At 41.2% G+C, this 72,089-nt stretch overlaps 3 long non-coding RNA genes across 3 annotated transcripts; 2 read left to right on the forward strand and 1 right to left on the reverse strand.

The window, feature by feature from the left end:
* Positions 1-17,169: 17,169 nt before the first annotated feature.
* Positions 17,170-52,052, reverse strand: LOC121672879. The gene is made up of 3 exons (XR_006019070.1): positions 51,906-52,052; positions 49,146-49,243; positions 17,170-17,309 (listed from the first exon to the last, which is right to left on the reverse strand). It is a non-coding gene; the product is annotated as an uncharacterized LOC121672879 (long non-coding RNA).
* Positions 19,606-23,039, forward strand: LOC121672881. Its single transcript, XR_006019071.1, has 2 exons — positions 19,606-19,697; positions 19,826-23,039. It is a non-coding gene; the product is annotated as an uncharacterized LOC121672881 (long non-coding RNA).
* On the forward strand, positions 31,104-38,887 carry LOC121672878. Its single transcript, XR_006019069.1, has 4 exons — positions 31,104-31,555; positions 35,974-36,081; positions 36,530-36,654; positions 38,613-38,887. It is a non-coding gene; the product is annotated as an uncharacterized LOC121672878 (long non-coding RNA).
* Positions 52,053-72,089: the final 20,037 nt, after the last annotated feature.

Here is a 72,089-nt window from a genome sequence, read left to right on the forward strand (position 1 = left end):
TATACTTTCAGAGCTCTCCTCAAAATACTTTTTTTGTATTCATGATCTGACATCTGGCAACAGCTTCCAACTAAGCTATGCCATAAACTTACTAGATGAGTGTTTGAAAAGCCCTTGGTTTCATGTAGTGCCTTCAGAGTCTTCAAAGCCAGGTAATTTTTGTCTGCTTGGGAACTGAATGGGCATTTTTTCCTAGGAGCAGCTCCTCTCTCTCTCCACCTTAGCAGTCAGAACAGTGTTTCTAATAATTTTAAACTTGGAAGTGTTGCATTTAAATACCATTGCTTGCTATTGTGATCTAATGTTGCTTTGGAGAACCTTCTTTTAAATGGAAGTCCTGGAGTCTCAAGTCTTCACCCTTCAAGGGGAGTTTGGAAAACATCTGAGTGCACCTCTCCACTCTCCCATGTCCTGAATGTCTCTGGGTTGAGTGCACTGCAGGCTGCCACAGAATGCAGGATTCTTCTGTACTTTTTGGTCAGTTCTTGTTTACTACATCATTTTGCAACATTTTGAAGTTATGAATAGAGGCTTTCATGCACTGAGGTTCATCTCGTGGCCATTAAAGTTAAGAGGCAGGACAGTGTGCCAAACCCACCACAGGCTGCATGTCTCAATCCATTTATCAAAGTTAGAATTCATTAAAGGAAAATTTATTTCAGTTGTCTCAAGCTGAGCATAAATTTGAAGGGTCCAAAACTTAGTCTCAAAAATATTTTCTTGGCCAATGAGTGCAATTTTGGTGCATATATTAAATAATTTACCTCTGAAACATCTCTTTCTGTGTGTTTCTTACTATTTTTCCTCTAAATCAAAGTAATTCCTCATTACATTTGGAAGAACATTCAGTTTGTTCAACTAAAACTTTTGTCTCGAAATGAGATCTAGTTTGGATCAATGGCTTTAACTATTCTGTCTGAAAAGTATTTGGAGGTGGGAAGTCTTGAAAAGTATGTAACTCTTCATGGAAGTGAATTTATGCTTCCTTTTTACTTTTGAAATACACTTTTAATTAAGATTTGTAGCCTTTTATGTAAGAGTGGCAGCATCTTGTGACAAGGTCCAGCCACCTTTTTTTTTTTTCTTTTATTATTCATTCCAGTGGAAAACCAATAGATCTGTTTGATTGACATGAAATAGCTTGTTCGTTGGTTGGTTATTGATACTGAGTATCTCATATTTCTCTGATGTTGTCAAGTTCTCAGTTCAGCTGCCAAAACAGATCTGTGGCAAATAAATTCTGATGTTAAGCTCCAGAAGTCTTTCCCAAAGTTTATGCTTCTTATTTGTGTATATATTGGTGGGCTTTGTCTTGCATGAGCTTTAGGAAGCTTCCTAAAGCAACATTACTTTTGAAGGCTTTTTTTTTCATTGTTCTTTCGCATAAAGCATTCATCTTACCTTTTACAACAGAAATTTATCTTTTACATTATTTTGACCAAAAAAAAATTCAGCCTGTATTTGTGTGTATCTGTTGTTTAAGAACAGTTGTGCTGAAGGACACCTCGCACTGTCACTTCTGACAAATCGCTGTGAAAAGCTAGTGCTGCACCTCATACCCACATCTACATCTAGATAAATCTGGAACAGTTTTTGAGATACTGGTGAGATGCCACTAGAACTGGGATCAATACAACAGCAGTAAATTTGCTTTGTGACTATGCAGAAACTTCTCTGTACTTCACTTATCAACAGGAAAACTCCTTTTCCTTCTCTTTTGTGTACTTGGGCTGTAAGCTGCTGGAAGGATGATCTCTGAGGTCTTGATACACCTTAAAGTTTCTTAGTGCAATTTTGCAGTCAATATCAGTAATGTTCTCAGAAGCACAGAAAAACTTGTTTAGAGAGAGATGACACAGAGCAAGCACATGCCAATTTCTAGTGTCAGAGGCTTCAAACATAAGAACAAGACCTAAAATTACAAATTATTGAAATTGCTGAGGGTAGCTATACATTTAAATATTTACAAAGCCACATTAAACAGTAACTTGAAAGAAAATAGACTCAACCTTCAACAATGAGGCTGCATAACCTGTACACTTAATAAGGAGGTGTGTTGTCACTATAAAAAGCTGAATATTTATTGGCCATTCTTTCTTTAAGCTTTAAAAAAAAAAAGTAACTGCCAGTTACGTAACAGATAGTTGTTTTGGGGAAAAAAGAATTCCCTTATTTCAAATTTACAAAGCTCAGAGGTTGAGATTGAATTTTTTTTTACTGGTAGAGGTGAGGTTTAGAGAGATGTACAGAGAGTGAAATGTGCTATAAATTACCACCCAAACCTCCCTGAGTGGTTTCGAAAGATCACATTCTGTCAAAAGCATTTGTTCTCAGTGTGCCAGAGCTGGCCTGTGACACCTGTTCCCATTCTCTCATCCTTACCTACCCCTCCTGAATGCACAGCTGCCAAAAGCTGTGCTTTACCCCCCCCACCACAGTTTTCCCTTTTTAATGGGTGCCTTTAAAGTAGGCAGAGAACTTTTAGTAGATGTTACTAGAAAAAACTCCATCTAAGGCTATCTGTCATCTATAACAGGAAGAATTAAAACCACTGGAGGAAGGACTGAGGAGAAATTAAGTAAATGAGAGGTTTTTTCCCATCATATCTCCTTTCTACTACAGGCATATTCTTCACTTTAAACATGATAGTAGTTTGTACCTTTTTTATAAAGAGCTCAGATGCTTTATCTCCTTACTGCTTTTCTTCACATCAGGGGTACTCAGAGTGGTTGCAGGTTCGGAACACCACGATTTACTTTCTCCTTGTTTGTTTGGTGGTGGGGCAAGGGGGGGTGGTTTTGTTTTGGTTTTTTTTTCCAAAGCTCCTGGGAGATAAAGTGTTTGCAAAATACAGTAATGTCAGTGGTGCCACAGAGATCCTTGGTGCTACCCTGAAGCAATGTGGATGTGACAGAAGAGGTTTAACTTGCCTGTTGTTCGGGTTCTTGAGGCCCTTTTGACTGCCTCTCTCCTAATTTCTAGTGCAAGGTGTCCCTGCCCATGGCAGGTAGTTGGGATCAGAAGATCTTTAAGGTCCCTTCCAACCCAAGCAGTTCTGTGGTAATGCTGCAGGTTGGTAGGAGTGATGCAAATGACTGTATTTTGTTTCAACCTTTGCAGGAAGATAGTTTTCTGAAACCTGCAAGGTACTGAATTTATCTTACTGAACTGTTGGTGGTTAATACATCATACTGCTGGCAGAAATAGGAGATGTTACTATTACAGTATATGTAACTATATATATATATTTGATATCTATATATATAGATGTTACTATTATAGATGTTACTATACATGTTACTATCCTCCAGCTCTTTATGTTGTAGTTGGCCTTGTGATTCCTAATGTTTGTGTTAGTTGTATAATTCAGAATATACCTGGTCAAGTGCAGCCCTCAAAGATTGGATATTTTTGAAAGAAGGATGACTCAGAAACAGACATTTTTGATTAAAGATCAGGATTTGACAGACCAGCTGCAAGGTAGAAGGGTAAAAAGACAAACATAGGAGCCCAAGAGGAGCTGGAGTTGGGCTTTGCAGGATTTTAAAATACTGCACCAATGAACAAGGCGGACAAGTGAAGGATAGAAAGTAAAATCCCATAGCGACTGAGTAGTTTTTCATAGATCAGTTTCTATTTCAGGCTGATTTCTTCACAGTTTCTATTGCAGACAAAACACTTTTCAATAACAATTATAAGCCAAGTTCATAAACATCTGAGCTTCAGGCTGGGGGGTTGGAGGGCAGTACTCGTTAAGGCAAAGAAAGGTGTATTGCATTCAGGTTCTGTGTTCAACACATCAGCCTGTTTCCCTGAGCACTTGGTAATTTAATGGATAAGATTTTTGTGTGCATATATGTGAGATATAATCTAATTAAAAATTGTTGTGTTTTGTTATAAATATTTTGAGTTAAAATGTTTGGTAATACTTGTGTGTGTTCATGCGGAACGTGTTTTTATTGCCTTCCTGCTCCAAGATGATAGATGAAACGTGTTCTCTGTGAATTGGGTGTTATTACTACTTTTTTTTTTTTTTTTTTTTTTCAGAAGATCTTAGGTGTCCCTTGCTCCTCAGCTGTTTGGAGTGGAAAATGCTGGTTTATTGCACTGGAGCTGTGCTGTGAAGCAGAGGCACGTGTCAGTGCAGAGCTGCCTGCTGCACGCACAAGCCTTTTCACTCCGGAGAGCAGCTGTGACACGTTGTGGACCTCCAAATGCACTGGTGACTGGGAAAACCCATCAATAATTTCATGGCCATCTGAGCAGAAAGCTGTCACCTTTTAAAAAAGGTTTCAACCAGATTGTTGTTCTTTTTGTAGTGACAACATACCAAAGTGAGGAAATGCTGATTTGAAAGAGCTTATGTGTCTGGTGAAAACTTCCTGTGGATAAAAAAGCCTATCCTACTGGATCCTCTCCCAAGGAAGTGTTCAAACCACTGCCAGGTTGTAGGTACATGTGCTAGGAAGCACCTATGGCTGGGTCACGTCTCAGTCCTCTTCTGAGGATTTGGAATGTTTGTTCAAATGTTCTGTGTCCCACTGTTCAAAAGCCCGTGGCCAAAACCCCCAGTGTAAAGCTGCCTTAGTCACTCTTGCCAGCAATCCCATTAGGAAATCACTGTGGATGCACACTGAGAGGGTAGCAAGTTTCTTTTTAAGTTTTATTTAGTGTAAGTGCAGCAGTGCTAAAGGCTAATATCTAGTAAGGGATTAAGCTTTGTAAAGTATCTGACTAAGAGGAAATATAAAGCTTGTCTTGCAGAGGCTTTGAAATTATACTATATCTATTTTTTGACAGCTTAGTAGTAAGAAATGTCACTTTTTCATATGTTATCAGCAGTTGGGATTATTTTTCAGGGTTTCTTTTGCCATAATGAGGAATTCAGTCAGCTTTTCCCCTTGTGTTCACAAATTCATCTACCTATAATGGTAGATGAATTCATTATTCTGTGTCTGTTCTCTGTTTTAAAGCTGGGAGTTGTGTTGTGCATGTTCTTTGATTAAAATAGAATAATCCCTTGTTGCCTGGGGGGAAATTCTGTATATCTAAACAGGCAGAGTAACATCTAGCACAGAAGTAGATTTTTTTTTCCCTTTAATTACTGTTCTTTCATTTTAGGAAGAAAGAGGGTAATTTATCTTACTCATGGACTATTGATCACCAGGTAATAAGAGGTAGGACTTGCCCTGATTCCTGGACTTTGATAAAAATTTGTGCTTAAAAATTGTTACATTAGATCTTTGGCAGAGCTAGTATAAGAATATGAACTGATGAAACTTCTCTAACAGCTGGATGCTACATAAATGGATCACATCAGACATCATTGTTATCACAATTGGTACCTAACATATAAGAATTTCCCCTTGAGAATTGAAGAATTTAGGGCTATTTAATCCAAACACTTTCTTTGTAATGAGGACTCAAATGATTGTACTTGGGTTTCAGAGGCAGCTGGTAAGAAATATGAAAAGCTGGTATGAAAATAACCTTGGTATTCTGCCACTTCCTTTCCAAATGCAAAACAAACAAACAACCTCCTACCCTTCCCTCTCAAAAAAATCCAACATAGTAAAAAAAAAAAAAAAAAGAAAAAAAGAAAAAATAACCCCCAACCAACCAACAAACAAAACAACAGAAAAAATGACTCTGTGTTCCTGCCTGAGATAACTGGGAGACCAGTGTCATGTCCACCAAACTGAAAATTGCCACTTATTGAAGTTCTTATTGGTGTTTAGATATCTATGCCAGTACTGGTAGCATCTTATAACAGGTTTCCCCAAGGTTATGTGACAACATCAGAGAAATATGAGATACTCAGCCTCGAAGGTTTGTGTTTTGGCAATCTGCTCTGTTTTCCACCATGTCAGGAGGCAAATGTTTCTGTGTGGCCTTGTTTTAATTGATATCCAGGCCAAGTGTTTACAGGAGGCCAGCCCTTCTCAAAAACTTCGATCTTTTCTGCTGCTGGGAGATGTGGTGTCTCCCTTACTTGAGAAATATCAGGGGAAGATATTAGGGAGGATGTTAAATAGTTTCAGTGTTTTAATGTGTGGCCTTTAGCTCTTGCAAAGATAAAGTTGAACTTTGAGTGTTATTCCTGCAACAAGTTATTTTTGCAGCAAAGGAATTCAGACTCATACAAGAAGTATGTAGAGAGGGGAAAAAAGAGAATTTTGTTGATTTCTGGTTCTCCAACATATAAATAAACTAACGCCCCAGAAAATCTGTGCCTCTCTCAGTTTCATGGTTATTTAGCAAGTCCCTCCTTGGTAAGATTTAGTTTGACCTTGCCAGTTATGATTTCTCTGTGGAAAGATATGATCAAAAGGAGGAAATACTCCTGAGTTTAAGCACAGTTAACCTGTGGAGTGCAGCTTCCAGGGTATTGCTGCCAAGTTGAACTCTGAGTTTGTCCTGCTTGCATGTCAAGAAATGATACTTGGCTGGAAAATAAATGTGGTTAAACTGGAGCCAGTAGTGGGGAGGACTTTTCAATAAACACAAAACAGGTAGCTGAAGTGTGCAGGGTCCCATGCAATTCATGTGGCTGTGCTGTCAAAGCAGCTGGGTCCAAACCACTGCTTTCTTTTTGGTTATGAATTGATGAGTTTTGGAGGAAATCACGTTGCAAGGTGATGCTGCAGAAAACATCCCTAGAAGTAATACATAAGAGGGGCAAAGCAGGATGATTTTAGTGTTACTGGGGAAACCAGGAAATTAACAGGTAACATAATAAAGAAGAAAATAATCCAAAGTGTGCATTGCAAAAACTTGGTAAAAAAGCACAAGCAGCAAAGTATGGTCAGCACTCATCCCCATGATTCTTGCAGCAAAGTTGTCCTTTGTGGCCAGGGCAAGAGAAAGAGTTTTAAGTCTACAGGAAAGGAAAGCAATGAGTGTCTGTTGCAATGCATTCACCAACAAACTCAGGTTTACACAGTCCAGTAGTTTCTGCTGCAGAGGGCTTTGACTCAGTATAGTAAGACAAAAGTTGATAAATTTTAGGGGATTTTTTGTGCTGTAGTTTTGGAGAGAGCAAAAGAATTAAGTCCAAACTTGAGATATTAATTATAATCTTTTCAAATGAATTAATTGTGCTTTTTCATTTACCCTTTTTTCTTTTATTGTAGTTGCAATTTTAAATACATGGAAGCTGAATAAGTGAATGTTGCAGCTTTGAAGTTCTTTGGCTCAGTATTTGCTTTCTAAATGGTGCTATTAATTAATCTTGAACTGTAAAACCACTATATTCTGCTGAGTTGAAAGGGCATTGTGAAATATATAGTGTTGCAAAATGCACAGGAAAGCAGTTGTAATGTTTCTTCCTGAAACAGGCAAGCACAGCAGCCCTTCTAAAATACAAAAGCTATTTAAAATTGGCAGTACATAAGCGAACAATAATTACCAAGAGCTACTTTCCACAGGTTTTCTACACTTTCAGACTCTGTCTTCTCTTTGGGAATGACCACGTTCTATTTTTTTATATACAGCTGGCTTGAACTTGTGAAACTTTCTTCTGGTTTGATTATACAGAAAAGTTTGAGAGCCACTCACCCAAGCCAGTAATCCTTAATACACAAATAACAAAGATAAATGTGTATTTCAACGAAATAAACAAGCACTAAACTCTTTCCACTCTGTAGTAAGCAATCCCAGTGGAGGTTGGGAAGTACAGACCTGTTCAGCTGAAGGTGAGCTAATCCACTGTGACAAAGCTGCACAAGCTCCTGCCACTGTCCTGTCCTTGAGGCAGCTCCCTGTCTCCCACCTCGCAGTGACAGAACTGCCTGTCTAGGGTGGCTGCAAATGACTGCATTTTTCACAGCTGTCACCTCTAGGATTGCTTTGAGCTCTGCTAAGCACCTTCTTAGTCTATGGTCTTGCAGGCCTTGGTTGATGAGCTTCCACGAGCCACAGCAGAGGGTGAGGAAAATCTATTTAAAGGGTAACATGTTGGGGTCTGATGTAAAGGATCCTTACGCAACTGCTGTGAGGTACAGTGACGTGAGGTGTCCTGGCTTCTACAAATGGTTGCTGTCGCTGCAGCAGAGGTGGGAGAGTAACAGATACCCACAGAAAGACACAGTGCACAGAAAGACACAGGGGGCAGCCAGTAGAATATTGCTGTTCAGTGCTTTCCCCTGCTGAGAAGAATGATGTTCCAAATGATTAAGTGGCTGCCTCTAGATTCAGGAGAGCTGAGTTTTTTGTTATTTTGTTTGGTCTTCAGACAAATCATTTGTGCTGCAGTTTGGTGAAATAGTTAAAATAACAAATGCTGCTGAAAAAGCAGATTTCCCCCTGCTCCTCATCGTGGGTTGAGCCCCAACCTCTTTTCCTGCGTTAGCACTACTTCTCACCTGGTCCTAAAGGGAGCTGAAACAGCAGAAAATGCAGCCTAACAGCAATGACAAAACTATGATAACCCTGGGACAATATTTTAACTGCTGTTAGGGGGAAGAAGTAAATTTTTCTTTCTTAATTTACAGTACTGACAAAAATTGTACGTAGTTATCACATGCTTAATCAGGAGGTGGATTCATCACATCTGGCACTTTCCCCAGGTCTTTGCTAGGTCTTTCCAAAGTTTCTTGTAATCCTTAGTGACCACAAGAATCTAGAATAATCAAGGGGACATAGTCACCTTGCTGTTCACCTTCGCTTGCAATTCATTAATTCATGGATTGAATGTCCTCAGTCCAGTCCTGAGGCTTGTCCCTAGGACACTCCAGTATTAACCTCTGTCAGCAGTGAGAAATGGCTACTGATGTCCAATTCTCTCTGTCTCCAGTTTTAAACTGTGCCATGACTTTAGCCATGCTGACTGCCATGTTTCTTCAACAGCTTCTTGTGAAGGGAGATTGGTTTGTAAAAAGTCTTTGGAAAACTTAAACATTTTCTATCTAGAAGTTTCTCTATTTAAAATCAATTGGCTACCAGGGGTGAGGGGCAATAGAGAAGAAATGATGTGGACAAGTATTTTACAAAGCATAGTTCCTTACCAATCAGTCAATCTCCTGTGACTTTACAGTCCTTGGGGGCTCTGGACCCTGTCTTCAAAGGAAGCAAGAGAATGTGAGCATCCCAAACATGTAAATGGTCAGGCAATTAAAAGTTCTCGTTTTCCCCAAAGTCCTTGTGAAGCATCCTGCCCTATAAACTGCTCTTTACAAGGGTAAACATATGCCTAGGGGAGCAATCGATTTCTTTCCTGAATGAATGAATTGATTCCCTGCCCCTGCCTCTTGTAGCAAACAACAAATTACCAGTGGCTGTTAAGGCAACTTCAATGCACGACTTCATCTCCATCTAAACTAAGTTTGGACAGATCATTAATTTTGCAGGCTCTGGAATGGAGTGAACTTGTATCTCTGCAATATGTTCCAGAATTGCATTGCAACTGAAAATCCCAGGTTTCCAGCAGGCTGACACTTCAAACAGCCTGTGACAAGCCATCAGACTGCCTTGTGTTTCAATTACTTATCATCAGTCTGTGAATACAGTATACAGTCCTTTAGAATTTGAAGAAACACTTGGAATGTAAATGTATAAACTTTGCTAGAGTTCCCCACTACAATGACAGCATGGGCAAGCAGCTGAAAAATAAAATTAGTAATGCCTGGTTCTTATGCACCATTTGCATGTGGGAGTTTTGACAGAGGAAGCAGATACTTTGAGTTAAAAACACCGTGGTCAAGGACAGAAATAGAAGGAAAATTCACAGTCTCCAAATCCTTACTCAAGTTCCTCTGGGGCTTGCAGCTACCAAATGTATTTAGGGCCCTTTAATGGTGCCCAGAAGTCCTGGCCAAATACTGGTGTCTCTGTTCTATGATACAATGCAAACAGCTAAACAGCTTATAGCAAGCTAATGTTTGACATCAGCTGCCACTTCAAACAGTTCTGAGAGATCAGAAGTCCTCACTTTCAGTAGGATAAACTCTGAATGCTCTTCACGCAGAGGAAAGCAGCAAGAATGATCAAAGGTCCTGAAAACATGCAATAGCAGACCTTCTGATATGTAAAACGCTCTTGCAAATAGGAAGGGAAGCTATCTTTCTCCATGACTGTGGCAGATGAGAAAAAAACAGGTATAAACTGTAGTGAGAAATCTGGTATTGAGAAATAGTGAGTTTCTGAAACTGATTTCTGAAAAAGTCTATGGAGTCTCCATCACTAAATGCTTTTAAAAACAGAGATGAGGGATTTTTGAGGGGTTGTTTGTTTGTTTGTTTGTTTGTCTTTAAGGGGTTACTCATGTAAACCTTTGCAACAACATGCTTTTTCCAAACTCCTAGGCTTGCAATTTTGTGAAGTTTCATCTTCTTGAGGGGTGTATATATATTTAATGCAGCCAAATATACTTTCTAAAAAAGCATTAAAATACACGCCTGACAAAAAATGCTTATAAGGGATACGTATTTATGCAGTTTGTATTGATTGTCACATTTCCAATTCATATTGAGAATGATTAGTTCAGTGTCTTTCTGGGCATTCTAAAGGTCGACTTTGGATTTGGTATCCTCTGAAACTGAGTGATTCAGTGTACTTTATAGATGTCTTCAGATGTTTTCAGATATTGTGCTTGTTGAAGGCAACCTCTCTGTAGACCTTATGGAAAAAGAAAAGTGATAAAGGCTTGGAATTTTAAAAAGAAAATTATAAATCTTGAAGGTGGGGTTGTGTTTTTTCTTCTTTCTTCCAAGGATACATCACCTGCAGCTGTTTGTATTGATTCTAACACTGACTACTCTGCAGAATCCTACTGAGTCCTACTGTGACAGCTCAGTCTATGAAAAACAGATTGCAAACCACCTGAAAAATATTTCAAAAATGTCTCTGAGAGCCATGTTGGATGTTGAACAGTGTTAAAAACACAAAGCTGTTCAACTGATCACAGTTCAGTTCTGATGCCTTACATAGGCACAGGCTACGTGCTGGTGTAATTCATTAATTTTGCTGTGTAATACTTTATTTTGTGTATGTGTGTGTGTTCACACTGGCTGTATTAGTACTCTGGTGTGAAAACAGCTTCTAAAATTAAATTTTATTTCCATTCCCACTCAGATATGATGTCTGGTATCACTAGCCCCTCTTCACTACTGTCATACTTAGCTGTATCCACAGTGCTAGGTTGTGTTTCTCTAGTGGTACAGGTCTAGACAGGATTTTATTTTTTTTTAATAGGTTTTAGTTTCCTTCATGATGTAGCACTGCTGATTAATGGATCCTTATTCCCAGGAAAATGGGATTTATAAAAAACAAACCATTTGCCAATGTGCTTTGGAGATTTCCCCCATTCATTTTAGTTAATTAAAATATGAAAATTCTGCAGCTTCTTCAGCAGAGATTTCTCTGCAGAGTACCACTTCTGGCCACAGCTTTATATTACTTCAGCAGATACAAATAAGATATATCAAGAAATGTGTGTTTACAGGCCCCATTAATTTGAAGTAACATGGCCTGGGGTATTGTTTTACCCCTTAATAAACACAGTTGGCATTGTAAAAGACTTTTTCTTTTCTGCTATGAGGCTACTATTCCCTGACTTTCTAAAAATATTTCAGGATAATTTATCTTCTATTATTCATTTGTTCTTAAGGTACAAATCCAGTGTTGTTATTGTCTTTTTATTAGTAGCAAATGATGTGCAAATGAAAGGAAAGCACCATGGTCTGCATGCAAACTTTGAACTTTTTAAATGTGAAACCAGATGGTAATTTTAGCTGCAGGCCATGTCTACATTATCAGGACCACTAGTGTGCTATGCTAGAAAAATGCTGCAGGAGTGAACACAGCTACAGTAGGAAAACCATGCTTTCCATCAGTCCAGCCATCACCCTGAGGAAAAAAAAAAGCCCACACAAAACCAGCAAAAGGTCTGGTATGGCAAGGTCTGCTTCATCAGCTTCAGTGGCCAAATATGTCCACAGACATCACATCCTCCTGGTTGCAAAGCTGCATCCACATGGGTTGTGGTTTAAAGTTTCTCAGGGAGGTTGGACTAGATCTCCTGAGGTTCCTTAGGACCATGCAATAATTCAGATTTTATGTTGCATTTTGCACGAGTGTTAATATTTCATTCAGTTATAGTTTGAATTCATGCACAAGGAGAAGAAATACTTCTTAAGATTCTTCCTCATTTTCCTTGTTTTTCTTCTGAAGTTGTAGGATGATGTACTTTTAGGTTTTCAAGTCAAATGCAGGCTAAAATCAGATATTTAGAGAACAATCTTGCTAGAGCTGACAAGCAATCCTTTGTAAATGGGCTGGCATGTTGCAAGTCTCAGTGAGTCAGTCAAACATACGCTTCCAGTTTTAACCTAGGTTGTCCATTTTACAGGTGAAACAACCCTAACAATGACTTTAAATAGCACTTTGCAACTGCAAGTGGCCAGGGCCCCTCCTGCAGCCTGTTTTTGTAGCTCAGCCATTGAACAGGGCTTTGGCAAACCACAGGGGCCTGACTGGCAGCAGCCACCTGCCTCATCCTGCAGTCACCGGAGATTGGTCTGAGGGGTTGTACAATTGCTTCCCAAAGGTCTTGTCCCAGGTCAGCACTGGGGGTCAACATGGGCACTGTTGTGGTGGGGATCTGTGCAGCCTGTCTGACCAGGCAGAAGTGGGTGCAGCCTTCTTCAGGCAACTGGCAGAAGCCTCATGATGGAGACCCTGGTCCTCACAGCAGACTGCCAACAATCCCAGGGTCTGCAGAAAACACAACACTGTGAGGTACAAGCATTACAGGAGGTTTGAGGCAATATAAAAACCTGAAAAGCAACCCTGCTTACAAATAAATATCATGACCTCCAAGGACTCCAAGACACATAAGCATATCAACCATAAAAGTGACTTCCTTGAGCTATTCCTACATTATTAGGGAGAAAACGATGAGCTGTAAGTAATCAGAAAGGTGATCTCAACAGTACTTCCAAAAATAATCAGTTAATTCTAAACTTTATTGTTCTGCAAAAAAATCCACACTTTTTCTTCTCTATGTACTAGGTTTTTATTAAGTTACATGGGAGAAATACAAATAATTACAGCTCTAAGAATATCTGGAAGTGGGATAAAGCTTTGGCTCTGCAGGGCTTTTAACTGTACCTAATTTTAAGGATCTTCTCACCTTGCTTGTCAGCTGATAACGCATAAAACACTTGTTTCAACACCTAACAGAATCACTGCTATAACATATTCCTTCCTAGAAAAATGATCTGCTGTGCTGTACTTACCTGTGACAACTGTAATCTCTTGATGGGATAAAATGCAGGTTTTTAGTGTACACGTTCCATGCCACACATGCTTTGATCTGAATCATCAGTGAACAATCTCAATCATCTAGCTCTCAGTGTCATTTTTAGTACAGATTCTTTTCATTCTGAGGCTGACAAGGGAGATGAGGATCAATCATCAGAGACAAGGCCAAAAAAAGGAACTAAAAAGAGAAAAAATGGGAGACCTGTTTCCCATAACCTGGGGAAAATGGTTGTGAGACCCTAGATATACACATACAGCCTTCAGTGAGCTAAGAGCATTTTGGTCTTCAACAGAAAATGTGTAAGTCTGTGGCTGATCTGGGTAAGAGAATGTTTCTTTCCAGTATTCTTGGTTTGGCTTCTCGAGAACTTATTTCATCATTTATTGAACTGATCCATATATCCTCATAATGAATAGTGAATGCTGAGATATTGAATGTCTTAAGGCTCTGAAGCTCTGTTTCAGCTATTATGAGATTTGCCCTTTTCATGTTTAGAGAGCTCTCTTGAAAACACACAGAGAAAAGTTCAAAGGTACTGCAGGCACCTTTTTTATCCCAGGTTTTTTGCTTCCTGTTGACTTGGACACATTTAGTTTGCCTTTGCAGAAGGCCTCTGTGGGGGCACTAGAAGACATCAGATAATATTGAAACTGAAGAAGGGACCTCCTACACCTCAAGGATGAAAGGCTCACTTGGTTAATAGGCTTTATGGAAAGGTAAACTTTCCTGCCTACTGAAATAGATATTTTTGATATAACTAAGATAAAAGAAACAAGTGGGGAGGAGGGGAAGACTAGAGGAAACCTTAGAAAACCTCACAGCTTTAGGATTTCTTTCTTTTAGAAAGGTGCAATATTGAAAAGAATGTTGGTATTGTTATTTATTTATTTATTTCCCTAACTATCAGGGAATTCATTATTAATTTTTGGTTTTTATTTTCTGTAGACAAAAGAAGTCTTGGATACTTCCCAAAAGGTCTGGGTGTTCTCACACCCAATATTAGCAAAATAAGGAAAACAAAAGCTGGCTTCAAGATTTTACTTTATTTCTACAAGTCTGTTATATAAGTGAAAAAAATCTAGGCTCTGTTAATAACTTTCAGAATTACAGAATCACAGAATATTCTGAGTTGGAAGGGACACACAAGGATCATCAAAGCCCAACTCTGGCCCTGCATGAGACAGCCCCAAGAGCCACACCATGTGATGTCACATTTAAACCAACTCATGTTTTGATCTGGAGAGGAATTTGTATTATTTGCAGTGCCAGGTATTCTACACAGGGTGAATCCTGGGTTACCTTTTCATGAAGTTTCACCACTGCCATGGTTTGAGTAGAATACCTGAAAATGAGCAAACCTTATTAAGTTTAGAAATTTCATTTGGGAACCAGTAAGAGTTCCCAAAAGCTGAATCTGATTTTAATCTTCATCTGAATTTAGTGAGAACAGAGTTGCATTCTAAGCTTTGGTTTCCAAGTATTTTTGGTGTGGCTAGAAATAGTGCAGCTTATTTTGTATGTATTTCAGCACTACTTATTTCAGCCAATTCTAGCAATAAGCAGCAGTGGAGCAAACAGCTATGGCAAGAAAAAATTTAAAAGTAACCAGTTTCATTTTGCTGTCTCCTTGCTTTGCATTTTGGATTAGTGGATCAAGGTCCCTTGGAGGGTAGCCATTGTCATCAGTTGCAATACTAAATAATTGAGAATGACTTAAAAGCCAGTTTCAAACCATTCTGGATAACCTTATCTGTGTCCTTGACCTTATTCTGGTCCTTATCTGTGAGTCACACCTAGGATCTTTGGGATACATCGTGAAAGACTGAAATGGAAAGAGACAGAGATTTTGATGATGAAAACAGTCTTCTTTAGGGCTCCAATAATTCTTCTTCTTCTCCTGCCCCACGTTGTATGGTCCTACTCCCTTTTTTGGAGCTTGTATGGCAAATTGAGAAGAAGACTGTAAAGCTGCTGAGCATCTGAGCCCGTGAACACGTCGGACTTTCTGAGGATGATGCCAAGCAACACTGCTGGCTCCTGATGGCCAGCACCAGGGTTGTTGCAAAGGAGTGGGTTGGACCATGTGACTCTGGGTGACACCTGCAAAGCACATCCTGTGAAACCTCTGTGCAGGTGCACAATGAATTATTCACATGCTGTTATCAAAGTGGTGGCAGGCTAAGTATGGGTTAGAAACAGTACTTGGATTCATCAAACGGGCATCACATTTGGATACTCAATCAGAGGCCCTAAACACAGCGTTAAGGAACATTGTAAACTCATTCAAAAATTAGGAAAGAGAAGGTGCAACTTGGATTAAGCTTCCTATTGCATTAATATGAAGTGTTACTTAAAATTCTGCATCTGGAGCACTGGAAAAAATAACAGTTCTCTAACACGGAGTTCTATACTAGGTCATACAACCACAGACACATGATCTAGTTCAGGGTTGGGGTTTTTTGCCCCCTTTTTTTTTTTTTTACTCATTTTATTTTGCAACAAACTCTTATTTGCAAAGAAGAAAGGCCTTGTCTTAGGAAAGGCCTTCCCTTGGGCAGTATTTTGAGTAGCACCATTTATTTCTCTTTTAGGGGAAGTTTCAGGTGAATGAAGCACTTTTCAAAGATGGACCCTCAGGCAGCAGCTCCTTATGGTCAGGCACCAGTGTCACACTTTCCTTGGCTCTGTGGCTGACAGGAGGTGGGATGTCTCGGGGGAATATGTGATGATAAGGGACAGCAAGAGGGTGCTTTGCCGTGCACTTTGTGTTTGATGTTTGGAAGGTCCATGGCCAGGGCTATTACACTGCCTGCTGGAGAGCTCAAGTCACTTCATCGTGACTCAGAGGCCAGGGAAGTGAATCTCATTATAGACCTAACCTGCAGATGAATACAAATCTTATCTTTCATTATAAATGACATCCATGAAATGCAGCTTGGCTTCCTAAGAGAAGGAACACTCCAGCTCAATACTAATACAGCAGCTTCATCCTGTCCTGTGACACAGTGATCAATTGCTTGTTCTTCTTCTGCTGTGGATGTAACACATCTTCCTTGAGCAGGGAAGCACTTTAGTCTAATGTGTGGATTTAATTTTCCCATCATTCTTCCTGCTCGGTAGAATATGTGTCTGAGCTATGGGAAAGAAATGTAAATTTTTCCAGGAGGCTGTGGCTGGGAGGAGTGATTGAGAAGCAGAGAGCTGTGAAGAGCTCGTAGCAGTAATTGCTTTGTGTCCTGTTCAAGCTATTCTTTATGATCTTCCGTGACACGTAGGAATTACTTCCATGCTATGAAGTCAGGGGCTGGGTACAACATGTAAACCCCTCTTTCTCCTGATTCAGAATCTACCTCTGGTGGTGCTGGAAGATTTTATGCACTGTCTGGCATTAGTGGGGATTAGATCCACCTGTGACTGCCCCTTTTCCTGCAGAATAGGTGTTTTCTCCCTAACATAGGTTTGGAAGATTATGAGTCACATTCGCTTGTTCCTTTTTCTGCAGAAAATTTTGATTTTTTTTTTTTTTTTTTAAGAGAATGTCAGGCAACAATTTCTTTTCCATGTAAATAAAAAACTGTGATCTTGCTAGATATGACTATTTAAAGGAAAGAGGAAAAATGTAGGTCAGTTAAAAAGCATAGAAAAGCACAGTTCTACAGGTTCTTTTATAAAGACCAGGGAGAGCTGCCTCTAAACTTGTTTCAGTATTACTCACAAGAGTTTGCACAGGCTTGCAGAGGGCAGCTTGACTTTCTGAAAGCCTGTCAAAATTGCCTTACATAGGGTGGTGGTGCCCTTTAAGAGGAAAAAAAGTGTCCTCAGACTTAGCCTCGAAGCGTGCAGGTGGGGTTTCCTTTGTGGCCACATATCTCGTTTTCTTGCTCTAAAAATAACAAGTGACAGCGGATATTTTGTTGTAGTTGCCAGTTTATTCTCGAGTCCAGGTAATTTGCTTCTGCTTCAGAAGTGATGGGACACCTTGAACTGGATCACCTGGCAGCTGTCTTGCAAACACATTCTCCCTCAGGGCTGCAAAGCTAGGCAGAAACTGAAAACAAGGGTTAATTAGGAAAGAAAGGATAATTATCTGGTTTTCCTTTTTTTTTTTCTTATTTTATGCTGCAACCTTCACTGACCTATAGCTGCTGTTAGTTCATTTCCCATTCCGTACTGGTACCTCTGTGCATTTCAAATGGCTTTGCCCACTGCTTCTCAGCTTAAATAAAACCCTGGGGATTCTTCCACCTTTAATGAAAATTACACAAGCCTTTGCATATTGTGCAATTACCTCTCCCTTTGTTTTCCTACAAAATGGATTCAGCAGCTACCGGTGGGACACCAGAATGAGCATGTCAATATCACAACACCTCTCTGCGGAGTCATGTTGGGTTTGTAGCATTCTGATTCAAGGTTATATGTTTTTAGGTGCAAACCACTTTGAAATGAGCTGTTTGCACCGGCACCTTCAGGGGATGTGGAACAATGAGTAGGTTGTTCATTCCTGTCCTGGTTGCAGGGTCTGTCACAGGCATTAACACAATTGCAGTTTAGGATAAGAGTTTTTAGAAGAGTTTGCCTCTCCAACACCCTGCCCACTGCTGCTGCTTCCCAGAGTCCTTTCACATAAGACTCCCTCTACTGTGCCAGTAGCTTTACATGGAAACAAATTTTATTTCTCTTCCAGCTTGGCTTTAAGCAGTGGAGCCCTAGCAGTGACATTCTTATTTTCAACTAATTTTCAGCATATGTATCTTCACTATGCTTTTCCTGACATATATACGGTGTGTAGATAGTGAACATCTTCTAAGAAAAGAAAAAGTACACATATACAGATATGTATGTATGTGTATATATATATAGCTTCAAAAACACAAGCCATTCTGAAAAATTTCCTAGGGCTATGATATGACACTGATATAATGGTGTTTTGAAGGTTAAATGTTCTAATTAAAGTCTGTCTCCGATTCTGAATCATCTGACTTGCACAAGAAGTCAGATATGTGTATTTTTCAGCTTGCATACAAGAAAAAAAAAATCAAAAATACTATTTTTGAAAGCTCTGATCCTGTTTATGCAATCTGCCAAAGTAGATTGTGGTCTTCTGATGAGAGGCAGGTGAAACCAAACAACCCAGAGAACAGCAACACCCAGAATCTGGTGAAAACACAGTTTGCACAAAGCAGTGCTTCATCTCTCAAATCCCCATTGCCAAGCCACAGCTCAGCAGGGAGATCAGGACAAGTTTGGGAATTGCCACGTCCATAGCATTGCTGCAGAATAAAACCACAGACTAAGTGAAAACACCTTACCTCCCATTTCTCCTTGAAATTGTTAGACTAAATATCATAACAAGACTTTCTGTTAGCAGGGTTGTACTCCACCCTGTTCTTAGCAGGTTGTGCTCCACCCCTTTCTCAGCTCATAGAGAAACATTAGCTCTGTGTCTGACCTGACATTTGTATGTAGCAGATCTTATATTTTTTTTTCCTTTCTTAGTGCACTCTGTTGGTTTTGGAAAGCATTTTACCCGTCCCTTCAAACCATAACTTTCAGAAAAGATTAGCAGTATCTGATGACATTGCAGAGTTCGTTGCTGATGAGCCAAGTAAATGAAGTTTGGGTGGTGTGTACTCCTGGACAGCATGAAGCTCTCTTTTTCTGCATGAGAGAATAAAAGCAGCTTGAAAGTGCTTGTAGCTGAATCAGGCTGCATATTTGGCTCGTTCACCTCTCCTCCTTCTGCCTCAGTTTCCTCACTGTAGACTGGGAGTTATGATGCTGACCTCCTCATTACAGTGCCTTAAAGAAAAGAATTCCAGAGAGCTGCTGAGCTCACCAAGGCCTGTCCAAGAAGTGTGGGCACCTACTTCAGAAGTCTGATATGGGAGCAGCAAAAAGTTGACTTTTTGTACTCCAGTTTTCTGGGCCTAGATCTGCATGTCCTCAGAAGATCATTGTACCTTGTTCACTTCAGTTGCTGTTGATCTGCTTGTCTGTTCTTACTCCCTTCCCTGCTAAGAACTTGTGAAGATGAAAGTTCACTTATTCCTAAACATGTTTTCTCTTCTGCTTTGATATTAACAGCTTCAGAGGATCCTCAGCCTCAGCAACCTCCCACTGGATGCTGCTGGACTTGCTGCAGCTAAAGTGCACCAGAACATTCAATGCAACACGTGCACTGACGTGTTACAGCAGCTCCTGGGGGTCACCTGGAGGCAGAGGGATCACAACTTTTGCCAGAAATGGTGCATGAGCAAAATGACAGCCTGGGTGTCCCTGCACCTCAAAGTGTACAGAAAATCAGGCAAACAAAGGCCCATGATAAAAGAACAGCCAGCAGACATCTCCAGCTAGCAGACAATACACAGCAAAATAAAGCGATTTGCCAAGGACGGGGCTGGGCCTTATCTTGCTGTACCTCTTGGGTGAGAGCTGGGTATGTACAGACAGAGGGCGATGTTCTGGATGAACAGACACTTTGGATTTTAAAGTGGTTTTATTCCTTCCCCACCCCTCCCTTTTGGTGTTTTTGCCTCCTTCATTTTTTCTCTTTATTTTTTTCAGGCCTGCTCCACACCATCCCTGGCGTGGGTCTCCATCTCTGTCCATTTCTCCAGCCAGGTGGCCAGGTGAAGTCTGTCATCAGCCAGTTCCCTCATAGAAGTGCTTGCAGGCAGCTGGTGCCAATTCCTCTTTTCTCCAGTAATAATGGATTCCCTGGAACACACTCTGCCTTAGATTATCTTTGGTCTTGAACAGAATAACTTGACCATGCTAGGAGCTGGAAACAACAGATACTTGCTCAGGTCTTTCTGCCTTCTCCCTGTGCCTGTTTACAATTCCACCTGCTCTCCCTGGCCTCCCAGTAATCTGATTGTTCCCTCAGCTTCCTGCCCTGTGTCCCAGGGGCTGCACAATTATGGAGAGCCGTAGACTGGGGAGATAGAGTGTAGGGGTTTGGACAGTGGTATTGAGTAATTCATCAACAGCAGCATCTCTGTGGAAAACAAGTTATCAGCAATATGAAAGGTGTGTAACCTTCCCCTCTGAACACCAGAGCAGCAGTAGGGCCCAGCTTGGAATGCTAATGGCTTCATGTAGGGCTCCTTGTCCTCCATTTGTGCTCTGAAGTACAAAAAGAAATCTGCTTCGATGGGAAAACACTTCCAGCAAGGTCCATGGGGGTATTTGTGCAGCCCCACAAAGTGTCTGTAACTCGTTCAGCAGTTTAGAGCTCCTGAAGGTTTCCACCAGAAGGACTCCTTTTGTGTGCACAGGGCAGCAGTCTCGTGTGCAGTGTGCAGCACTGGGGCAGTCTCGTGGTGCTGTGCAGTGTTATTGCCTGCTCTTGCTGTGGCCAGATGCTCTGTGCTGCTGCAGCACTGGGGACCACAACACTCATGGTTGTGAACCACATGTCCGAGCCAGCATCTGAATCACAGCTGTCCAGGTTTCCATTTTAGTCACAAGAGAAAAAAGAATTTTGTCAAAACTTTGCTCCTGCAAAGGGTGTGGGGGGAAGAGCTTGGTCCTGTGCTTTTTCTAGAAGTGCATTTCTGCAGGATATTGCTGCTGATAAAGTCCCACAACTGTTCTCTTACCCCATGCTCTCCTCTCCCGTAAATCCCATACTTTTGTGTCAGTCCCCCAGTCCAATGAAGCACAGGGTATGTGTGGCACAGATGTCCAGTGACCTTTCCTGTAACATCTGAGTCCTGTGCTTTAAAGGATACATTGGCTTTCCATTCCATGCCACTTGATATTAAAAGTATCTCAATTGATTAAGTCAACTTAACTAGATTTGTGCTGTCTCATAGATTTGCACAGCTTCAATGACCCAAAACAGCCTTGTTAACTAGAAGAAAGGACTTTTTTTTTTTTTTGTCCTTCAAAGAGAGAGTTGTCTGGGCTAGAAAGTCTTCAAAGCCTATGGTCTGTGGTCCAAGAGCTAAAAACAGTCACAAACTTCACCACCAGATGGATGAAAACTTAAGGCTCATCTTGCTCTTCTTTCTCCCTCAGCAGTAAAAAAAAAGTCACTTTTAAAAGGGTTTATTGGTTGGAATTTTTCTCTGCCTGTAACTGGGAAGAAGCTAAGAAACCATGGCAAGATCACAGATTTAGACAAGCTATAGGGTTTACAGTCCTGAGAAATGTTCGCAAAACCGAGTGATGTCTCACTCAAATATGTAAATAAGTTTCCCATGGGGAGCTCTCAGACTCTGCCTCAGAGGAAGTGTTTTGCTTAAATAAGCACAGAACAGCTTTGTTGTTGCAACTTTGTGCAGCCAGTCCCTTCAGGCTGCTAGTCCCAAAAGCTGTGCAAGTCCTGGCCAGGCTCACTGAAGAGCAAGCAAATGTGTTCTGCTACTGGCACTGCCTCTCCAGTCCTGCCAGTGCTCCTCTCCCAGCTCTGGTGCAGGCTGCTGCTGCTGCCCTTTACTAATAATAGACCTTTTGTGTTTTTTTCAGGGAAGGAACATAGTACATGTGGGCTGTGCACAGTGAGGGTGATTCTGAAGTGCATTTTTTGTGGGACTAAATTAAAATGATTCAGGTTTTGGCTTGCTTTGCAATTAGTGCAGTAGTGCTATGACAGTTGTGGATCCTTTTCTTACCAAAAATACAGTGCGAGTTGTCCCTTAAAAGGATGGCAATTCCTGCTTATCTGCAGCAGCCTCCTTCCTGACACAGAACACTAGAACTGTTTTGCCATTATTTTTGACAACTCTTCCACACCTATCTCCATGTCTTTAAACCAGGGATTTGGAGATCTTCTGTGCCACCATGAAGAACTAATTTAAAGCATAGAACATAAAGTTTTAGATAAATTATTCTCAGAATAAATTATTTTCAGAATATTTTAGAAGAAGACATAGTTCAAGAGATCCAGAGAAAATAGTCACGAAATGGAATGAAAAGGAGGAGGAGGTGTAGGCATAAGAACAGCAGAAAAGACAGAACCAGGAGAGAGGGAACAGAAACTGGATGAAATCAGGATATAAAAACTTATAAATCTCTTTATTTTAAGGTACAAAAAATACCAAGTCCTAAAATATGATCTTTTCCTGGCAATGACCACACTGTTAAGAAGTTTGCCTTTTGGAATAAAAAGGGTGGGTGTGCTCAGGGGCATCATTCCAGCCTTGTGCTTGAGGCCTCTTTTCTTCTGTGCCCGTTTCAAGCAAATGCTATTACAAGCCCCACATGGGCACACACACAAAAAAACACTTAAGAAAATAGAAGTAGGCTTTATTTGAGACAACAAAAACAGAGCAAGTTTTGTATGCAGATGGCCTTCTCTGGAATCTGACTAGCTTTCAACACGTCAGTGTGGTTGTGTATCTCTCTGAGTTACTGTGACAAGAGCTGAGAATGGATGGCTGGCTGTTTTACTGCAGGTTTTGAAAGCAGTTTTCAGAGATTAGGACTATTTTGGAAAGCCAGGTTTTAGAGTCTGCTTTCAGAAGGTGCTTGAGATTAGCAAGGGACTTCCGCTACTCCGATGTCTTCTTCAAAGATGACAAAGGTTAAAGGAAAATCAGTCATAAAGGAGAACTGAATTTGATTTCTTGTCACACTGTGCTTGTCTAGGGAAGTGTTTTTCAGAGGTTTGTCAGACCCAGCTTCATAGCATGCATTCCAACAGTGAGAAAGGGCTGTGATCAAGGGAATAAACATACTCCGGGGTACAATACATCTACACTGGTTTGGCATGTGGCCTCTTGCATTGGTTGGAAAGAAGTGGGATCAGCAGGCAATAAAACAGGCAAATTGATTTTGCTTGTGTTTTTACTAATTATTTACTTTTTCACTTTTTATTTTCCCTCAAATTTTTTGTCCCCCTTGTTGGCTTTCTAGTGTCCCAGGTTTACTTCCTAGTCTCAGACATTAGACATTTCCCCAGTGGGAAATCATTCAGTCAGCATGGTAAATGTTGTGTGGCTGCTTTCAGAGAAGAATTAAAATGACTGCTGCTAGTATTAATCAGTATTCCTGAATCAGTTTTATAAGGTAATGTTGGGAGAAATGAGATTCAGAATCCTATTTGCGTGACAAACTGCCATAACTCCACTGACACCCAAAAAGAGAAGTTACTTTGCTTAGCACTGACTAGGGTCTCTCCTTTCATTTAAGAGTGCCTTTCCTTCTGACATTTGTGTCTGCTTTCTACTAAGCAAAACTATTCTCTCTGTCTAACATGGGTCACGTCCACTGAATCCAGCGATAGATGAGGGACGAAAACTCTAAAAGATGTGTCCCTTAAACACTGCTAAGAAGCAAAAAGTTAATGTGTTCATCAGCAGTTATTCTCTTTCCCTTGTTCTATTCAGTAGTGGTACAGGAACTTTCCCAGACTTCACTTTTTGTACAATTTAATTGTGTTGTAACTTGTTATAGTAGAAAACTATAGAACAGTATTTCCAGAAATGCAAGATCAGTAGGGAGAGACAACATCTTTTACTAGCCTTGCTGATATATTTGGAAAAATCAGATATTTTGTCAGGTTCTGAGACTCTGCAGGTGACTCTGTGCTTTGAAAATGTTTTATATCTGCTCTGATGAACGAAATGTTTTATATCTGCTCCAAGCTTCACTTTCTGTGGCCACCAAAGCTACAGCAATGCTGCTATCAAAAACCACATGGAGGACCATTCTTTCACCCCAGTCTTCCATAGGCCATTAAAAAATGTTATTATTGTATGTCCCTTAAGATGCTGGGAATGAAGAAGAAATGTTTTTTATATCAATGGGCAACAATTTCTCTCCAGCTCTTGTCTGGTGTTGGCCTTTGATCACTCCTGCTTCACATCAGTTTTGATTATCTCAGTGCTGAAGCCAGGCTGAATCCTCCTACTCACTTCTGGATATTCCCCCTGCTCCCCACTCAACCTGCCATCAAGCCAACAGCTTGTACTCTGTTTAGAAACATATTTCATAACTGTCAGCTTCTGGTATCAGCTTTTAGAGACATGCAAAATAGCTTTCCTTCCCCCCGCATCCATATGCTGAACTACCAGTTTACAAAGATGCCCTTTTTTAAAGTTCTAATTTGTGAAGTCTCATTAAATTGGGAATTAACTGCAAAGTGATATGTAAAAGAGTTGCCTCTCTTAAGTAGTGCTACACGGCTATGAAAACTGTTTTCTTTGACTACCCTAGGTAGTGCCTGGTTGTGAATCTTAGACCTAAAATTTACTTTTTAGTTGCATTTAGTTAAATTCCTAAATGGACTTCCAGGGAAATCTTTCAGCCTAACTTCTGCACCTTGGATCATATGCCTGACATCCTGAAGGGAAACAGAAATGAGGAGAGGAAACAGACGCTGGAGAAAGGCAGCATTTTGGCCAATGTCAAAGGGAAGGTGGAAGCCAAGGCTGAGCTGCACCATGTCATCTCCAGGATGTGCACCAGGTGCTGTTCCTGAGCTCCCTCCCTCACTCATATTTTCTAGCAGCAATTTGTCATGGCTTCACAAGCAGGCTTCCTGGGCTCCTGCAGGCTGATATTTGAACAGCAGAATACAAGATCATGTGTTTTTCTCACTATAAACTGGATGAATAAAATTTGTGCTTGGGTTTGTATTTATGCATGGTCATTTTTCCAGGATGATGTAATATATTAAATGCAAATGTTTACATTAATGCACCTCCATAGTTCCACTTAGGCCAGGAAGGTGAAGCATGTTTAATCAATCTGTTAGCTGCCTATGGCTATTTTCTTGAGGGTTACCACAGTGGACTGTAATGCCCATGTAAATTCCAGCATCTTTCCATCTGAGACAGGCTGGCATTCCAGCTTCACTGGTCTCCTGTTCACACAAAAATCAAGCAGTAGATATAGGCCTGGCTATATTTGCACTTAACCTGGATACAGACCTGCTGCTGGAAGAGAGGTGTGGCACAATTTAGGATGCTTTGGGCCAGTTCTATGCCAGGCTATACCAGCAAGAATACACATAAAGCTTCTAGGTGTTTTGATCAGTATGGTTATAGTGATTGCAGAGCAAAAAAAAAGAGGTACCAAAAAAATCCCATACAAGCACAAAGTTACCAAAGCCAATATCTGTATTGTGGGCCAAACTTGATTGTCTTTCAAATGTGTTGATTAGGAACTGATGAGCTAACACATCTGCTAAATGTTTCGTTTTTATTTAGAGAGCAAGCTCTCAAAAGTCTCCGTGTTGGATATGGTCACATTTCTTGTGCTTCATTAGCCTCATGCATGGACCCCCTGAGATTTACTGTCTGTCACAGTAACAGTAGTGCAAGATGTCTTATTCTTAGAAAAATGAACAGACACTCTTTATTTCTTGGGCTTTCTTCAGTTTAAACATTTAAGTTTGTGCAGGTTTTTGCTGCATTCGTATGTTCTGAAGAAAGAGCAGGTAACATCTGTTAATGACATATTCTTTTGCTGACCTTGTCTTCGTCCCAAGCTGTGGATCCTTTTGACCAATTGACCCCCATACTGTCACATTTGGATTTGGTACATCAGCTTAGGGCAGAGACATGGCCCACATGAAGGCTGTCTCCAGGTAGAGTCATTTGTTTTCAGGCTCTAAGATTTCAAAACTTAAAATGGTTTTATCCTGGAGTGCTCCTTGGATGCCATTTTGTAGTAGCCTTACAAAAGTGTGACTCAGAGCCTGTAATTAATCCCTAAAGCATTACATTCTTTGACAAGTTTTGCAACACATGGGACTTCACAATAATGGTGAAATCATTTCCAAAATGCCTGTATGAGTTCAGCTATAACATTTCTGCAGGGAATATAGCAACGTGTTTATTTCTGTGCTCAGAAGAAGAAAAATCCAATAAAGATGGATGTATTCCCCCTTAAAGCATGGAAAAAGATTTTGAGATTCAAAAACACCTGTGCATATATATAAACTTTATAACAGACTTCTGTAGTTAAATTTCCTCATGATTTGTTAAACAGGGAGAAGAGCTGGGAGAACTAAATGATGACTTAATGGGATAAGGCTATCAAATTTTTGGGACATTGTTCACAGAATTATCTATGCTGTTTGAAGGTAACTATCCATATTGCTTTCCAAGACTGATTCATTGAGTGTAATTATTTTGGTGTAGGATTAGAATAAAGATTCATTTAGGTAATTTGCTGTCCAGGGCCAGTAGCATATGCTAAGAAGTGAGCACCAACTTATGATTTCATAATACAGCTTAAGCCAAGATAAAATCTTGCTGCTGCCAAGAGGGAAAGGTCCTGCCCTTCTTTTCAGCTTCTGCAGCCCCAGCTCCTGGCTTCATAAACCCCAGATTGCCTGTGCATTGCTGGTGCTCCTCCAGACACACAGTAAGCCAATTTACTGCAATGGCAGAAAGGTCACTTAAATAATAACAAAAAGAAGTGCTTTTGTCTTTGGTGAGTTGAGCTGGCTTGCCTCATGATCCGTCAGGTCGCAGTGCCAGACGGAGGGGTCACGCACTTGGGATCAGTGGATGTGGGAGGAAAGAGCAGGGAAGGCTGGATAGGAATGAAGGAAAGAACTAAGAAGGGGGGAGTAAGGGGGAATAAGGCTTCCAAGCTGTGTCAGCAACGAGACATTTATTTGGCTAAACCATCTATTTTTGCCTGTTTGACACCTACTGGAAAATCCAGCTGGTCTTCCCAGAGCAGCACATACAGTGGGTGGAAGAGCTCTGTCCTGAATGGAAATATCTCATTTACAATTTATGGAAAAGTCTGTATGGGGGCTCTGGGGGGTGGTTTTAGTCTTTTGCACATGTGCATTACTTTACAGTCATTGTTGTTGAGTTTTATTGTCCATTTTATTGCTTGGTCAGTCAACATCATGCAATCCTTCTGCAGATGTTCACAGTAGCTAGAGCTGAAGGCCACACATGATCCCAGTATCCAGAAATCAATGCATCACCTGAAGACTCCACTATGTCACTTTTAACCTTTTTCATGTCATTTATTGGTATGCTAAAGAATAAAGATCCCAACACTGAACCTGAGAGGATGGTGATAACTGCCACTGGGAAAACTGTGTTTAGTTCAGTGTTCTCTTTCCTGCTTCTTAAACCATCATCAGTCCTTGAGGGAATCTTTCCTTCCAATCTGAGAGGGCTGAAGATCTTTCAGTAAGGAGCGCTGTTGCCACCATTTTTGGAAGATGGCAAACTTATCACTTGAGCATTGATTGTGTCCATGTGATGGATGACATGGACGTCTTCCCTGGACAAAATGAATGGGGATACATAGATCAAACAGATCATATTTACTATTTGCTCTCTTCTTCGGTGGGGAATTTCTTCTGTGATTTCCACCAGTGGCAGGGAGGTCTTGTTTAAGGTTGGTGCCACACTATCACCTTTCATTCCTCTAGAATTTTGTCGGTGCTAAACTATAGATCACAAGTCATGGCAGCTCCACAGCTGAAGTGCTTTAAGCTCTTGAATAAATATCATCTGATCTGGGTAGTTTTTCACTAGTGCAGTTTCTCAAGTTGCTCCAAGTCATCCACTATTGATTTATTAGGCTGAGGCAGATCTTCCTGGTGAAGAATGCCCCCATTGTAGGAAATTCATGGACACTTCTAGCGCCATTAGATGCTTCTGAAAATCTCTGAGGTTCTTTTGTAGCTTAGCAATATGTCCAATCACAAATATTAAATACATAGTCATTGTCGTAAGCAAAAATAAAAAAAGTCCCTGTGAATTTTTTTTGTGTGTGTGTGTGTGTGTGTGAAGTAAGAACTTGGAAATAGTGGAGATCAACAGGGGCATGTGCTAGGCATGCCCAGAAACCTGGGCTGGTTACACTGCAGCCTGACATCTGCAAGCAGCTGAGCAGCAGGAAGCAGCCTGACTTGCAGCCTGACCTTCCCAAGCCAGGGGGGATCTCCCATCTGGGGAGGGAAGTCAAGAAGACAGTACAAGGAGGGACAGTGGTGGGACAGCACAAGGGCATGAAATAATAAGTTGGTTCTTCAATAGAAGCCACTCTGCAGACCCACTCTGGGGTGTTGTTTGCTCTGTCCCACCCCTGACACTTGACTCAGGTCACTGTGTCTTTTTTCTTTTTTATCATGCATTCTAGAACAAGAAGTTGAGGCTTCATTTTGTCCTCTAATGTGGGGATCTGTTAATCCACTGCTTTTCCTATTTCACATGTTCTCCCTGTTGGGTGCCCTAGCCTTGGCCACTCCCTCGGTTTCTCTCTATTTGTTCTGTACCCCAACCCCACCCAGGGACCGCCCCTGGGCCCCTGACAAAACCACCCCGCACCCAGATGACTCTGTCTCTCTACTTCTGAACATCGCAGGGACAAGATGTGATTAAAGCCATCTCACACCCTCATGAGAGACCCTTCTCTGCCTCCTTTACCACCACTGCACTGTAACGCTGCTGGCTGCCGGAGCCAGATCGCGGGGCTGTCCCAAATGGGCTCCGGGATGCGCCTGGTTGCACGGCCCTAGGAAACCCTCACTGAGCTCTCAGGGAGCTGCGGCCTGCTAGGCAGAGTCCAGCAGTTACAACACTCTAATGTTCTGAGTCTTGATATACACTTTGATCGTGTTTTCAACTGGTGTTTTTCATGGAACCATCATAGAATCACAGAATGGTGTAGGTTGGAAGGCATCTTCAAGATCATCTGGTTCCAACCTCTCACGTTTTTTTTTTTTTTCCTGAACTGCAATATAGACACAATATAGACAGAAGTTTGATATAATGGCCTGGTTTTTTTATTAAAATTTCCCTTTATGGAATGGTTATGAGACAGTTCACAATACGACCATTAGATTACCTACCTAGTAATTTATTTTTTTAAACTAATCTGAAATTTGGACCCTAAATGCCTATTTGGATTTACAGCAAGTCTACATGACATGAAAAGTGATGCACATATACCAGCTTCTGTTGCCTTTCAGCCTTTTTACTGTTACTCAAAGCCCTTTTCTTGTACTCTAACAGACAGATGCTCTTTTGTTTTACCTGTTTCTGAAAGAAGAACAGGAACTATTTCATTACTCCCCCTAGCCTAGGTCAGGTGCTGTGAGTGGTCAGCTATCCAGACATTCAGCATGCCAAGGAAGGTAGGACACATTCCCCAGACAGATAATTTCAGGGCCAGGAGACTTGTACCCCTTGGCTTTGAGCTGCTGTTCCTGAGGCTGGCAGGAACCTTTCTTCTTAGATTGATGGTGGGTACCCAGAATCACAGGCAGCCTCTCAGCATCAGTTATTTTGTTCTGATAAAGCTAAACAGGAATGTCACTTTGATTTGTTAGTTAATCGTCAGCATTTCACTTTTTTTCCTTGGAACTTTTTTGAGCCTTGGCTCCTACTGACTTACAGAAACTGCTTACTCACTCGTTTCTCTCCTAGATGTCTTCCAATCAGGAACATAATGAATATCAGCCAACGTCATTGTGACAGTATTGCAGATAGCTCCAAATATTGCCAAACTGCCACACCATATATTAAGGTTTCATTGTGGAAAGCAGAATTTGATGAGAATAGCACTTTAACAGTGGGAATGATTTATCTGTTGATTTGAGTGGATACCCTGTAAACCAGAAATATTAAAATCAAGGGCACAGAGATTTTTGTAAGGATGTACATGCTTCAGCCTCAACAAAAACTGTTACAGAAGAGAGTGATGGTAGGAATCCGATGATATTATGACATTTTTCTCTTTTTTTTCCTCTTAAAACTATATAAATTCTGTCTCTTGGACTAGAAATCTTCTCTTTCTGAATTATTTACCAGTTTATATTTTTATCATCTTTCTTCACCTCTTCACTACAATAGTAATAGAATAAGTAAACAAAAGTTTTGGGCTTCTATTGCTGGAGGGAGGAAAAAACCCCAGACTTCAAGTCACAGTCAGCATCTCCTCTTTTTTCACCTCCTTGTGGTCACCACTGAGAGCAGATATATTCCTCTGCCTCTTCCTAGGTATGTGCTGAGCTCAGAAATTCCACATCTCATTGCTGTCTCTCGAGAGAATTGTCATATGCCAAAGTCCACAGTGGAAAGGACTGGATTTTCACTGTGTTGGGTATTTTTAGTGTCTGGCAGGATTGGTAGAAAGGGTAGCAAAGTAAACAAAATTAGTATGAACCTCAAGGTGGAAATAGCTCATCCAGCAGACTGAACACCTTTGCTATTAGGGTTTTCTTCCTCTTCAAGTCTGTTTCAGTTGTAGCCAAAGATGCTCAAATTCAAATGCTCAGACAATTTTACAAATTAATCTGTGGCCCGTTCTGTGATGCACTGAAGGAAATGCTAGTTCCAGTTCAATTCCTAGGAAAAAGTACACACTGCCTCACACTGCCTGCTCTCACAGCTGGTTGTCACCCTTATCTCTGATTCCTTCCAACCCACTCAACTCCTGCTGTTCCATGGAAAGCTTTGCTTTCATACTTTGCTTTCATTTCGTGAAGATGATCTTTATAAGTGTTTACTTAAATGAACAAGATACTGCTTTTTCACTTGTTCTGTGTTTCTCATACCGTTAAATAAGTCCTTTTCCGTTAATTCTGTGATTCCAGTGATCAGCTCTTTGCCTCCCAGAGTAACACAGCTCCTGGAAGGCTGCACACAGCATGGCAAATACCAGCTTCATGTATTAGCTTGATCCTAGCTCAAGCAAAGTTCTTACCAGGCTTTTGTACAGAATTGTGGTTTTCACCGTTTGCCATCACTTGATTGCTCTAATTGAGATTATATCCCTAAAACTTTACTGTTTCCACCCAGTTTTCCTGCTCAGAATGCAAGATTTAATCACCATGTTCAGTGTTAAAGAACATGTTGACTCCCTTACCCTTTTAGTCCAGGAAACTAATCATAGGATGCATCAGCCTAAAGTTCCAGCGGCAATGAATGTTTTCTCACATGAATAAAAAATGAGGAAGTGTGTGCTTGCACGTTTTCAACAGCACATTTTCAGGTGGTTTCCAACAGCCTCTGTCTCTAACCAGCTGTTTTCTCTGTTCCCTTCTCATGGCTTCTGCAGCAAACATGTTATTCAGAAGATTAACATTTTGATGAGGGAAAATGGAAAGTCCCCAAACCACTTTTTTCCTGCAGCCTGCATGACTGGCTGGGGAACATAAGATGTGCCTACTCGACAGCTTAGTGGAAAGGGGTAGAGCCAGCCAATTTATTTTCCTCTGACAGCTGAAAACCTCTAGTTTCTCTCCTTTTCCTGCCTTCCTTTCCTCTACTTCTGATTGCAGTGGTCACTGCAGACTAGTTCCACCTGGTTGCAAGCAGCTGTGCTGTTAATTACTTTATTGGCCATCGAAGACCCCAGCAGGTAATATTTTTGCTTGATTTCCCATCTCTTCTTTATGTTCCTCCTTATCTCTGCAGTGGGAACAACTTTCCCAATGCAAGAGGTGGATGCTTAAAATAATAATGTATTTAATTGCAAAGGAATGTTTGAAGGGAAACAAAGTGCACTGTTCTCAGACATGCTTTGGTACTTCCATTTAATTACAGCCTGCAGGAAGGCATTGCTTCATCTACTGCCACTACAAAGCACCATAGTCACTGGATGGGATCACTCTGTCCCCTGGAAATGTCTGTTTTGTGTTGTCTTCCATCTCCTTTTATAGAGCCACATTTTATAGGGTTATACTGTTATAAAGTCAAATATTATAGGCTTGTTATAGGGAGAGGTTCATGAATTATAGAAGATGTATGATATAAAAGCAGATATAAACGAAGATTATTACTTTGAGGCATTCATTCATTTGAATGGTTCTCATAAAGCACGGTAATGTCAGAGATTGCAGTAAACGCACCTTCATTGTGTGGGTAATCCAAGCACCACCTTAATTTTCTCCCCAGTTCTACTATTTAGGTAGAAAAATCTTGTACCAATGAACAAATACATCCTCTCCAGTAAAGCAGGGGGTGGCTACCCTTGGCCTCCTGGTGGAAGATAACCAGAAACCAGTTAGGAGGCAATAAGGACTTAATTCTCCAGTATTGTTCCTGTGGATCCCCTGCATTTATCAGTAAGTAACTGAGACTATTAACTGAGAGTGGCAGCCTACTTCTTCTGGTACTTTTTAAGGCAAATATCTTTTCAAACAAGAAACAAAAGGACCACTGAGGAACCTATTAGAACCTCCTGGTATCCCCATGCCCTGCTGAAATAGAGTTAACATTTTCCAGAAGTGATAAAAGGGAAATGAAATTATGTTTGCTGACAATGAATTGGATTTCTTAACAAGACTGTTTAAATGTAACTTTGATTGCACTGAGAAAGATGGTGATAAAGCTTCTTGCAAAATGCATTGGTAATAAATGTTGCTAAAAGTACAGCAAAACATAGAAATAAATTGTCTGGTTGGTGTGGTGTGCCTGTTACCAATAGCTTTTAATAAGATATTAGAGCTAGATAAACATCTGTCATTTTTGGGGCAGGCCAGTAGATCTTGCCTTGGGGCAGATGAATAAACTGGTTATTAGACTGAGGTCCCTCACAGCCCCAATTTTCTGTAATTGCTCACCATCCCAAGGAAAAGGCTTCTGCTCTTGTCACCCAGGTTATGAATGATCAGGGTACTTGGTGCTGTCTTAGATGCCTGGAGCCTTGTTATGTGCCCACATAATGAGTGAAGCAGTGGGGAGGTGAATGTTCTTTCTGCCTTGCTGGTTATTCTGGCTGACACTATTTTACCCTGACAAAACCATTGCAATCCTGCCCACAGCAGTGGTCTGAGCCTGGCCTGTGGTGTGGAGTGTTTTCAACGAGCAAGGGAGCTGGGAAGGCAGGAATTCTGTGGGACACCTGTAGAAGCAATTTCACAGTGTTTGTTCTGTGGAAGAAAGCCACAAACTCGGGAGAATACATCTGCAGGTGTTGCATCCTGCTGCAATGCTTATTTATCTGGCTGGCAACACAGAAGTGTTCAGAGATTTAAGTTGTGTTTTGAATTCACTTTGAGGGAGATGCCAGAAAGTCAAAGAAAATCTGTTCCTTTCCTGTTTAAAAAAATTCCATAGTCTGTGGAATGTAAAACCACTGGAAATGAAAAAAAAAAAATCTTTTAAACAGTTAAAATGTTAAGCAAGTTACATTTTCATAGGATGTTATTTTTTCTTCTATTCTAAAATTACTGATTTTTTTTTTTTATTCCCTATACATGCTTGACAGGCCTACTATAAGCTTCTTAAACACATGAAATGTTTTACCTACATATTTCCTGAGGTGAAAAATGGATAGATGCTGTTAGCGGCTGATAAAGAACATCTCACTTAAGGTTCATTTCTATTGTTTGTGTCATCCCAATAAATTGCTTGGCACTTGCTTTAAAGCTTGTACTGGAAGTCAAACTAAGTATAAGTGCAGCAGTAATGGGAAATTATGTTTACTGTTACCTAAAACTTTGCATGACAAGGAATCTACAGCTGGATGGGCTCAAACTAGAAACTTCTTCATTAGATTCTTTTAAATGGAACTTATTTGTGCAAGAAGTGGAATCAAACGAAAATTAATCTTTAAAGTGGTGGGTTTCTTTAGTCTTTAAAATAAAATTGTAGGGTCCAGGATGATTTACCACATAAATAAACTGGATTAGAAAGTATTTTATATTAATTTCTTACATTTACATAGGGCTATTCATCTGGGAAAACAGCATCCTGTGTTGATTTACATCCTACTCTTTTTGCATATGTACCAAACTCCTAAAATAAGTAGCAGACCAAATGCTTTTTACCACTACAGAAAAGGATTAGAAAGGCAAAGAACTGCCAGGAAAAAATTCCTAGTTACATGGAATTATCAATGGAAATGTTTTCTTAGGACTAACTGAGACCAGTAGGTTTTGGAGAGCTGAAAGTTATTTAAAATGACCTCTATCCTGACCGGCTCGCAGGTAAATAAGATTTGTCTATTTCTATACTTTTATTCACAGCTGAGCAGGCTTTGTCATAGTGGGGTAAATCATGAGTGTGAAGAGTTTGTGGAAGTATCTCCTAGGAGCAAATTCCAGGAGAGAACACCTAAGGGTTACTAAAACCGCAGGTACAGCTTCCAGTCCCAGTGGGCCTATTTTTGAGAACAGGAAGACTTTAGAGACAAAACATTCCTCAGCATTGGTTTTGGGTTTACAGTAGAGGAATGTTATCAGACTGTCAGAGAGAGGAGAGTAAGGTATGTTGGCTGATGTGTATTTCCTGCTGCTGTGGGTGAACCAAGTACAACCACAACCTTCTACGCCAGCTTCTTTTCTGCCTTACAGAAACTGCCTCCGAAACCAGCCATTTCTAGACTAGAAAAACAAGGAAATAGTTGAGGTCTGAAGTTTCTCTGTGCTCTGCTTCCCTTTCACTTTGCCATTCTGGTAACTGCACACGTTGAAGAGACCATACAACCCGCCAAAGAAAGCAGGGAATTATCTTGATGGCAGTGCTGAGATAGTATCTCTAGGGGCACCAGTAGAGGAGCAGAATCAACAAAAAATCATGACAGACTGGATAGGCTTTCTCTCTTTAAACCTCATTTTACTAGCAAACATTGAACTTAAATATGAAATATCTCCTTGAAACCAATGTGGAATCCCAAAATGGGACCTTTGTCAACAGAGCTATCCAGGTAAGAAAGCTTTCCAGAGGGTGCAAGTGAGATACCTCATGCAGTGAAACACAGGAGCTGGTAGCTTCTGGCCCTCAGAGGGGAATAACTTTCAACCCGTGCATGAGTCACGGAGACAGGCAGATACAAATACTCTGGTTAGCTCCCTGAGAGATCAGCATTCCCATCAGGCCACCACCCTGCTACATCTTGTACGCATTCTTAGCTCAAAGCAGATAAAGAGGTCATTTGGGAAAAATGGACTCCAAAGAATTACAAAACTTCACTGAAGGAAATGCAGTGTCACACTGTTAATTTTCTGATTGTTTTCAAAGATACTGCTCAAAAGTTTGGGTTTACCTTTAAATATGCTGTGTCTATTTCAAAGTAGAAATTCTAAGGTAATGTAATTGCAATCTTGAGAAGGGTTGTACATCCTTTCACAGACAGCTGAGTGTAGAGAGCCATTCAGGACAAGAACTGCCTGCTCTTTTTCTGTTGTTCTCTGGAAGAAAATCTTTTTGACTTCTCAGAGTGAAGACCGATGTTCCTGCCAAGGTAGACAGCAGAGAGAAGGAACGGGGAAAGACTGATGGAGTATTCTTCTGTGAATTTCTCATTGTTTCTGTAATCTGCATGTACCTTTGACCTTGTGAGCTTCCAAAGATAGAGATTTCTGCAATGCAGTATGAAGCTCTTCTTTTTTTGTGTTACCAAGAGAAAGAAATTCCTTTAAGGCCTAATGGTAATATTCATGCAGCTCTCCTGTTCATGGCTGTTGTTTAATGACAGATGGAATCAGACATTGGGACACGGCCAGTGGTGAACAGTGACTCATTCTACCTGGTTACCTGAGTTATGTGTCTGAACAACTGAATTATAATACACACAGGGAAGAGAAACTGATGTAAAAGTGGAACAGTACAGTCCCAGGCAGGGGAAAAGAGCAAAGAAATTGCTAAAACAAAAGGAATTGTTTCTCCAGAGTTTTAGCTCCTAGAATCTTTTGTCTGAGTCTGGTTTCCAAATTCTCAGAGGTTGTTCTGTTATTCCTGCTTGAGTCCCATCACTTGTGCCTAGAGCTGGTCAAACAGGCTTTGACTGTCAGCAGAAGCAGCTGGATGTTCCCACCTCTGCTCTGTTTGCAGGTTACAAGGAACACAGGGAAATGCTCCAAGCTAAAATCATGACAACACTAACAATAGTCCCAGCACATACCTTCCAGATGATTTTATGGGAACCAGCACTTCATGAATGTGAGTAGCACTCAATATCTTTCCTTCCCTCACCACTGCTGCTTCTGCCTTAGGAGACATGACTACTTTTTCCTGTCTCATGTGAGGGAATCACATCAGCAGCTCTTCTAAGATATGGTGGCTAAATTAGAGCGACCACCATGGTGTCACCAGAGCTGTAGACTTGCTTGGAAGAGGGGTCTATTGCAGGTCATTGAAATATCTATCTCCCATTTAACATCATATGCATAATATTCACTCGCACATGTGAGATATTGCAGCACTTCTAAGATTAAGAATTCCATGAGGAATACTTTGGAGTTTTTCCTGTGGGATTTGTTCTCAGCACTTTACAACTGCGGTAAGTAAAACTGTACAAATAACTAACAAGTTACACATGGAAATTGAGCTAAGATGTTGTCTTGCTCTTTTCAGTTTTCTCTTTTTCTTTTTATGTTCATATTTCTAGAACCTACAGACAGAAAATGAGATCTCTTTCAAGAAAAGCAGAATGCTGCCTCTATTTTCCAATTTCTCTGTTCTTTGGGGGCAATGAACTGACACTGCAATCAGTCAATACCAAACAAAAGTAAGGTACAGTAACGTGACAGCAACAGTCTCTTGTGCTGTGCAATTTGCTATTAAATCCCTTGGGTGTCAGGCAGATTATCTTAGGCTGGCTTCCATTCCCACTCTTCCTGTATGTCATATTTGCCCTAAAAATATTGTTCTGAAATTTACTCTTGTACAACTGATCATGAGAAATGAGCTTGTCTTTTGCAGGCTTAATACTGCTGATATTTCCCCCTCTTCCTCCTTTATAAACTTTATTTCATTAAGGGATCTAGTTGACTTTTCACACTCCTCAAAAAATGTGTGGCTATTTCCTGAATGAAATAACCATGGCTTACCTCCCTGGTAATGGCAAAATCAAACTAAATTTAAGAAAGCCCGCACTTCTAGCTATCCTTAAAGAAGGCTTTCTCTGTACCACGTTCATATGCTATTCATGGAGGGTAGTAGAGAAGCGGCGGTCAAAACCCACAGCATCCTTAAGAATCCTTGACTGCAGTTAAACTCCAGGAAAAGTTTTTCATTTACTTTCTCTGAACCAATAATCTTGCAGTCTCATCAATGTTCATTTGTCTTTGCTGAACTGTCTGTAAAGAGAGGTGATTTTCCAGACTTACCTCAGCCTGAGCCATGTAGAAGTTACTGTCTCTTTGAAATATGTTCTGACAGACATGAATTCTAATCAGGCACAGATGATTTTTCATTCACTGAAGACTTGAACCAAAAAGCAAGAGGTGACAAAGCTCAATCCTGCTAATTTTCTTTCCTCACTTTGCTAAACTTAATCAGCAGTTGCTGGCACTGACCTTTCTTCCCTTGACATCAAGAAAAGGATGGTCCTACTGAATTAATCACTTCCAGCTTGATGAGGAGTCAAGCAGTGCTAGTCAAGTGTGGGATGCAGATAAGGACATGCATTCCCACTAATGATCAAACACAGGTGACCCCATTGACACCACTTGTTTGGTGGACAGAACCCAACAACTGAAATGCTGAAGTAGAAATAAAGGGATTGTTAACACTTGTGCAGATCTTTCCCTTCACCTCAGGGAAAGGGGAAAAAACTTTGCAGATGGATACAGAATGAAATTACTTTCTGGACATTATGGGACTTCATTTCGTCAGGCACTTTTTCAAGCCTAAATGGAATGTGTGGTTTTTTTACAAATTTACAGAACTTGGCTCTATCATGTGTGATGTGATGGATCCAGGAGAGCAGTGTACACTAACATGTCACACATTGGCCACATAAAGCCCTTCTGATCTGCAACCAGGAACTGCTGGTGATAGAAAAAAACACTTGTGCTACACAGTTTGGAGATGTTTTAATGTAACCTTATAATCAGAGTTAGTCTTACTTTCTGAAAAAGATATTTAGAACAACATATAAAACCTGGAATTCTGACATCGTCCTTTATTCATAAGAGATTCATTCTGAAGTTAGCATGAAGATATCTCATTACTCTTGCCCTGGATGTCTGGCAGCTGCCTAAAAGACCACAAGACCTTGTGATTAGGGAAGTAACAAGGGCAGAAAGAGAGCTGAAACACCTTTGAAATACATTTGCAATCAAAAGGGAGCAAAATGTCCCTCAAAGATGGACATGAAGACACCAGGATAATATTTCTTTAAAGTGGTAAACTGGAGAAACAACATTCTTTCATGAAGTTGTATGTGAGTCTTGCACAGATGCTCTCTCCAAATTTGCCCTCCACAAAAGATATAAAACCAAGTTGAATCAGGAGATTTAACTATATTCTGAGTGTTAGTGGGTTTGTTTTTCACCTTAAAATGCGTCTTCAGCTCTGTAAACAAAATGTTGACATTCTGACCTCATAGTGACAGAAGATCTAAATAAAGACTTCTAGCAGGAAGAAAAACGAAGATAGCAAGCCAAGGCACATTAGTATTAGTATTAGTATTATTTTAGCAATTAGAAAGCATTGCCCATTAAACTCCTATTTTTTTTTTTTGGTAGGTATTGCTGCCATGATCCAGGAGGAGTCTTTCTGAGAAGTACTCCTTGTAACCATTCCACCTAGAAGCGAGGGAGACAAAGCTACCACTGACTGCAGGAGTGATCCTTATGGATGTGTCATGGTTCTGTCGGGTCCAGACATCTTTTGTGGGATCTCATTTAAGCTGTTTACAGCATAGACACTTATGTCTGGGCTCTTTATCTAACTACCCTGAGAGGTCAAGGGAGACAAAAAGGCACTGACTAATTCACTTAAACTCAAGGAGACACTTAAGGTGATCAAGACTATCTGCTCACTAAAAACATCAAATTCTGTCCAGCAAGCATGAAAAGAGTTCGGGGGGAATACCTGGCAGGCATTTAGATCTAAGCAAAATTAATCTCACCCTTTTCTTCAGCAGGTGTTGCATAAATTAATAGATCACAGACACAGGAATAAGCAGATCATGTCCCCCATATGCCTCCAAATATGCTTGTGTGACAAAACAGTGAAATACTATTCCATCACTCCAGTAGCTCTCTACATTTACACCAAAAGCCCCTATCTGCTGATGCAGCCATAAAACAGCTTACTGCTGCTGCAGAGGGGAGGTCAACATTGCTGGGTGTTTGTTGGCTGCTGTACTCTTTGTTTGTGGCAACAAACCAAATGGAGCACAGAAACCCAACAGGCTTTTTTGGCTTGCAGTCAAACTGTGAAACAGTCCCATCAGCTGGGCTGTAGCCAACGCTGCTTCTCATGTCAGGTATCCAGGGAAGAAATCAGTCAAGCCTGCAATTTCTGTCTGTCCCATTCTCACCTTCTCAGACTAAGCCAGGCATTTTAAATTCATCACTCTCCTTCAGACACCTTTCCTCCCCTGCTTGTGTTTTTTCCCCCTCATATAAATATATATGCATATGTCCTTTGTCAAACATAGCAATCTGAGTATTATTACCCTAGAAATTATATCAAGAACTATATAAAAAATCCATTTCCTTTACCCTCTCCTTGCAATTATGGTCCAACTGCTTTAATAAACAGAAAAATCATTCCTTCCACACATCATTACTATTGAAAAGATTAAAACAGTCTGGCTATCGTAAAGAAAGAAAAATAGCAGCCCACACACAGAGGAGCGACTTCTACGTGTAACCATCCAACCCAAATTCCAGGACATGGCCCCTCCTTGGTAAGAAATGTCTCAGGATGCTGCTTCCTTCCCTCTGCCCAAGCAGCTCTGGAGGTGCTGAAGAAAGAGGAAGGAAAGGCAAAAATATGTAACTAAAAACCAGCCTGCAACCTGTCTGTAGCCCAGGAAAATCAATCAGTCTCTAAACTGATTTCCAAAACAAGAGAAGAGGCTGGGAAGGGCCAGTACTTCAACATCTGAACCATTCTTTGTTCAGCTTTGCCTGTGTTATTGCACATAAGAATGTGTTATGATTTGCACTGAGGAGTGCTAGTTTATTATCCCAAAAAATGTGCTGGACAGCTTCATCACACAGACAAGAGATTAATTTCACTGGTGCCTACTTTGTGTGAGGCAAGTTCTAAGAGAAGCATATTGCTTCCTGTACTTTTGATGAAAGTACATTTAGGCTGTTTTCTCTTAACTTGGGTCTTATTTGATAAGTTCTGTGTCCTTATTGTAGCATTTAACTGCCCATAAAATTGTACTCAGGGAAGAGCTGTTGCAAACATTGCATCGTAACCACCCCTGGATTGTTCAGTGCTTGGTACAGTGTGGTCACTTTCCTGATTGAGGCCTCAGTGCTCTATTGCCATGCAAATTATGTTAGAATGAAAATAGGAAATGGGAGAAGTGTTTCTCATTGATTATGAAGTTGAAGCTGTTTTATAAACAATACAGGATAGTTTACCTTGTGACTCACGCAGCTGTACAATTCAATAACACCTATCTTATCCATAATGCTATAATCAAGTCCCGCTGTTTTTCTTGAGGCTGCTGCATCTTTGTGTGCATCCACATTGCAGTGGAAACACTCATTTGCTAAAATAACCCTAGGTGTGTCATCCAGAGCTATGTCCTTGGCAATCTCATGTTACTGTTGAAAGCTCTGAGTCTCTTCTGGCTGTCTTTGATTTCGCTCTGTGTGTCCCTTAGGACAACTTCCAGGGAGGTTGCTGGCAAACCAGCTCCAGCTGCACTATCCAGACACCCCAGGCTGCACACAGAGGGCTCTTCACGTCTGCACATTGGACCTTTGCTGGCCCAAGTGAAAGCCACACAAGCCCCACTTGTCAGGAACTCTGCGTTGTCCCTTTTTCTCTTCTTCACTTCTTAAAAGCAGCAAGATAGTGTAAAGAGATGGAATTTTTCTTCTGACCTCTTTTGGATATCAAGGCCAGCCCTCATATCCTCAGGGAATAGACAAGCATGTGGGCTGAACATGCTGCTTGACACAATTTGTCTTAACAAAAACACTTGACTTATAAAAGTAAACACTTGCAAGAAACTGTGCCAGCTATAATTCCATCACTCCACTGGCCCTATTAAGCACTTTAATAAAAAAAATTAAGTTGTCTCCCATTACTGCACAGAGCTTTGTTTTTATAGCTTATGCTACTGTCCCAGTGTAGTCACAAAACCTGCCGTGTTAGGAAATCCAGCTCTCACTGCCTTGGGATAGGCGAGGCCAAGTTAGGCTAGGCCAAGTTAGGCTAGGCTGGAAGGGAAGTCGCAAGGCCACTTCATTGAGTTTGTAGCTTCTTTTGACTTGGAGCTTTGAGGGCTTCTCTTTTCAGCATGTTGGTAACTTGACACCTTTTTCTGTATTTAGAATGGTTTTGGGAAATGAAGATGTGCCACAAAGCTTAAGCTGGAGGCTTGGGTCCTCTGATTAAGCATCAGATTTGTTTACTCCCTTTTAATGGCAAAGTCTCTTATTGTGGGTGAGGTTGCCTATGTCAGAAAGGATTTGGTTTAAATTTTATATCCCAGGGTAAATAGCAGTTACTTCAGAGACAATAACTACACAAAGCTGTGTTTTCATCACTCTGCAAGTGTAATTATGCCAGACTGATATGAGAAACAGGCACAAGAATTGGATCATTCAGAATTTAAGCTGGTTGTTCGTCACTGAAATGGTGAAAAGCACCACTGATTATGATAAAAGATGTTCAATATTCATACTTCCAGAGGAGGGAAAAATATTTTCCACTGAGCTATTTCTGGGACAATGGTAATTTTTCCATCAATAATGCTTTGAATAATACTTCTATACAGTTCTTTGTGTTAAAGTTGTTTAAATATCTTACCTTATATTTCTATATGAAAATTTGTTAACTTTTAAAATAGAGCTTACACGCTGAATTTCCTGGGTCTAAGGAGAATGACAACAATAATACAATGATTTATTTCTCAGCTCTTGGGTACCAGCCTACACATTCAGCTCTAAATTAAATGTTCTTCCTTTATTTTTTAAATATAAAATGTTCATATTTTAGCAACCAGAAAAACTCCATTAGGTAAGACTACACGGCATAAAGGAGGTCAAAAGAGTCCATATTCCAGAGAATTCTGTGCTTTAAAAACTTCACTGCTCCTACTGTAGTTCTACCTTATGCAACCAAATACCAGTTACATGAAAAATTGTGATAACGTTGCAAAAGCTGCCAGAGCTCTGAGATGAGCTTTTGTACCAATAACAATGAACAACACTGACAATGAGCAACACTATTTTTTTTTTCTGTTAGAGAAAAAAGAGCAACTCAGCACAGCTAACTTTGGAAAGAACAAGCTGCCACTGTGCTCATCTTGGAGCAATTTAAAGGTGTGTATGAGTTAGATGCCTGAAGTGGCCACCTAAAAACACAGACTAGACAAGAATAAGGGAATAAAGGTAGGTATTTATTTGAAAGGTCCTCAAAGGTACCCCCTGGGGGCCAGAGGCTATTGATAAGATGGACACCAAGATGGACGACAGGTCACGAGTTCTTCACACTTGTATAGGCTTGGTTCATTTGCATATCAGGGTTAATTCTCCAATTAAAGCTTCAGTTAATGATGTAATTTCCCCAAGCTTGCCCCCGCTTTAGAAGCTTTTGGTTTATACTTTTTGGGCCTGGGATGGTCTGGGTGTTCTTGGAGAGCAGGCCCGGAGAGGCTTTGTTATGTCTACCTAGCACGAGAGAGCAGAAATTAACAGGCTACAAGGAACTTCAGAGTTACACACTAGGCAGTACAGGATTTGAAAAATATAAAAGGTAAAACCTAAGGCATCAAGTTCACTCTGCCCTGGTCTAGGAGAAACAGGAAAGAAGTTTATGAGCCTTGTTTCTTAGGGTCTGCCTGAAGTTGTTCCACCTAGAAGACAGAGGGGAGATGTGGTCTGAAAGGTCACCAATAGCAGAGGAATGACCTGTAGAGGGATGGTGAAGTTTTGTTATGGAGAAATCTCGGCATATCAGCGAATGATTCACTACTAAACTGATGCTGTCTTACCTTCAGCCTCTGCAAGAGCTGAGAACAGGGCAGAATGCCTCTGGAAATGGTAACTCATCAGCATGCCTAACACCTGGAATGGTTGCCTGTCACCTGGAAATTTTTCTGTTTAAATCTATGGACTTTGAGTGAAAACTTCCAAGATACTTCCAAGACTCTCCCTCCGAATTTCCCTCCATCAATGTCCATAGGACAGGTTTTCCCTGCCTTTCTGATGTTCCATTGGTCTGACATGCACTTTGTGGGACCCTGAGCCCTGCTAGAAACTTGAGGTGATAAGAAAAAAAAACCAAAACAATAAAAGAAGCATTAAAACAACAGAGTATTGAACTCCTTTTTAAAACTCTTTGACATGCAGAGGCCTCCCATTTTATATCTAACTCACAGGATAACTTCTGCAGAAATCCAGAGGCTTCATCCCAGAGTAGTCCAGAGTAGTCCAGCACAGACTTAGCACAGAACATCACTGCATGCACACAGCTGTATGGATTTTTCTGCAGCTGCTCACTCCAGCAGACTGGGTTTGTTGACTGCAGAGCAGGATGGGCAAATTGCTGGGCTGAAATGTGTGCCTGAGATATGAATTAGCATCTCCTGACTACTCGTCTGCAAGGAGCCGGTATTGTCACTAACAGTGAGATATCACTTCGGTCTTCATGGACTTCACCCTTTGTACTAGAGGGAGTTTGCTCAGGCAGGCTTGGAAATGGCAAGTGCAATAAGGCAGTACTCTTTCACCTCCCAAAAGTAAGAAAGAGAGAAAGAAAGGGTTATGGTTGTGCATTCTTCCCTTCTAATTTAAGCCCATTTTGCGAAATTACCATAACGCCTTGGATATGCTGGGCTGCATCTGCTAATTGTTCTCAATTCTACTGCCTTTAAGCAACTGTGCCTTGGTCTGTGGCTCATCTGTTGTACCTTTGTTAGCAGTCTTTCTGGTTCTGTGGCACAATTCATACCTACATCAGCCTATTCACAATTTTCTCTGTGTTTCTCAGTGCTGCTACTTTCATCTTTTGTTATACTGATACAGTAATGATTGCTGCATTTCAAAGTCCTGTGCACTCTTTCTTTTCTGTCAGTCAGACTATCATTCAATTTTTAGGTAGGACAGTAGCAGAGATTAAAATCCAATTATTTTTAAAGATCACTGACAGAGCCAAGCTGTATCCTATCTCCTTTTGGAAGCAGAAGCATGAAGATTATACAACTAAATACTCCAGAAACACACAGAAGAAAAATCTTTCTTTGCTTTTGTGCTCCTTTTGTATGACTTCTCTCTTTCCCGCAGATTAATAACCTAAGTAGACACCCAAAAAATCTCAGCTCCATGACATAGGAAGATCCTCATCAGCACCAACTGAGACCTCATTGAGGCTATTCATTCTCACTTGGGGCTTTGTAGAGAGACATCGCTCTCAGAGCCAGAATCCTTGTCTTTGTGAACAGCAACATGTCAGGTAACTCACATTTGATTTTCCCACTGTTACTTTGCTGCAGGCCCTAGCCCAGCTTCCTCCTCTGCTGGTGCTTTCCTGGCAGTTCACAGGTTTGTCTCCATCAGCACAGAGCTGTACATTACAGTCAGGCCAAGATGGACAGCTCTGAGTAATTGTTTCACAGCACTCTTAAATAATTTCAAATCATGTGAAATGATGAAAAGTAATTTCAAACCATGACAGACTTTTTTGGTTTTCTGCAAGTAGACTACCTAGCAAATTTTCCTGTAGGAGTGTTTCTAGTCTCAACAGAGGATGTCTCCAGCACCCGAGAGCATCGAGAGCACCTGTCTGTTCTCAATGTCTGGATTTGCAAAAGACTTTCTGGGAAGCAGGTCAGAAACTGCCAAAATAATCTGTGCTTTCCAAAATCATGCACCAAGCTGTTTATGCTAGAGAGCAATCAAGCCATCAGCTGGTGGTAGATGGCCTCCCAAATTCCTGAACTGCTGTTTTAGACAGTGCTCCCAGGCACTGTGTTTGCTTCCCACTCTCTTCCCCTTGTTTTTGCTTCCCTGGAGGCTTCTGCTGACTCCAAAAGAGCAAATGTCTTGTGTGCAGAAACAACATGCTTGTTTCATGGAAACTATGTCCATGCTGAAGATAATACTCAATGATTTTGCCAGATCAAGACCAAAATACTGAACACCTTCAAGATCGTCATTGTCCTTGTATAATCCATATGATTGCTGATTAAATCAAGGGTATATTGCAATTATAACAAAGGTTAAAATCCCTGATTTTTGCACAAGGAAACGTGGGAGCTGAACAAGTATACAATAAGCAATGAGGAGTCAGGAATTTCCCTTGGGACTAAGTGCTCAGTTCTAAGAATATCCTTGAAAATTCTGACTTTCAGTTCCAGATTATACATCTCCAAGAAGTGTAAGTGCTGCCTGTCAACACCACAGAGCCAGCAGAAATCCTGTTTTCCCTCCTATCCTATTACTCAGCACAGGGTTAGTCATAACTGCCCAAAATAAATGTAACTTTATAAGACTTTCACTATGCCTTGCTATCCATCTCTCTGGATTATTTAATTATTTCCTTTTCTACCTTACTTGTTCTTCTTTCTGTTTACTGATTTTAAGGGAGTGTCTAGAGCTACAAGTTCATGTAAATTTAAAAAAAAATAAAACACTTCAGGCTCTTCTCTTATGTTTTTAAGTGAATCAGGAAATGCACAATTATCAAATCTAAAACAATTATCGGAAGCAAAAATCCTTACCAAGACAAAAACCCCCACCCAATTCAAACACTGCATATTATCTCTTGCTAACATCACCATTAATAATCTTTGACCATATTGGCAGAGGAAAGTAAATGGTAAAAACTCTCATCAAAGGACCAGAAGATGAAAAATAAAATCCTGGAGGTTAAACCTTGACTTTTCAGGAAGGATGTCAAAGGCAAACTGGAGTAGCTGGTCTCTTTGCTCTACTGTGTGCTCTGCAAGAGAGCACAATGCCTGACTTCAACTCCATTTCAAAACAAAAAAGACATTGTTATTTCTGTGGAATTTAAAAGACATTTCTTTTACCGTAAGAAATATAAGAATGTATTTCTTTTTATATGCAGTTTTGTATGCTCAAAATTACCATGAAAGAGAAATATGTGGGTTTTTTACCATTGTTAGTAATGAAACTTAAAGGTGTTCATTGGACACAGAACTGACATGAGTTTCACAAATGAGAAATTTGCAGGCAGGACATTGACAGATTTTCATATCCCACCTTACAGCAGCAGAGAGAGATAAATTGCTTCATTATCCTGGATATTTCTAATATTAAAAAGCAGAAAAAGCAATAATTTCAAAGCCTGGAGCAACTTTGCCTTTTTCAGCACCCTTCCATAAGACTTTCACCGTGGTTTCTGTAATATTGCTAAAGTTTCCCCACTGGGACAGCACAAGTCTGGATTAGCATTTGGGCTGAGCTCTAGATTACTACATTAAGGATGTTTCAGTGCAAAGGATTTGTTGCTACACCAACCCCTTTTTTTTTCTTTCTTTTTGACTGGCTTGGTTGTAGAAAGTTAACTTGAAAAAAACCCAACCAGACAAAAACCAACAGCTGGAATATATTCTTGAATATGTAAATTTAATTTAGTTTCACTCCAATCCTAGTCAGAGCAGCTCTCAGAGTGAGGATCTGATGGGAACAATAAGAAGCTGTATGGGAATGCATATTCCTCAGTCTACAGAGGGACAGAGAAATCGGAAATGTGTACTCTTTAAAGGTAAAACCCACAGAGAGGAGCATTACATTTACATTACTGAGGTGCCCTTTAGTTGAGATCCAAATTTATCTTACTGAATTACCACCTTTAGGCAATGTATTCTCTCTGCAGGTTGGAAAGTGCTGTTTTGTATGCCCAATATAATGTTGTTCATTTATTAATATTCATGACAATGTCAAAAAGGGATGGCACTGTTATTTTTTGACACAATTTTAGTCTTCTTCCTGTCATAGTTGGAGTCATACTGGAAAAATTGAGGTGGCACCTGGGTGTGGTTTGTTTTACTCAGTATCCAAATGCCAAATAATAAACTTTGTGTGATATCAACTTTAGGCAGCTCAACTCAGCACAACTGGCTTTTGCAAAAGGTTCTTGAAGCTTCATATCAATGCATTTTCCTTCCAGATAAACATAACATTAATGATATCTAGCAACTATCAGTGATGCAGCGTAGTGCTCTAAACATGGATCAGTATTTCAGTGCTGCAGTGACTTTGGATTTGCCTCTGAGGTGATATTGTGACAGTGTGGAACCAGAGCTCTTCCCAGAGCTCCTGTGCTGTCAAGTGGCTACCCATCCACTGCATCCATTCATCTTTTGCTACAGCATTGCCCAAGTGTGCCTACAAATAATTTGTCTGAGTGAATGGTGCCTGCTCTGGAAAAATCAGATAAAATGAGGTTATCCAGCAAGGTCTTCCCAGTTGTAAAATGAAGTCATTAATTTAGTCACCACATTAGATGATATTTTGCACTCTCTGAAATCAAGTTTCTTACCATTTTCTGTCTCAAATGTATCTAATTTAGTACTCTGGATGCTCTACCAAGTTGACAATGCCAATGCATCATTCATGCTTCATGAGCTTCACTTGGGACTGCTTTATTTCCCCAGCTTAGTTGTTTCACTAAGTGCCTTTCTAGTTGCTTCATTAAGTGACTTTCAGATCTCAGCATGGACCTAATTCTCCACCCTGCAAACTGGCCTGAGGTCAAGAAGCTGATCACTCTTTCATGTTTAAGCATTTTGTCTCTAAAGTTCTATCACAAAGAGATTTCCTCATTCTGTTATTAAAAGCAGCAACCTGATCTGGAGGTTGGCTCCCACCAGCTGCAGGGAAATTACCAGGTCCAAAGTCACAGACTTAAGTGATGGCTGCAAGAACTGAAGCCCCTGTATCCAGCCCCACAGTGTTGGATGAAACCCCACAAACCTCTGCTTGGCATCTCTGAGTTGATATAATGAAGTTTTATTATTTGGCATTTGGATACTGAGTAAAACAAGCAAAAGTGTCTCGTTATCCTTCCCCACCCTGACAATAATAACCTTGCTCAGGAGGAAGCTTGCTTGTGCTTGAGACACAGGAGACAAAATCTTGCAATCCCATTCATTCTTTTATCTCTCCATGACTTGAATACACTAAAATGCCAAGTGATTAAAATGAGGAGTATGAGGGAAAGATTGTTTAAGGTGACTGAAAAATTATCAACCCCCAACAACTTCTCTTAAATTCTGTCTTAGAAATGGCATCTTATCCTCTCCACAGCCGCAGTTCTCCAGAGCTTGCTGGGAAAAATCGTGTAGTAGCAAAAAGGTAACTAAAGCCTTGCAACAGAAGACTGAAACAAAGAGAGACATGGAATTACTCTGATAATTTAGCCATCCAAATACTTAAGACTAAAATACCAACAGGAAAATTCTATAAACCCCTGAGAAAACACAAGTGGTGAGATAGAAGATGACAATTTAGCATGATCAAGGATTAGACTGTTCCCTGGAGCAATCAAAGAAGGCCAGAACTTCCCTGTTCTATTGGCTCCTGCCTTACTGGCAGACTTGTGAGGGTGAGAAAGGGATGTTGCATCACTCTTAGGCTGCTCAATGATTATCATTCACCTCAAAAAAATATTCAGGGGGTTGTAGAGTGGTGGCATATAGGTGCCAGAGACTGAAAACCTGAACTGCCCCCATCATCTTGTCATGTGGCATTGTGCACAATCAGTTGGTGCCTTGGGTGATGCCTTCCAAATTTGTCCTTCAGTAGTGAAGGGCTTGAACAGAAAAGCTCTTCAACATTCCTTCCCTTGGTTTGGCTCAAAAGGTCCTTTTGTATCTCATTCACACACTGCTTTCCGTTGCCTATGGACAGGCTAGACTGGGAATCACTCCTTCCATTCTGGAGGAACTGCTGGTATTTTATCATTTTTTGAAATAATGTCTTGGAAAGCTGACATATTTTGTTTTAACATTTTTTGACTGAAATGAACAATGTTGATGTTCCCAAATTAGAATGTTTGTCTTGCTGAACTCAGTTGAAGTTCCATTTGAAGTCAATTCAAAATGAGCATACCTGTGCCAGTGGTGCAGCAGGCTCCTGGCTTGCCACTCGCTTTGGGATGAAGCTGCAGTGACCTCGGGGAAGTTCAGGGTGGGATAAAGGAGCTTGGCCTGTAATGGAGCATGAGAAATAAGTCATGTGAATTTTGACATAATAAGATTTGAAGGGTTCAAGTAGAACATGTTTCTGAATAGGTGATTATGTCCTGCAGTCATTCTGTCTCACAGAAAGGATGTACTGGCATGACAGGGCACAAGAACGGGACATTCCTACCCAGAGAGGAGCAGTGCTGAGTCTCTAACACTGAAAGTGGTTGTGGCAGGTCAGCATGAGTTTTATTTCAAAAGCAATCCACAGCAAACTTTAAGGAAGAGAACACAAGTTCATGGTGTGCAAGAAAAAAAGAAAAGCACCAATCCTGAGCCTGCTTTTCAGTGTCTGTTATTAGGTGTGAGGGCAAAAAACCAGCTTGCAGACAACAGGAGAGTGGCTGACTAGATATCTGCTTCTCCCAGGTCCTTCTCCTTCAGCTTCTGGACAAATTGACTCAACATACTCAGGCTCTGGGTAGGGTACTAAAATATTAACTCCCTCTTTCTTGCTCCCCTTCCCCTTAAGGTAATTCCTTCTCACTTGATGTAATTTTATCTTTTTCCAGGGAAAATTATTCTTTATTGAGACTAAAGGAGGGGAAAGGTGGAATAAAGTGTTAATGTGACTAGAGGGGTTGGGGGATGTAACAGCTCACTTTCTTGAATACTGATGCTATTGTGGGTTCTGTATTTTCTGTGACAGGGCTGCTCAGCATGCATGACTTTGGTTAATAACTTGTCCAAATCAGTATCAAAGACTCAGTACCCTGAGTACGAAATACTCTATTTTTCTCCCATTCCAAATGCAAAAACAGTGTCTGAGATTTCTTGTAGATATTTTCATGCCACTTGCATGACATTTTGAAAGCGTAATTTTTGAGATTTTGAAAACCAGGTAGCCAGGGATTTCACACTGTGAAATTTCTTCCTTGATCCCAACCCCTAGGACATCTAAGGTGTTTAGCACCCAGTCCAAAAGTTTACCTATAATGATACGTCAAAAATTTTGCTCATGGAGTGGTTCAGAGCATTTACCCAGAGAGAAACAACTCCTATTGGATGCTTCGTAAGAGAAACCAAAAGTAATATCAAATCTGTTTTTGCTTAAAGTAGAGAATACCTCAGAAAAAGATTTCCAATTCTGTCACCACACTGTTCATGGATGATTGTTAAAAACCCTGGATTCCAGCACTTTCCTGTACAGATTGTAACTACTTTGTCAGAAAGCCTGAAGTATGTCAAGTGCATCATCACAGATGGGAAATAAGGGATAACTGATGGCACAATTTGCTCCAAAAAAAAAAAATCCCACCCCACCCACCCAAGAAAAAAAACCCCAAAACAACCAAAAAACCCCCCAATAGCAACAACAAACACTAAAAAACCAAACCAACCAGAAAACAGCTTCAAATTTTCTAGACATCTTTTGCTGAGAAACACACTGCTCATTGCTCTCCCTGTGCTCAGCACAGAGCTCAAAGCATTCACCTCATTGAACACCAGAAATGGTTTGTCCTTTACCTTCAAGATGAAGTGGACATCAAGCTAAAAAAGGGCATTTCCCGAAATCAAGAATCACCTAGTGAAGTTCAAGGCTGTGGGAAGCCCACCTTGTCATGGCGTGGACATAGGTCCTCTGAGGACTTGGAAAAGAAGCAATGAGAGGAGGACAAGAAGTTGAGAGAGAAGGCAAAATTCTCCAAGATAACTAGTCAGGGTAAATCAACTAATTCTGAGCAAAATAAAGCACCTGAGCTCTACAGAGTATGTCAATTCCTTGTATTACTGTCAGAGCAGAAAGCATTCCATGTTTCAGCATGCACTGTTCATAAGAAAGTTGTGCCATCTTGTGGGAAAATGTGGAAAATATCAAACCATACCTTCACATGCATTATGCAAAATGAAGGACGGGTGCCTCCATGATCAGATATTTGAGGGAATATTCAAATATTGCCATGCAAAGGTCACTATGCAAGGGGAAGTCTCCAGCCTGAGCACTGAAGGACATAAACCTTCAAAACTTCCTGATCTAAAGACTTATGTGGGCTTTGTACTTCTAAGACTGAGAAGACAAACTCAACCAGATAATTTATTACTGAAAAGTGCCAGTCTGGGAGACTTTTCCCAGCCAGCTGTGAACGTCCACAGCAGGCTAATTCTTACCCAAAATAAATCAGCATAGCCCAGCTAACTCATACCATCCTAATATGGAACCTTTTTAAGAAAAGAATACGCAGGTTGATCAGGAGAGACAGCAATGAAAATTAAGGCAAAAGAAGAATATCAGAACTGGCAGAAGAGAAGTTGTATCATCACAGCATCGGTCTCTGCGATTCTTGGCCAAGAGCAAGCCCACGAGACTTCATATCCCAGAGAATCCTGTCATACTAGGAGTAAAAATGAAACCTAGATAATAGCAACAAATGTCTTGGTCAGAGTTCAAACACTCTACAGCTAATCCTTGGATTATTTATACAGTTTGGAACAGTGATGCTTTTCAAATAGACATTTGGACATGAATATTACTGGACTGCTGCTGCTCAGGAATCCTGCTGCAAGAGGCATCTTGGGAGAGAAAAGAGAGAAAAGGGACTTGAATCTGTGGGGCCAGGGCACAGTGGCAGAGAAGAAAGGTGGGGGAAGCTGCCCACTCTCTTAGAAAAGAACAGGTAGTACAAACCTGTGGCAGAAGAGGGCTGTGCTGTATCCTTTCCCTCTCCAGGAGAGAAAGTGCTTGGAGTGCTTTCCCACTGTTCTAGCCTGCCCCTGGCCCTGATGTTGTGGGGAGAGCTCAAAGCCTCCTCTTAGCCCCTCTGCTCACAGCTGCTTCAATAATTGTAGCACACTGCTTCTAGAGGATGAAGTTAATGAGCTCTGTACAGCCCAGGCTGCTCAAGCTGCTCAAGCTTCACAGCTGGGCTTGCCCTTTGACAGGAAAAAGTGCCAGATGTGTCTTATTAGCTGCACTGCTTTCCCACAGCCATTTCAATAAGGCAAAATAGGAAAGAAAATTCTTGAATGCAAAAGAAGAAAACAAACAAGAACACAGGTCAGGACAAGATGTGTTGCCATAAAATCATATTTGGGACACACATGCTTTAAATCTAAAAGCAACTGAGAGATGCTAGACAGTGGAAGGAGAAAGGATATTAAAAAATAAAAAAAAGACTGTCGGAAGTCTTAATAAGCAACAAAAAAGGATGTCTGAAAACTTATGGGTTTTTGCTGCTTGGAAAGCTTCCCTTTTTCTTAACAGTCCCTTGAGATATAAGTGTTCAATAGCAGGGAGAAAATTTTTAGTCTGGTCTGTTATTTTTACAGTAAGAATAAGGACAGTACAAAATAAGGTCAAACATCAAAACAAACAGAAAGTTCATGTGATATGTCCAGAATGTTGACAGAAGCTATTTTAAGTGAGTGTAGGTCCATGGAGTAGGGCAAGACTCAATGTGCTGAACTTTAAGCTTTAACCTAAGTTGGAGATTCAGTGCATTCTGTTCCCTGGAAGTCAATATAGAGAGAGGGGCTACAAAGAGAGAAGCTAAGGATCTCTCCTCAATGTTTGAATTTTGGCAGATTGAACCAGGACTGCTGTGGTCATATTCACGTTGGGGATGTTTGGTTCAGGATACCAGACTCACATGTGCTGGTTTTGGCTGGAATAAGAGTCAGTGTTCTCCAGAGTAGCTGGTTTGGGGCTGTGTTTTGGATTTGTGCTGGAAACAGTGTCAATAACTCAGGGATGTTTTGGTTATTGCTGAGCAGAATTTACACAAAGACCTTTCTGCCTCTCTCATCACCCCACCAATGAGGGGGCTGGGGGAGCACAAGGAGTTGGGAGGGGACAGAGCTGGGACAGCTGATCCCAGTTGGCCAAAGGGATACCCCAGACCAAATGGTGTCATGAAGTGAGCCTGGACAGAGCGCTGAGTAGCCACAATAATATTGTCCCTAGGCTGGCTCAGGCAGAGATAGCTCTGAAGGTTTTGGGGTTTTTTGCAGAGCATCTCCTTTGCCTGGGGTTGCTAGGAAGCACAGAGAATGACAAACATCACTCACACCATTGTCTCAACTTGACCAAAGCTGTTGTCCAGCACCCTGCCTTGTGGCACGCAGCATTACCCACTGGCACGCAGACTAAGCAGAGCCAGCCTTGGCAACAAGGCTCTTGACACCTGCAGCCTTAATACTCAGGGAAACCACAAAGGCTGCTGGTTTTGCTGGTGCAGGAGAATGTCAGCCTGTACCAGCATCAAGTCCTTCGCAGCAAAGTGCAGCAGGGATTTGTTAAACCAGACAGAAGGGAAAATGAGCCACAAAGGTGGGATCTGGCCCTGATACCAAGAAGAGAGAAAGAGAGAGAGAATTAGCAAGGAGTCAGCTCCAGCACCATGCTGCATAAGGCTTTTTTGCATGTGAAGATGGATTATGTAAAGCTATCCCAAACACATCATGCATTGGTGAGCTTCACTCAGGAAGGCTCAGGCTTTTAGCTTTATTAATTGGGGCTTCCTCTGATGACAACATCAACTCTGCTGAAGGAAGTAGGACTGTATTTGAGGAAAGACCTAATCAGGCCAGTAGCAACTACGTATTCCCACTGCTGAATGGCCTCTTTGTCAATTCAGCACAGATGTTTGATTGTATCCTGGTTGCTTGGCTTCCTTTTTATGTACAGCCTTACTAGTGTGATTTTAAAAAATTGCAATAACTGTCTTCCATATTTGCTTTAAATTCCTCCTTGTTGGTTTTGACTTTTCAAAAAATATAACTACATATGAGTTTTGACTGAGGAACCTTTTTAATTTATATAGTCTCTGACTAAAACAAGATACTGGGATCGTTCACTGTGCTTTGAGAGCCATGATGGGTGCTGGGAAACAGAATGAAAGGTCTTTGAAGGAAAAAGAATATTTACAGGTTGAGAAGCCACAGTTCATCCCACAGCATAAGCTGTCATGGGCCACTAGTTGATGTTCACTGACTACATCATGTATCTCTCATTCTTTGTTTCTCCTGGCAATAGACGTTCTACTGGCCCCTTTCCCAGTCCAAGCTATTCAACTTGAGACAGTGCCAAACCATCAGATTTGATCCAATTTTAAACTCCCAAAGCTTGGGATAAGGTTTTACTCTCATATCTTGTTATAAGGTTGCTTCTCATAACAAAATCACTCCTTTCAAATATTCAGAATATAAAAATTGTTGCTGTCAAATCCACATATTACATTATTTCAATTATTTTCCTTTAGTTTTTCAGTCTAGCTCATGAAGAATTCACACATAAGTCTACTGATACTTGCCTCTTCTGACTTTCAGCTGGATTTATTGTTTCATTTCCTTCAGAGTCTTGGAAACTTCCAGCCATATGATTTTTAACAGGCTCACTTCTAAGGCAGCCCATCTCCTCTCCCTGCCCCATCTCTCTAGGAAAACTACCCTCTACTCTTTCTAGGGATAAGTTCTGCTTGAATATCTGGTTGTTTAAAAAACCCAACCAAACAAAAGAAAACAAACCAAAAAAACTCTAACTGCAGCTATTTTACATGGGCTACACTGTTTTCCCCCTTTCACAGCCATTCACTGCGCTGAAGGAGTGAGGGTAGAGCCTCATAACCCATGGTGACAGTGTGAGGGAGCCAATGAAGGTCCCAGAAAGGTGGGTAAAGGTGTGCTACTCTCCACCTTAGGCTAGTAACACAAGAAGATGAAGGATGAAGTTATCATATGGTTTAAAACCAGTTCATTGAGATTTTAAATCCAAACTCCAAAACCCTGGCTGGCAATTTTTCATAATTTTTACTGTCTTCCAAAAAAGAAAGTATGTGACCTTATTTCAGCTCCTGGAAGTTTTCACCAGTCCCAGCACACTGTGTAAGAGAGCTTCTCCCTGTTCTGCACTGGTGATGGCATCTGTTTTCTGAAGCTGGATCTAGGTGGTGCTAGGCTGTGTTATGGATGAATTGCACAGGCACTTTTCAGTCTGTGTCCATTAAACCACATCATTTTTAAGAAGTAGACCTGTCATGGGTTAGCAGTATTTTTTTTGGCTGAAGTTTCCCAGACTGTCTTGAGAATTTAGTCTTGCCAGATATTGTTATCCTGATCAGTGAAACTTTTCACTGCACTTATTTCCCTCTGCAAAGCAAGCAAGCTCAGGCCAGTGTATTTCCAAAGACTGGATGTTATGTAGGATTTGTGCCGAAAAATCTGTGCTGGATTTATGTGTCATATGAACACTTCCATGATTCCATGTACCCACACTTAAACCTTTGTGCTATTTAGGGCCATTCTGTGCTGTTCCCCAGACATCTTGCAGACACCATAGATTACAGTATTTCCTTTATGTTCTCCTATCAAGAGATACCCTCCATACCAATTTTCTTGTTTGCTGATTAGACTTTTTAAAATCTGGATCCATGTTTCTTCCACATGCTGATTCTTTGAGCCAGATCCATCTACAGACAAGTAGAGGAAAGAAGAAAGGCTGCACAGTAGTGCTGCAGTTTTTCCCCTACAAGGCCCTAGGATGATTAAAGCTGATGGTAGAGCACTCTCCTTCTTTGTCTCAGCACTCAGAGAAAGTCAGTGCTCTCAAGTTTCACTTTTCTCTTTCTATGGCCTTTGTTCCCATTACAAGCCATGATAAAATTTATTTTGCTTATACAGAGATAACATTACATCTTCTCACCCTAAAGCTGGTCTCCTGAACTTATGTTCCTTACTGTTTTCACATGTGCAATCCCCCAATTCCAGTGCAATGCCAGTGCCCTGGGTGTTCAGTCTGTGGGATCAAAGACTAAGAGAGTCACAAGTTGTGTGATAAACAAGAGCATCAAAACTGTTTACACTACTTCAGGCTGAACTTCTTGTGTTGTGTGATATGTAAACATGCAGAGGAAGACCAAAAATAGTTTTTGAAAGGCCTTCTCTTGGTTGAGAAAAAACCACAAGATTTTAAAGGTCCAAGACTGCAAAAGGATGTAGATGTGGAAATTTAGGTAAATATCAAATTTATGGCCTGATAATCTGCTGCTGGTTTGAAGACACTCCAGCACATTTTCTCCCCACAAAGTTGTTAAGGTACGTCCTGCACAGTAGGTGTAGTCAGTTCTTTCTGATACAGGTGTGATTTTGCTTGGACTCTCTGAACCATCCCAGGACTAGAGAAAGGTGGCAAACCTTATTCCCCCTTTGATTTAAAGGGGGAAAAGTGAATCAGCTGAGGAAAAATAAAGGATTTTCTGACTGAATCCTTTGGATTACTTTGTAAAGGAATAACTATCTCATCAAATTTGCCTTAGGACCTGTGTGAAAATATAAGCCTTCAGTTAGAAAAGACAAGTCTCCAGGTCCTAACTCCAGGATTGATTCTTTTTAACAGATTAAAATCCTGATTCCCATCCTTTGGTATTTGGCTGAGAACAAGGTTTTTCTGCCTTTGAGAGGAAGGCCACATGCCATCAATCGCCTGTGTCACTGCACTGCTGTTGTGCCTGGGACAGGATGGGGCTTTTCACCCAGCCCCACAAAAATTGTGCAGCTCTTGTGCAATAAACCCGACTCTTCCCAGAAGTGTTGCTCTTTGACATGCATTCAATAATCAATCAGTCCTCACTTTGAGGGTTTATTTATAACACATTAGCAAGTGTATTTTTATTTGGTTTACAATTAATTATTTATTGGTTTTCTATTTCATTCCTGAGGGGGTGAAGTTTTTTATTTTATCATGGCTTAGTGTCACTGAGCAACTGCTATTGTTGAAAACCTTATTAAAAGTATTTTCATATCTTTCTGCCTTTATTTATAACAATACTAACTGAATACTAACAGTTAATAAGTCAATATCTACTTACTGCTAAGGGCTGCTTTTTATTGTTGCTTTTTGAACTGCAGCCAGGTTAGTAAACCACATTTAATATCCATTCCCTAGTGTCCTGATCTCAGCAGGTAGGGAGAGTGAGAAACACCTGCCTCAGGGAACTCAAATCTTTCACACTATTTGCAGACTAACACAGACTTGGCAACGAGCACTTGTAGCAGTAAGAGGAAGCTGGGGTGGTTTTGGGTGAGAAAGGAGAAAGGGCTTGTTATCAGTGAACAAGGCAAGCTGCTGAGAAATGTGTGTGGGTTGGGGATTTTTTGGTTCTTTGTTTTTAAGAGGAAGCAGATGTAAAGTTCAAATATTAATTTCCAGCCTAATCCGTGCCTGGCAGAGAGGTTTCAGGCTCCTTGCCTGGTTTATTGCCCTGCTCTATGAAACCTTACTGTTGCTGCTGTTCCTGGGAGAAAGGGGAAGAGTCACCCTATGTGCTTCCCTGGCAGGGTGGAGCTGCTGTCCTGCAATGGCGCAGTACCTGGCACCAAGTGTGACACCTTCAGAACAAGGAACTCTTGGCACAGCAATCCATGGAGATGGCACATTAAATCCTGTTAACGCTGCTTCTTGAGGAGCAGAGTGAGCTCAGATCTCCTCTGCTGCTGCAGTTTAGACCAGCACTTTTATGCTGCAAGTGGGAGGGATGCTTTTGTGATCATGTGAAGTCCCAGCAGGAGGAAGGGAAAATGTGACAGAGAGTAATCCTCTGCTAAGGAGCTTGCAATTTAAATACAAGCCCATTGTTTCAGGATTTAAAGAGATTAGTTCCATGTAACCTGGACACTGGGCAGGCTAACTCTGGCCTGCCTGGTCACCGTTCCCAGCCATAACCTCACTTAAATGACCTTGTGTGGAGGGGAGGCACCACAGTTGTTTTTTGCTCTCTGACAGGTCTGTGCATTGCAGTCCTTGTACTATCAGCTAAAGTTATCTCAGCAGCTCCAGCTCAGGCTGAAAAATGCTCTTCTCTTCCCTCCAACAGCACTGAGATTTTCCGTAGGCAAATGGCTCTCCAGACTCTGTCCTTAGCTGATACTCCAGGCCCTGCAATTTGCTGCTTTTTTGGAGAGCACAGCTCCTTCAGGCTGCCTTTGGGTCACAACAGGTCACTGCATAAACTGGGCCCTCCTCATCCTCTCAACAAGATTCTCCAGCTTCAGGGCTTCTTTGAGGACTGATCTCAGTACTGGCAGAGCAGATGTCTAGCTGGAGTTTGGTACCTGAAAATAGACTATCAGCCTGCAGTTATCCACACACACTGACGCAGCCAAGTTGCTTCCAGGGAACTTTTCCATAGCACCACATTTTTCCAGCTTATTCCTTTCCTATCCCCCATTAAGGCATATTCCCACTTCTCTCTTTCAGTCTTTTATAACTTTACCAACCAAAACCAATGCACAGTATTAAAAATTGTCACACTCGGGTTATTCCATGTTTATCAAGGTAAAAGTAGATCTATTTCCTTTTATAAATAAAAAACATCACTCTCTTGACTACCACTATTATCCTGTTTAGAGGGTGGCTATGCTTAAGTAAGAGTTTCTGTCAATCATGGTATCCTAGAAACTATTCTTATATAAACCATCAAGTACCATTTCCATATGAAGCTTAGAAGTATTCTTTTCTGTATGTGAAAATTAGAATATTTTTCTGTTCCAGCATTTTTTATCCAGACACTGGGCTTTTAAGGTTTGTTCACTCCCATCTTGGGGTGACTTGATGTTGTATTCCCTATCGCTGCACTATGCCCAGAAATTAGTACATATGGCTTTCTATGCTTTTAAACTGAGCCTGAGCAGAGACAGGAAAAAAACCCTCAAGGACACAGACAGAGATAACACACTCCGGTTCTCTGCATTTTTTTTTTTGGCTTCTGCGTTCTGCTGCTGGAGAGAGGAGCGGGGAAGCACCCTGCTTGCTGGTTCAGCCAATTTTTCGGGGGGTTTTTTCCCTCCAGAGAGTTGAACTTTGTTTTTTCTGGGATTTTGGATTTTTTTCCCTTTTTCTGCTGGACTGCTTCAGTATCAGAACACATCAGGAGGACTTTCCACTGAGCACAGAGGGCCTGGCCCTGGGCAAAGCCCCAGCTCCGAGGAGGAGGGAGACCTAAGGGAGGATTCTAATATTTTCCCAGGTTTTTCTCCACAGCGAGAGATTTTATTATTTAGCAGTATTATCTTTTTCCCATGTGTTTTTTAAATAAATAGTTTTTATCTCTTTCACTTTCCTTCAAGGAAAAAGTTTCTTTTTTCCCAAACCTGGTGGGGGAGAGGTAGTTTGTAACCTGCCTTCTCTCAGAGGATGTATTTCTGAATTTGGCCAAACCAGCACAACTCTGTAACAGGTGGAGGCAGTGCTCTGTAGTTACCTTCCCATTAAATTACTCATTTTGAGTTCGGGTAATCAATCAGGAAAACGCAGCAAGCGAAATAACGGCGTTTCAATTAAAAGAGTGGCGAGGTTCCCTGCTTTATGAGGTTTTGTAACATAATTACCAGCATGTATATCAGCAGCGCTTCAATGTTCTAGGTGAATCTGCTTCAACAAGAGGGTTGATGATCCCCAGATGTCTCTTCAACCCCAACCATTAATGATTCTGTGATACGGCAATACAGCAATTCATGTAACAATCAATTCAGTGAATTACTTTTATAAGTATAAAATAAATTACTAAGTACTTCAGTTCTTTCTTGCACAGAATGGAGATGTTATATTTGGTTTCGTGTAAAAGGGTCACATTGGACTTCCCAGTATAAAAGTCCAAAGATAATTGGACCAATTGCATTGTGTTTGGATAATTACTTGAAATCAAGGACCTGTAAAGAACACATTTATTTCCAGCTTTATACCACCTTCATTTTCAGTGCTGTTTGAAGAGGACAGGTACAACAACAAACATTTTGATAGCCACTTCAAGATCACAAGAGGTGGCCAATATTATTATTCCGGTGGGTCTTACAGATGCTTAACAGCACATAGAAGATATTAATATCTTCTTTCATTTCATTGCTTCACTTACTGAAGCAAGAGCTTTATGAGAATTTGTTATTGTTGTCACTGACCTTTCCTCCCGAAAACATTTACTACCAGATTCACCATCGCTATTTCTTTCAATGGCATCTATGTTTAAGGAAAAACAAATCTTTTATTTATTCTCTTTATAGCTTAATCTTTTTTTTTTCCCCTCTGTTATTATTTTGACTTAAAAGGCTTTTAAAAATGATTAGTAAACCATGCCTGTGAAATGTACCATCTGGGAGCAGAAACAGACCCAGAATGCAAATGAGTCTTGCAAGAGAAATATTTTCCAAGAAAAGAGGCCCAAAAAGAAGGAGATTTTTAAAATTTTTCATTTATTTCATTCTACCACATCAAATATGGCTTCCACTAAATGACAGAGAGGAAGGAGAACTAGAGAAGGCCCTACACTAGTGAAAGACAAATAGCTTTTTATACTGTGTAATTTATGCTTGGGGTTACAATGCAGGAAATACTTAAGCCTGCTGTGATTCAAGGTTCATATGAAAACAAGCAAGTCCTCTGATTTAAAAGGAAATGAATCACTTCAATCTCAGGTTATCAAGTGTGGCAGTGATGGGACAATTCTCTCCTTGTTTCTGCATTTATGATGTTTCTTTTATATCACTATAAAGGTGTATGTTCCACTATCAACACGAGAGTATGTGGCAGGCAACAATAATAATCTTGGAACACAGATGGGTTATAGGGAAAAAATGGCCTCACATGAAACTGGCTATTACATCCCAAATTTCCATCAAATTCTTCAGCATCTGAGACACCCCTTAAGAGGGCCCACACTTAATGCATTATCATAACCTAGACATATTACAGTCTGAGAGCTCTGAAAATGCTTTTTACCCCTGTGTTCAGCAATTGCTGATATTGCTGAAAAGCAGCCACCCCTGACATGAAGCACCAAGGCCATTTTGTGCTGTAAAACAGCACATCTGTTGAGTGGTTGGAAAGGATAGTGAAGACTTGCTGTCATGGAATAGCTCCACACAGTGCAGTTAGCCTAGGAATGATTGTAATTAAAAGCACTGATTTACCCTGTCGAAAATAATTAAAGTGCTCGGTTTCGGTCTTATGACTGCTGCTGTCATGCACTGTCATGAGAAGAGTGCCTTTAAATAGCTCATGACACTTCCTTGTTAGCACTATTTCCAGAATCCATGCTTCCCATGTTTCAGAAGGATCCTTCTCAGAAACATAGATGTGAATCATTATCTCTTCGAGGTACACAATGATACAAGGGCATTTCCCATGTAGGGAGTATTTATCTAGGAAATGTATTTGTGCTTCTTTGTGCTCATGCAATTCTTCTGGAATACAACGGTGTATTTGTACAATCAAAAGCTTTACCAACTACATCAACAACTAAAAAGTCCAAAAAAAAAGGATGTGGAACCTGACAGTTTAGACAATCTAAGTTGGATCTCTTCACACCATTCTATGAGGTCACAGAATCATGGAAAAATTCAGTCCAGAAGGAACTCTGAGAGGTCATCTGGTCTGTTCTCTTCCTCAAAATAGGGATACTTTCAAAGTTAAGTCCAAGGAATGCAGGAAGCATTAAACATCTCAGATATAACTACTGGAACTAGAACCAAGAAACATCTACTGTTGAAGGTCTTATAAAAAGGAAAACCAAAAGCATCTTGGAAGGAAAGTGAAGTTATCTGGTGGTTTGAAAGGAGCCACTCAGCTACTGGGTGTGCCATTTGATTCAAACCGGGGTTCTCCCCCAGGATGCCAGTCAAGCTGTTCCATGTGGAAATGAGCCTCTGGGTCCTGACACAAATTCCCTTGCTGTTAAACCAAAAAACATAGAAAGTCCCTAGATGTCAAAATTTCTCTTCGCCCATTCTTTGGCCCATAAGTGATGTCTCTTATACTGGGAATTGTGTCAGACAGCCAGTACTCACTCAGAAGAATGAATGAACCGTGGAAAGAGTTATATGAGACTGGGTCTTCAGCCCAGCATGACAAAAGATCTTCTCATGATACAATGTGCCTTTTTCCTAGCTCAAAAGTGAACCATACACAGGTGGGTTAACTGCTTCTTACAAAGGTTTTGTGAGCCTTGAAGGCAGTAATAACACAGCTTCACCATGATTCTTATATAGATATGAAGCATCTTGAGGCATAAAAATCTAAATTACCCATCTTAGTTTGCCAGGAATACATGATCAATTATTTGTCTGCTTCAGTGGTGTTAGTAATTTCAAAGCGGTAAGTAAAAAGAAAATGCTCTTTGTGTGTGTACTGCTCAATTATAAAACGAGTTAATGAACCTGAGAGAATAAACATAAGACATTTACAAATGAAGGTAGAAATCAGAAAAGCACCAAGTGCAATCATTGCTGCCATTTCTCTGCTGAACCATTTTAAGCTTAACTTGCCTGTATTTGAGTCAGCAATCAAAGCAAACATTAAAACACCTGAGAGTTAAATTATCTAATAAATCCACACAAATTCAGCCCTTTGCTTGCCTACAGGAGCTTGTCTTTAAGACAAATCCATAACAGTTTCTTCCTGGAACAGTCCTAGGAGTCTTCATTTAGACATTTTTTTACTAGAAACACTTGGCAACCTTGGGTTAAAGATAATGGGCAAAAACTGAGAATGCTCTTTTTTTTTTTTAATGCTCTTTTTTTAAAAAGGGTGCCATTTTTTTATCATTTTATTCTTTCCTGTGTGGCTTCAGATTAAAACACTGATGTCTTGATAATGAGACACTGTTTTATGAGATACATTAATCTCAGCTGCACCTTCTGAAAGTCCAGCCATGGTGGTTAAAGCCTGGTGTGCTTTGCAACACAGGTGTGAGCTATTATACAAATGCAGTGGCAGAGCCAAAGGCACAGAGTATGAATTCCTGTGAACTCAGCAGGTTTTGTGGTACTGAGTACATTCTTTCATTGGATTACTGTGAAGGGTACCTTACCTGTGCCCATTCGCTCACATAACTGTGCTCTGAGTCTTGGTGATCTCTTTATCTTTTCATTTCAAACACCCATAGGGCTATGTAAGTTCCATTTAAGCTGTGATTTCCATAATTTTCAGAAAGGCTGAAAGCCTTTTCATGGTGACACATGTTTGGCATGTATGAGTTTAGGTATGGCCGGAGATTTTGAGGTAGATGATATGTTCCTGGTATCTTCAGAATCATAGAATCACAGAATGGTTTGATTTGGAAGGGACCTTAAATATAATCCAATTCCTGCCATGGGAATGGACACCTGCCACTAGACCAAGTTTCTCAAAGACCCATCCATCCTGGCCTTCAGCCCTTCCAGGGATGGGGCATCCATAGCTTCTCTGGGCAACTGGTTCCATTGTCTCTCACCACCCTCATTCATGAAGAAATGCTTTAATGCTGTTTCATTTTGTCAAGAACTTCAGGTTACCTGGAGGATGTGTAGAGCAGCTGTAACAATGAGGACAATGAATTTTGGAACAAATGTAGAAAAGACTTGTCAAATTCACCATAAATTTGCATCATTTACCAAGATGGGACAGCCTCCCGAAGGTATAAGTCAGCCACATCATTAAATGCTCATTGGAGCAACCTGGAATTGATTGGATCCAAACCTCTGACTGATGCTTTGCCGTAGATCAGCTTGTACAACTTACACAGCTCCTTTTGATGTTTGATAGGATGGTTAAATTCCAAGCATGAAGATGGCCCCACCCAAAAATGCCACCTCCTGCCACTCAGTAGATTGTCAGGATGTGTGGACAGTTCCTGGGAGCAGTGGGGTACAAAGCAGGGATGTGTGGCTGTGTCGGCAGTGCTCACACACTGATATTTCGTACACCTAATACCTGGTTTCATGGCAGTGTGGAGGGCATCCTAAAATATGGAATGTTCCAGCAATTAGTATGTGTGATCCAACTGCAAAGTACCATGAGCCAGTTGGAAATGTAATATTATTCAATTAAGAATGGAAGCACTTTAGTATTATTTAAAGTTCAGTCTTTTTAATTACTTGCTTTTTAGCTCTTTTTAGATGATTATTATTTCCTTTTATTTCAGAACAGATTTAGGCTTCAAAAGTCTTAACAAATTGCATCTATATCCAAATCTACATTTTTATTTCTGTATTCATCCAACCACAAGGAATGTAAAGTAATTCCCTGTTTCCTTCAAATGTTTATAAAATAAATCATATGAATCTTCTGATTAAGCAGAACAGATTTCTTGTGGTTCAATATCCAGCATATGGATCATGTTTCATGATAGAGAAAATACTTAGTATTAAGCAATTTCACATTTTAATTACGGTATTTTTTAGAAATACTCTTTAAAAAGCTTTTTCATGTTTTGAAAAAGTACATTTATGGTGGTGTTCAAAATAATAATTCAAATAGCATTTCTAATTTTCATTTTTTTCCTCGTGGATTCAAACTCATGCCTTTAAAGTTACTTGAACTTTGAAATAGGAGGAACACAACTTGCTCCTCCTATTTCAACATGAAGTTAGAAAAATCTTGGTACAAAAACTGAAACAAAGTTTAAGGAAGTCCTAAAGTCTGGAGCTATCAGAAAGTGGGAAATGCAGCTTTCAAATTAAATGTGAACCTCTAAATTTGAAGTCCAACTTATTTCTTCAATTTCATCAGAATTTGAAAAGTTAAATTTAAAAAAAAAAAAGAGAAGGATGAAATGTTCATTACTTTTTTTCTCCATTTTTGGGTGATTGTAAAGTAGATCTGGTTCTGTCAGAGCAGAGACTTGGCTCACCGGGCTCAGTTGTGCTGCGTTCCAGGGCTCCCAGCCCCACACTGGGCTGGTGGGGACAGGAGAGGCCACAGCCCCATGGCCACCGGGCAGTCCCCAGGGCCACCAAGGCCCAGTCCCACGCCCTGTGTCATTCCTTTGCCCTCTTTGGGCAGCAGCCACCCATCGTAGTGAGGCATGCAACAGATATAATCCCAGCTCAGGGTTTGCTCACTTGAGTTACAGTATTTCCTTTCCACCTCACAGCCTGAGATTTGTTTCACAAATTTTTCACCATGTACATTAATGTCTTATTTCTCGACCTCTTCCAGTGCTTCTTCAAATACTGATCTGTACTCAACAGGTATTTTCTTTCTTTTGACTATATATGTAGCCCTCACATAGTTACAGATACTGTTAGAAGGGCTTTTACCCTGCAGGCGGTATTTTAGTCTTGAAATCAGTCATATATTGAATTTTCCCCTTCAGGAGGAAAGGAATTCCATGCAATGGTGGGACAAGACATCTTAAATACAAAAATAGGTCCAATCCCAGGCTAGTGGTCATAAAGCTGTAAAGAATATGACATCAATTTTCTCATGACAATTTAAACCAAATGCAACAAGCATTCAACAAACAACAACATACCTTCCTAGCTAGCACAGACACCAAAAATGAATGGTGTCATTTTCTCACCACAAACAGCTTATTAAAAAAAAAAAAGGAAAAAAATCTATATAATGCTTCCTTGTAAAGAACAAACAGTTCATTTAAATAGGATTCATAACTTTCGTGCCAAGTTTGAGAACCTAGAAAATTAATCTCTGTGTGGGTGGAAGAAGAGCACTTTTTTCCTTGACTAAACACAACTTTCCTCATTTTAAAAAAGGTCCCTCCAAACCACAGTGGAATTTCTGCCTGTGGTGTCCCAGGTGGCAGGGGGAACACATCAAATGTGTTTCCTTTCCAGGAGTTACTGAGGCAGCAGAGCACCTGTGCACAGAGAGCTTCTGTTTCTCCTGCAGAGCCTCTTCCTGCCGCTGCAGGGCTCCACCTCTCCTCCCACCATTGTATATCCCAGTGGCACCAGCTGGGATGGGACATGGAGTACCAGGACATAGCAGGCACTGATCAGCTTGGTTTGGCTCCAGGGTGTGCAATTCCGTGTTAGCCTTCTCCAGGTGTCAGCACATCCCAGCTCTGTGTCTCTTACAGGACATGGTCTACAGAGCTTTCCCACCTCAATTCAGGAAAATTATTCTGTAATTGTGGGTATGGGAGTGGAAGAGGAACTGTTGGGAAAGGGCCTGAGGGCCTGGAGATGTCCTTCTGCACTCATATAAGTTGCTCTGTCTCCTCAGAGCAAGGAGACAGGATGCCAGCTGAATCCCAAGATCCCAGGGAACAACATCCAGGTATGGAAATCTGCTAATCCAGGTAAGAGGCTACCCCACATAGTGTCGGGGTCCCTTCTCCCCTGCCATGGGGTCCTGGGAGAGGGGCCCTGAGGGGAGACACGGGGTTTCCCTGCCCCTGGTCAGCCTCGTTCCCCATTGGTTGTTTTGTGTTCCCCTGCGCGGGCAAGGACCCTCGGGTCCCATGATTGAGGAGTTCCTCGGCAGATCCCGGCCATGCGGCTGGAGAAATAAACATCTCTGAAACATCTACCAAGAATCAGCCTATATCTATTTCTTTTCCACGACCGCCTTGTTTGATACGCGTGTTACAGTAATCCCCACTGTAGCAAATGGTAGAGAATGCGGGCAAGACACTGATCCCTAAGGACAGAAAATTCATGAGTAAAAACCACTCTAGATCTCTCTCTTCTCACCTTGGTTTGGATATTCTCTCTGGACTATGGAAGAATTGTGGGAAATGTGGCTCTCTGAACCACAGAAAGAAATGTATCTAGAAGTAAAAGGAATCCTTGAACAACAAAACAAGAAAGTATTGGAACCGGGAGATCTAGAACATTTTTTTAACTGGCTTTTCAAAAATTTCTTCTATATTTCTCGAGACTTACTTTTTGATATTGATCCTCCTGGAACTAGTCTTGAGTGTTTTTGGTACGAGATCTGGGATAAGATAAGGATAAGATAAGGGATCAAACAAAACATGGACTAGTGACAGAAGATCTCCGTGGATTAATTGTAATCACTGAAGCTCTTGAGGAGCATTTGTATGGTCCCATTACCCCTAGAGGATGGCCATAGTCCCGCAGCTGAGGCCGCACGGCCGCTATCCCAGGAGTGCTTGACTGCAGCCGTGCCGGCGGAGGTGCCTGCGCTGGATGCGCCTGGCCCCCTCGGGAGCGCGCGCCTTATCGCGGACCCCATCCCTGTCTCGGGGTCCCCGGCTGCTCGACCATGAGTGAGGGAGCGATGCCACAGGCGCCGTGGTTGCCGTGGGCCACGAGCAGCCAGGAACCGGGCATCGGCGTGGAAGCCCTCTCTGAGCACACGGCTCGGAGAGCCCTGCAGAGGGAGAAGCGGCGGTTTCCACAGCGACACGAGAAGCCACGCAGCGCCGAGCCAAAACAGGGCCGCTCTCAAAGCAGCGTGGAGTTTGCGGAGTGGAACCGCTCACAGGGCACGGAGCCAGCGGCGATGGCAACGCGGGGCTGCGCAGAGCCCAGACACGCGCCGGAGCAGCGCCGCTCGGAGAGCGCGGAGCAGCCACAACGCGGGGGCCCGGCCGAGACGTCAGAGTCGGCGAGGCGGCAGCCACGCGGGACCGGCAGCCACGACGAACACGCAAGCACGGGATAGGAGGAGTTATAGCCACGAAAATCACAGGAACTGTGAAATGGTACAATGTCAAAAACAACCATGGGTTTATAACACGAGATGATACAGGGGAAGATTTATTCATCCATAGAACTACCATTAAAAGGAATAACCCTAAAAATTTCCTGCAAAGTGTAGGAGATGGGGAAGTTGTACAATTTGATATAGTGCAAGGAAAGAAGGGTTTACAAGCAGCAAATGTTACTGGGTCTGGAGGTATTCCAGTCAAAGGCAGACATTATGCACAAAATTATAAACAATATCCATCCCAGCAATTTCCCTACCCACAGCCTACTTCCCCCTTTTACCCTATACCCAATATGAACCCCTTCCTAAGTTTGCCCCATCCCCAGTTTATTCCTAATCCGTTTTTCACCCCATGGCTTCCCTATACAATTCCATTTCCCTACAATTCCTCTCCAATGCCGAGGGGGGGATGAAAAGGGGGAGGGAAGAAATTAAACCCTCTCCTGCCTCAGTTTCCCCACAAAGCATGTCTGGAGAGTTCTGTCTCCCTTCTGTCAGCCTTAAGATGTTCCAGAGAATCTGTTTGGACGTTTAAAGGCTCAGGAGGGTGGCTTGTTTTGTTTTAAAACTGTTCATGTTATGTTTATCCAGTTGTTTTCATTCTCCTTTTATTAAAATAAAACGGGTGAAATGTTGGGTCCCTTCTCCCCTGCCATGGGGTCCTGGGAGAGGGGCCCTGGAGGGAGGCACGGTGTTTCCCTGCCCCTGCTCAGCCTCGTTCCCCATTGGTTGTTTTGTGTTCCCCTGCGCGGGCAAGGACCCTCGGGTCCCATGATTGAGGAGTTCCTTGGCAGATCCCGGCCATGCGGCTGGAGAAATAAACATCTCTGAAACATCTAGCAAGAATCAGCCTATATCTATTTCTTTTCCACGACCGCCTTGTTTGATACGCGTGTTACAGTATCCCCACTGTAGCAACATAGGATCTTGATTTAACCGTGCAGAGAAGATTCAGGCTGACACGGCCACAAGCTATATAAAACTCATTTTTCCTTTCTCTGCCACAGTGGTGACAACTAGTTCTAAAAGTATGAGCTCTTTATGAGCCTGACTAATAGCCCTTTGGGCGTCTTTCTAATTACTTCAATAGCCTTGGGTGGAGTCTTGGATGTTTTAGTTACCTTTTGTGCCAATGGGGTCAGCTGCTTCTCCTCTGCTGGTGTGTGTCCACGTGGGAGAGAGAGAAACATTGGGAAGGTTTTGGCACATATGTCTTCTCTGCTCTCCTGGAATTCAGTAATGCCTCAGCAGACTAATTAACAAGCCACAGGGAGCCACAGAGAGATGGCATTTATTATAATTAGAAGTAAACTAAGAAGAGCATTTGGGCAAAGAGGGAGGCAGAGTAAACCACCACAGGTAAACTGCAAAGCCACAAACTTGGCATGCAGCGCTTGGCTCCCAGCCCACCTGTGCTCCTGCCATTCCCCCAGAGCTGGATACCAGGAGGAAGCAAGACACTGGGTCACAACAAGAGGAGACTGTGGGGCATGGAGGCAGAGAGAGGTAAGGACAACAGGCAGCTGCTGAAAAGTGTAAATCCTCCCTAATTTGCAGCTGCTAGTGGGTCGCTGGGTTACACTGGGAGAAGCAGCCTGTGCTTCACCGTCTGCATGTCCTGTGTCCTTTCTGCCTGTCAAACACCAAAGAGAAAGCTCTGCCCCATTCAGCTATCCATGAGGACCTAACAGCTCTATTGCAAATATTTTTCTGTGATTAAAATGAGGCTCCTGAACTATGTTTGGGCCCCTTGCCTGAAAGAGTGTTTCAGGACCAAGCCCTAGTTTATTAGGGAAAAATTTGAATAATGTCAGAACTATTATCTCCCTAGGACACACGCTTGAGCCCAGTTATCTTCTCAGTTTCTTTCTGCTCTCCAGCTAAAGACATCAGGACATGCACATCCCCAGAGGGAGGGAGTGGAGGAAATAGAAGAGGTTATTGTCACAGAGGCAGTAACCTGTAAAATCTGCAAAGCTGCCTTCATCTTTTCCCTTTGCTGTCCAGTATTTCAACAACTCAGCTCAGCTGTTGGTTTTCCATTAGTGTCAAAATAAAAATAAAAAAGAAAGATAGTGGCTGAAAGAAAGAGGAAAAAGAGAAGGGATCAGCCATCTTCTTTTTAGATTTTGTAAAGGATTATGTTAAATTTCTTTTTTTTTTTCTCTGCTTCCCCAGTTTGTTAACATTTATATTTAATCTCCCTTTGATACTTCCCAGAATCTGTTTCTGCTTAATCTATCTCCTTCCCTTATTCTCCTATTTTGACTAAAATATGGCATAACCATTAGATCCAGCTCTTTAAAGTACAGGGTAAATTTTGCTTTCCCCCATTTCTGCTGTCAACAGCCAGCATCATGTGAGGACAGAGGGACCTTTTAGAAGAGCAGTGCACATCATTTTGAAACCCTCCATTCATCTGGATACATAGTTTAATGATCAAGAAATTTTACAGATCACAGAAGAAGGTTATCTAATACGGACCTTAATAGTGACATAGATCTACATTTAGAGATCACTGGGACATAGAAGTGGTCACAAGAGGACTGTTATCTGAGCAATTTTTCCTACTCTTTTTTCAAGTCTTCCTTGGTTCCTTAACAGCCTGCTAGCCCACACTATGCACAACACTGTTGTTGTCACTCTACTTGGCCCTACCCTCTTTCAGATAAAATTTGCCACACGTGTTTTCTGTACCCAACCAGCCTGGCACCCCCTGTTAACACAAGGCATGAGATCTGACCTGGATGGGCAGCTCCAGGCCAGTGAGGCCAAGCAGTTCCCAGTTGCACCAGCTTGACCAGCAAATTGGCCAAGAGGGCCTCAGAATTGTAATGAGGCCACAGCAGTGAATGAAGCCGTGCTGGCCAGGGAGCCTGTCCTCATCCTCTAACATGAAGCACAGGCTCTCCTGGTGTCCAGGAGGAATAGGGCTCATCATGATGCAGTAAGCACCTTGGTGAATGAGCTTTTGTGGAAACAGCACTTGGAAATGCCCAGTATCCTGAGGCTATAAAGCTCCAGAGTCATGTTGTGACTAAATCCTCAGAATACAGTGCTAAAATGGATTTTCTGTCTTTTTTTCTCATCTCCAGCCATGCTCTGCAGTTTGAGTCAAACCTTTGCTTCTATGCTACAATTGTACACACATTAGATAGCAGGTTTCCTCTTCCACATTTCTTCTCTGTTGTTTTCCTGCTTTTACTGCCTGCCCTGCAGCATTGCCCCAGTGGGATTATTCCTTATCTCCCATTACACCTCTGCATGCTCTCCTGACCACCGTGAGAGCTTTTCAATGTTGGCTGCTTCAGACAATCCCACCGTGCCAGTGGTGCTGCGCAGCTGTCCTCCTGTGGAGTGGGGACATTGTACAAACAGTGGGATTTGTCTGGTGCGGTTCTGCCCAGCTCCCATCACACCCTTCTCTGACTCTGTTGATGCTTTTGTCTTTCCAACACCTGAACAGTGATACTGATGCACCCCCCCTTGATGCTGAGCTCTTTGAGATCCACATTATTAGAGATATGAATTCTGCTTGAGGAAACCTAGTATCTGAAGCTTGGTTAAAAGATAGTATGTCTCAGTCATGTGAACACAGATGTATGAAGGGAGACAGACAGATAGACTTCTTGTTTTGCACTAGGCATTTTCATGTTTCTCCAAATGTCTGTAGATAAAAACCTAGCACAGCTTTCCGTGGAGCCTGGACATCATTTGGCTCCAAGTGAAAACTAACTTCTTCATTTCTTCAACTGTTTGCTTGATTCTTTTGAGCTTTGTAAGCTCAATTAAAAGTACTAAATCCAAGCCATTACTGATTTGAATTTTAGTGCCCAAACCTCACTTAATGGGGTATATGAAGCCTAGTTCTGCTTATCATATCTCCTGTTACAGAGGCATAATTAATGCTGAGTGGAAACCAGGTTTACTGCCCTGCAAAAGATCTTCCCTTGTCAAAAATGTTGAGACAAATCCAACACCTTTCAGAGAAAGAGAGGTTCAACTTCACTCCTTTTGTTAAAGTGGTTTCACTTTGTGTAAGTAAATACTCATTAAGACGAAGAGTGAGGAAGGTGCTCATTAGGTTTATAAAATGCTCATGGGATGAGGAGGGGACAGGTTGGGATCCCTGTCTCTGTTAATACTTAATTTTCCTTGAAGGAAATTAAATGCTTACAATGGAGAAGCCTGAATGATTCTCTCCACATGTAGGCAAGTGACAGGTAAGGTTCCTGTCTCAAATCTAGGAGTTACAAGGACTTGAATCCAAGTTTTCCATGTTTTGTAGCAATTCAACAAAAGATTTCATTCATTCACTGAGGATTGAATGCTCTCCTAAGTTGGACCAATGGTTCCCTCTGGAGTTTAGAAATATTTCCTGCCCCAACTCAGAAAATTTCAGTTTCATTTAATTGACATTTTCCAAGA

This window comes from Corvus kubaryi, unplaced genomic scaffold (assembly GCF_017639235.1).
Source record: "Corvus kubaryi isolate FWS band 111438036 unplaced genomic scaffold, C.kubaryi_AGA036_p1.0 65022, whole genome shotgun sequence".
NCBI classification, from domain to species: Eukaryota; Metazoa; Chordata; class Aves; order Passeriformes; family Corvidae; genus Corvus; species Corvus kubaryi.